Source organism: Vulpes vulpes, chromosome 13 (assembly GCF_048418805.1).
Source record: "Vulpes vulpes isolate BD-2025 chromosome 13, VulVul3, whole genome shotgun sequence".
NCBI lineage: Eukaryota > Metazoa > Chordata > Mammalia > Carnivora > Canidae > Vulpes > Vulpes vulpes.
In genome coordinates, this window is record NC_132792.1 from 119,920,395 (window position 1) to 119,985,028 (window position 64,634).

General features: G+C 46.0%; 2 protein-coding genes across 4 annotated transcripts; one reads left to right on the forward strand and one right to left on the reverse strand.

Annotated features, from left to right (window-relative positions):
* Positions 1 to 4,081: 4,081 nt before the first annotated feature.
* Positions 4,082 to 34,346, reverse strand: CD5L (CD5 molecule like). The gene is made up of 8 exons (XM_072732645.1): positions 34,311 to 34,346; positions 15,708 to 15,845; positions 14,237 to 14,966; positions 11,834 to 11,860; positions 8,474 to 8,794; positions 7,107 to 7,424; positions 6,064 to 6,384; positions 4,082 to 5,003 (listed from the first exon to the last, which is right to left on the reverse strand). Exons 3-8 carry the CDS (start codon positions 14,262 to 14,264, stop codon positions 4,996 to 4,998), a joined length of 1,023 nt encoding a protein of 340 aa, XP_072588746.1. The 5' UTR covers positions 14,265 to 14,966; positions 15,708 to 15,845; positions 34,311 to 34,346; the 3' UTR covers positions 4,082 to 4,995.
* Positions 34,347 to 39,291: 4,945 nt separating this feature from the next.
* LOC112923462 (Fc receptor-like protein 2) lies at positions 39,292 to 50,480 on the forward strand. Of its 3 annotated transcripts, none has more exons than XM_026003285.2 (8): positions 39,364 to 39,502; positions 40,492 to 40,512; positions 42,751 to 43,014; positions 43,239 to 43,511; positions 44,788 to 45,075; positions 45,387 to 45,665; positions 48,608 to 48,928; positions 50,105 to 50,480. In XM_026003285.2, exons 1-8 carry the CDS (start codon positions 39,472 to 39,474, stop codon positions 50,125 to 50,127), a joined length of 1,500 nt encoding a protein of 499 aa, XP_025859070.1. In that variant the 5' UTR covers positions 39,364 to 39,471; the 3' UTR covers positions 50,128 to 50,480. The 3 variants fall into 3 exon arrangements, with proteins under 3 accessions (XP_072588748.1, XP_025859070.1, XP_072588747.1); XM_072732646.1 differs by having other exon boundaries at positions 43,239 to 43,484; XM_072732647.1 differs by lacking the exons at positions 48,608 to 48,928; positions 50,105 to 50,480 and adding an exon at positions 46,909 to 47,122 and having other exon boundaries at positions 39,292 to 39,502.
* The last annotated feature ends 14,154 nt before the right edge of the window (positions 50,481 to 64,634 follow it).

The following is a 64,634-nucleotide window of genomic DNA, read 5'->3' on the forward strand; positions in this document are numbered from 1 at the left end:
CATGACCTTGAGCATGGACTAAGCTCTAGTACTCTGGGATGCACAGCTATCTAAATCTGTTGTAGTGGCATCTCTGCTCTAGGACTTGGTCCTCACATTTTTGGATCCATAACTCGATGCTGTAAGTGCAGCGAGAATTGATTCATTACTAATTAGTGGGTTTATCTAACTAACATAACACAAAGTGAGTAAATCGTTGCTTTCTTAATTTTAAACAAGAAAATTGGTTAGGGTTATTTTGGTTAGCAGTACAAAAACCCATGAGATAATTCAATCAAAATCTTAAATACCTAATATACATAGCAAACCATGAGAGACTCCTAACAACAGAGAACAAACAGTGTTGATGGAGGGACATGGTGGGGATGGGCTAGTTGGCAGATGGATACTCAGGATGGCACTTTTTGAGATGAACAGTGAGTGTTGTATGTAAGTGATGAATCACTGAGTTTTACTCCTGAAGCCAATATTGCACTGTATATGAACTAACTAGAATTTAAATAAAATTTTGGAAGAAAAAAATTAAATATATACATATTGGTATATGCGTATATATCTATACATAAAATGTATATTAGAAGCATACAGCAGTTTGTCACAGAACCCAAAATTAGGAATACAGCTGGACTCCAGAGAAAGACAAGAACCAGGACCAGAAAGTGCTCTCCAGATTCTGTGTCTCATCTGGGTTCCTCTCTGTCTTATACCTTCTAGCATATCTCTGTGGAAGGGCTTCCTCTTGTTCTCTGATCCACCTGGTATGTGGAAAACACACCTCTTGGGTTAAGTTGCTAAAAGTCCAGCCACTTGAAGAAACTAATATGCTTTTGATTACAGTTTCCACCTCCTGGGCAGGGCCAATCCATCCAACTTGGGACAGATGCCCATTCGTGGTACCCATTAATTGTGGCCAGGAGAACAGGATTGTGTTGTTTAAAAATTAGAGAGCGTGACAAAACGTGAGAGACTCCTAACTCTGGGAAACGAACAAAGGGTAACGGAAGGGAAGGCGGGGGGGGGGATGGGGTGACTGGGTGATGGGCACTGAGGGCGGCACTTGACAGGATGGGCACTGGGTGTTATACAATATGTTGGCAAATCAAACTTCAATTTAAAAAAATGCTCCTTAGTATTTACCCAAAGGAGTTGAAAACATGTCCACACAGAAGTCTGCACACGATGTTTATAGCGGCTTCATTCATGGTTTTTAAAACTTGGAAGCAACCAAGATGTCCTTCCATAGGTTAATGAATAAATAAACTGTGGTCCATCCAGACAGTGGAGTATTGCTCAATGCTAAAAAGAAATGAGCCATCAAGCCATGAAAAGACATGGAAGAAACTTAAATGCATACCACTAAGTGAAATAAATCAGTCTGAGAAGGCTATATATGGTGTGATTCCAATTCTATGACATTCTGGAAAAGGCAAAACTATGGGAGACAGTAAAAGGACCAGTAGTTGGCAGGGGTAAGAGGGTTAGAGGTTAGAGGAATGAATAGGAAAGCACAGAAGAACTTAGAGGAGTTTTAGGGAGATAAACTTCCTCTGTGTGGCAGTCTAATGGTGGATACATGTTTATAAATTTGCCCAAACCGGGGCACCTGGGTGGCTCAGCAGTTGAGTATCTGCCTTCCACTCAGGGCGTGATCCTGGGATCCTGGGATGGAATCCCGCATCAGGATTCCTGTAGGGAGCTTGCTTCTCTCTCTGCCTCTCACTGTCTCTCATTAATAAATAAATGACATCTTTAAAGAAAAAATTTGCCCAAATTCATAGAGTAACACTAAGCGTAAATCCCAATGTAAACTATGGAATTTGGGTGATGATGTGTCAAAGCAGTCTGATTGTTGCAAATGCACCCCCTGGTGAGGAACGTTGGCAATGGGGGAGGCTGTGCACGTGTGACGGCAGCAGGTATATGGGAATTCTCTATATCTTCCTCTCTATTTTGCTGGGAAACTAAAACTGCTCTTAAAAAAAAAATTCCAAAAATACACCCATACAAAATGTCTGCAATGGACATTTGGGTAGTTTAAAAACAAAAAGACTCCGAAGACTGTCCAAAATAAAATATGATTACTTTATCCTAGAAATAAAGTTATAAGTGAGCCAGGTGTCACCTCTCCTGATTAGCACCAAATATTAGGTATTCAGAGGCTTCCAAGGAAGCCAAGTTCACATTGGCGTGTGTTGGGGAGCTCCAAAGAAATGTAATTGATTTTGTAAAAACTATTTATGCCTGTGTTAGTTGGAGTGTGCTAAGTGCTTTTAATAAACTACCCAAACATCTCCCTGGCTTAATGCAAATCATATTTGTTTCTTATCATGCAACCATCAGCAGAGACTGGATGAGGCACCGGCCACCCGGTCATTCGAATGGTCTGGCCCCTCCATGCTCTGACTCTGCTGGCCTCTGTGTCACTGGGGTCTTGCCTGAGAAGCCAGCATACAGGGAGAGAGAGAGCATGGAGGAGGCAAGCTCTGTCATCTACCTGAATGGGAAGGTGTCACGTCCATTCTGAGAACTGGCCACATGGCACCATCTACAAAGGAGAGGCACCTAGGAGCCCTGGTTGCTTGGAAGAGCCAGGGACCATAAAGCAGCAAGTCCCAATGGGGGCTGACGGCAGCAAATCTGTAACTGCTGCCTCAGGGTGACTTCAGGGGCTAGCACCCTTCTACTGGGGACTATGCCCCAGCCACCGCAGGTGTTAGGTGTGTGATCAAGACCCAGACAAGGAGAGGGATAACCAGGGTCCCAAGCGTGGCCCTTGGGGAACAAGGTGTATGCCAGCTTGCAAGCCCTGAGCTTGCAAGCTCACCTACCCAGGGGACAATATCACAGTGACAACAAAGGGGCAGGAGAGTGGCCTGCCCACCAGAGCAAGCTGGAGGGTTGCTCACAGTGTCTTCTACTAAGATGGATCTAGGAGCCCTGTATATGGTGAGGACCAGGACCCCGTCAGGCAGCAAGTCCAGGTGGGTACTGCTTATGGCAAATCTGCAGCTGCTGCCTTGGGGTGATTTCCTGGGCGAGGGCCCTCTGTGCAGTGGAGACTGTGCAGGTGGCTACTGCCAGTCCCCAGCCCCACAGTCATAGAGGGTCCTGTCCGCCCCAGGCCAGCTGAAGGGGCGCACGCTGCATGTGTGGCCCAGGAGTGCAGAGTTCCTGAGTATATGGACCCTGGCATGGGTCAGGAGGAGTCAGGTCTCAGAGACCTCTTGGAGGAGAAAGTGTAAACCAACTCACAATCCCTGACCTCCCAGGCAGTATTTCCCCTGAATGCAGAGCTCGAGGTAAGCGGACTTTGTCAAGGAGGGGCTGGGGTTCTGGCTGGTGTGTCTTCTGATAAGAGGTACCTGGGAGAAGCTAGCGGCGTGTCCAGCAAGACACAGCGGTGTCTGAGCGCTGGCAGCCAGTGTCCCATGCTCATCCGTTCAGGCCCTCATGCACTCTTTCATCCATGCCCACTGTGGACATCACCTCCTCAGTGACCCTGATTATCTAGGCTACTGTCAGCTCTTCCTTCTGGAAAGGATCCACCGTGTCTCTTCCAGGAGCTGTTACTTTTATCCTGATTAGTTCTCAGGGGACTTACTGGAATGGAAACAAACAAAATCTTTATGTAGAAATTAAGGGGAGTTGGGAGTTCTTTTGTGAAATCCCAAGCCTACTTGCTCTACTGAGAATAAAACAGCTTTTCAATGGCCCAGTGGAGTCAGCTCAGGGAGCCTCTGGATTCCAGCTACGGTGGGGTAAAGGGAACAGGACACTAGTCTGTAGGGAAAATCAGGAAGACCTCATCAGATAGAGAGAGCTGATCAGACAAAAGCAAAATCTCTTTGGGTAAGCAGGGTAGATCCCCAAATGTCTGTCGAGGCCTTCTGTTCTCTACTACGAAACCAGGGTGCTCTATGTTCCCCTGCCAGGGAAGAGAGGAGGATAGGGCTCTGTATCACACCTGGTCCTACTGCTGGCAGGCTCTGTCCTACCCGGTGCTGCCCCCAAGGCCATGGCTGAGAAGCTGACACACCTGCTTCCCAGTGGCAGGAAGAGCACACAGCACGGAAGGCAGCTGTAGAGACTGTGAGGTCTGCTTTATTAGGCAGCGGAAAAGCAGGCATAAGCAGGTGCTCAGCTTAGCCTCAGAGTTGAAGGCTCCTTATCATCACTGTGCCTTGCCCCAGATGTGCAGGCACCAGCGTCTGAGTAGATACAGTGAAAGTGGTATCATCTGATTGGCATAAGGCATCAGTCCCGCCTCCCCAACCTCCTTCTGCCTCAGCCTCCCCTCCTTCCAGAGGCGGCCGCATCACCAACACGTGTTTCTCTGGATGATTTAGAATGCATTTGTGAGATTCTTCTTGATAAACGGCATCCACGTCGGCTAGCCATTACGGAGGGTCAGCAAAGGTGTTGAATCACAGGCATTCAGGGGATGAGCCATTGTTTCCAAGTACCGTGAAAACAGCTAGAATTACAAGATGCTGCTCTGCTCCTGAAAGAATGTGCTGCCACCAAGGAGTAGAAGGACAGTGACGTGCTATCAACGTGATCACCCCAAGTGTGAGAAAGAGAGCTGAAAGACTCCCCCAAGTTCCACATAATGATCTGGTTCCTTTCATGTTCTTTACAGACATAGATGGTGCCCAGTGATGGCCCACACTGGTCAAAGCACCAGTCCGGGGATCCCAGACTGGGCAAAAGAGGCAGCACAGGCCCAAGCTGCTGTGGGGGCCTTCAGGGAGGAGAGGGGGACTATGAGCTCATCTTCCCCAGCAGAGGGCATTCCACAGCTCACATCTCCAGGCAATGACAGGAGGGCTTGGCTCTAGGGCAAGGCAGGGCACAGAGTTCAGATTCCTGCTGGGGGCAGAGGGGGAGGTGGGTACAGCCTGCAGCCCAGGGCTCAGACCCAGCCAATCAGGGCCTATGAGAAGTAGGGGACACTTGGAGCCTGTGGGGGTCAGGTCAGGCATCAGGTAGGCCAGGCTACTGCTCTGTAAAGAGAAGAATAAAGTACAGTAAGGATGGAGATGCGTCAGAGAGATTTATTTCACTCAAACTCAAAGAGGCTAAGAAAGAAGATCAGGCCCCAGAAGCAGAAAGAGAAAAGTGGGCTCACATCCCACTCAGATGTGAGCCAGGTTGGAATCAGGTGCTGTATCCCAGGGATTTACTCAGCCAGCTGCCACACACAGTGTTCACGATATTAACACATCTCACCCTCACACAATCACAAAACTCTTCAAGGTAAGTGGGACAAGTGTCTTTCTATTTTATAGATGAAAACAGAGGTCCTGAGTAGTCAAGTAACTAAGATTGCAGAGCCTCAAATGGCAGCCGCAAGGCTCAAACCATAGTCTTCCAAGACTAAATCCCTCCTTTTCTTGGCATTAGCTGCTGTCAAGCTCTTGGTCAACCGTCAGCCCTCACCTGGCTCCACAGCAGGGTATTTAAACCAAGCAGCTCTGCGTTCCCACCATGCTTACCAAGCTGGGCTTCAGCCCCCAGGGGCTGCACTTGCATTTCCTGGCTCAAGTTGAGGCAGAGTTTCCTCCTTCCTTCCCTGAAGACGCCTATGTACCCCCACTGTCTGGAAAGACTCTGTCTCTTGGGCATTCCCAAAGAGACCCCTGCCCCACCTCCATTCCAACAGGTTCACCTACCATCCATGGAGTGACATGATGTAGAATTTAGGTGTGAGGGTTGGGATCATCTGGGAGAACAAGCCCTGAGTTCAGAGTCAGGACTGGTCCCTGTAGTTCTGCTCTATCACTTCAAAGCAATTTTTTATGAATTTGGAAAGTTGTTTATTTTCTCTGATTCTTACTTTGTTCGTGTTTAATATAAGGGTGTTGATCCATTAATTTTTAAAATCTCTCTTACTCTCACATCAGTAAGTCTACATGATGGGGTTTATTATTGATATCACCATTATTTCTATTTATTGCTCAAATGCTTCACTTGTATCCCGTGAAGTAAGTGTGAAGAAGGTGACCACTGTGGCAGAAGCCCCCATCCCTCCCCTCCCCCAATGAGCTCCAACCCAGGACTTACCTGCACAGACCACAGCCACGTCCTCTGTGTGCTTGCAGTTGTGATGGCCCCAAAACCTGTGCCGGCACTGCTCCAGGGACCGTTCGTTCCCTGAGCAGGCGACGTCGTCCAGCCAGATGCGGCCGACCCCAGGGCCAAATCTTCTCCGGAATTTGACAGATGGAGAGAGGGACGCCCCGCAGCCCAGCTGCCTGCAAACCACCTGGTCCGCCATTTCTCCCCAGTCATCATCACAGACAGTGCCCCACTCGCCCTTGTGCAGCACCTCTAGCCTCCCGGCACAGGGGCTGTCTCCTCCTACCAGCTTCAAGTCAAAGGGATCTGCAGGTGCAGGAGGGAGGGAGGGTGGAGGGAGGCAAAGGGGTTGACGGATCAACTCTGCATTCAAATCCCATCAGCACAAGAGATCCTTCCCTGAGTTTCTGTGCCTACATCTTCCACCTGTGTGGCTCAATTCCCTTTCCTTAACTGGGATCTTCCAGTTCTCTGTCTAATATTACAAAATGACTTTCTAATAGTTTTTAAAAATGGAAGAGCTCAACAATACATGGAGTGGCATGCTCTGTTCCTATTATGTAGACTTCATTATAGTAATAGCTCACAGTAATCTGGCACTTAACTATTGCTGAAAGCACTTTCCTGTAGAAAGGGAAGCATTATTGTTAGCATTTTAAAAACACAAGAGGGGCACCTGAGTGGCTCAGTTGGTTAAGCACCCAGTTCTTGATTTTGTCTGGGTTCATGATCTCAGTGTCGTGAGATCAAGCCCGGCATCGGGCTCCATGCTCCATGCAGAGTCTGCTTGGGATTCTCTCCCCGCTTCCCTCCCCTTGCATGTGTTCTCTCTCACTCTCTCTCTCAAAAAATTAATAACAATCTTAAATAAATACATAAAAACATAAGAATTGATCAGCAGCACAACTAAGTGGCTCTGTCACTGTCATTTGATGCATAACTAGCTCTCCATAGACATTGGTTGAATGGAATCTCTTTAATCAAATTCATGAATGAATCTAGTCAGTCTCTGGACTCATGGAGTTTACCTTCACATTCCACCCACATGTCCTCATCGTGGGTGCAGTTGTTCTTTTCCCAAACTTCAGAAGGGCAATCCTGGAGGCTGATTTCTTGTCCTGAGCATGACACCTTTCTCGGCCAGATCGGCCCTTGACCCTGGGTGGCTTTGTTGCAGCATTTCCGGGTCAGTATGGCCCGCCCACAGCCCACCTGCTGGCAAACCACCTTGGCAGCTGCAAAGCTCCAGCTTCCTTTGCACACGGTGCCCCATTGCCCTTGCTGCTTCACCTCCACTCGGCCCTGGCAGCGCTTGTGGCCATCAACCAGTCGCACATTCTCTGGAACTATGGGAAAGGAAAGAGGAGGTGTCTGTTCAAGCAAGAACATGATCTTCCCAGAATAGAGCCCCATGGGCACCCTCCCTCTGTTCTTGGTGTTTAGTACAACGTGTCTAGAGTGCTTAGCATTGTCCAATAGATGTTTGTTGAAAGAGTTGGATGAGTGAATCAATGGAGTGAATGTCATTTTTCAGTTCCAAGTGTATTAATTGTTTCTGTAACATTTTTAGTTTTTCAAATTATTTTCAAATTCATATTTTTGTTTGTTCCTCACAAGAGGACAGTAGAGGGATCATGTAGATATTTTAAAAATATAATGCAATAGTAACATACACAATGTGTCCAAGCCCAAAAACTTTCTGATTCATTTTCAGCATTATCACTCAAGTATCATGGATGAATGTTCCCGACCTTCAATCTCTCTAAGCAGTAGGAATGAGATCTCAGCATCAGACATAAAGATTTAATGGCTGTTTCCCTGTCTGCAGGAAAACAAAGAAAAGACATGGACCAGCGCCTCCACCAAATCACAGTCTAATGGGAAGTTCACACAGAGAGGGGATTATTAATGCACAGAAAGCAAAGTGTTGTGTTGGTTTCCTAAGAGTATCTCTTGTCCACTCTTTAGTTGGTGGAACCCTTGAGATCTGGAAAAGCGTGCATTGTACTTGGTTTTCTTAGGGCTGAAATCCAAGAAACATAAGTCATACCTTGCCAGCTCTTTTCTTCCCCATAGCTCCCACAAATTCCACACGCAGGTTATACTCTTCAACCAACACTTAGTGGTGGATGGATCTAGGTGTGCTTGTATGTGTGTGAAGGAGAGAAGCAAGCTCTCATTTAGGTTAAAATTAAGGTGAATGTATCAACTCAACCAAAGAGCAGGAATAATACTAACTAAGGATAATGTTTGTCTGCATGCCCCACAATTAAGAAAAATAAGATGCAAAGGGCAAAGAGCTAGTTAGCCACTTGTGAAGTCCACAGTGGGGGGTAAGACAGGTTAGCATGCCCCACGGGGTGGGTGGCACAGAGTGTGGGGTTGCAGTACTCACATCCACATATGACTCCTGCATCCTCTTCATGGGTGCAGTCAAAAGCATCTTCTTCTTCACACTGAGACAGGTTCTCTTCCGTGCCATGGCACTTGACTTGTTGGATGAAGATTTTCTGCTGCTGTTGTGTCGGTGGTCCAAACAAAGTACCACTGAGTGCCCTTTTGGCCACTCCACAGTCCAGCTCCCGGCACACTACAGCCACGTCTTTTATGTCCCAGCCATCATCACATATGGTACCCCACTCACCATACCGTTGTACCTCCACCCGCCCTTCGCAGCGGTGGTCACCTCCCACCAGCCGTACTCTGGACGAAGACTCTGAAAAGATATGGGAGCTTAGCTGGGCATTTGGAAGAGCCCAGAGAGAACTCAGGCATCTGGGAACTCTTCCACCACTCATAGAGGGTGTGGGATATTGGGAGCTGAGAAAGGAGAGCTCAAAAGGGAAGTGAAGGGAAAGGAGCTTTAGGACCCCATCCCTGAGTTCTCGTTCTGCTCCACTCTTAACTTACCCTGCCAAGAAACTCTACTTTGAGACACCTACGTATATATACTCACACTGTTGAGCAGTGGAAGCCCCCAGTCAGAACACAAGTGATGTTCTCTGTTGGGTTTTCTCTTCTTCTTGACTCTGTCTTTCCCTGTGGCAGCCAGACTGAGGCAGAGTGTCTAGGAATAATTTTGGCTGAACAACCTGACTCTCTTTCTCTCCTAATATCCATGATCCCCCCACTACCCATCCTTGTTGCTTCTTCTTTTTTTTTTTATCCTTGTTGCTTTTTACCACATCTTCCTGCATCCAAGAACCCAGCTCAGAGGAATGCAGAGAACAGTGGGTAAAGGATGGGTCAGAGCTTTGATGCATCAAATTCATATCTTGAGGGTATCAGGGCTTGGGGTAGGAGATAGTCTCCCCATAGCCTCCAGATAAGTTCTGAGGAATCCAGGACATGTTTCTGCTTCCTGACTATAACTCTGAGGGCAGAAAAGGATAATGGAAATCCTCTTCCTCTTCCACCAAGACAAAGACATAGAGTATAGATGGCTGTGGGAGAGCAGAGAAGAGCCTATCAGGCAGCACAGTTTTGTTGAGCACATACTCCATTCCAGGTATTGGTTTATAAACTTAGAGAACAGCAATGAACAAGATAGTCAGCACTGTTGCCCTCCAGGAGATAATATTTAAAAGGTCTCAGGCAACCCTACAAAGTCTCTGGCAACCCCTGAGTGACAGAATGATACAGAAGAGCTGAATAGGCCATGACTCCATGGCCTTTTTTTTTCCACATAAAAATATTATTCTTCTAAAAGATCACACAAAAGTCAAGAAGAGAAAGAATGTCGAATAGGCCACATCAGAATCTGGGCTGAAAGGACAAAGAGCTGCATAAAGAAGCTGGTAGCTGAGCAAACTGCAGAGACGGACCAGTGGCCTGGGTGAGCTACATTCACAGGCACCAACCAGGGTGCAGCAGGGACAGCACAGCATGGCTATTGGCCCCAGTCGTTCCTCCTTTTCGGGAAGGTCACTCTTTAGACGTGTTCTTGATGGTCTTGTTCTCCTTCATGGCCTTTTCTCAACTGGTCCCACTGAACTCCTCAATGACCACACTCCACACAATGCCCTCATCTAGGCAGTGTGGGGTGATTCTGAAGCCTCCAGGATTTGAGTGGGGAGTGTAAAAATTTGAACACCACATCTCTTACAGAAGGTGTGCTGGGCTTTGTGCATGTTGAACATGTATGTGGTTATGCTCTCAGCTCCCTTCAAGAGCCTGAAGTGAGAAGCCAAGATAATGCACTAGACAGACAGGTCTGGGGTACATGGAGGGGTCACATGTGACTGCTGGTCTGTGACCTACCCTAACAGTGTCACCTATAACTACGTGGGACATGTGGGTGACTCAGGCACCTGCACTAATGTAATGACTTTGAAGGGCCAGATCTTCCACTGCCTACCTTGTCTCAGCTCTGCACAAACTCCCTAAAACCTGGAATCAACACCAGAAGAAGTTGCTGAGTGAGAAAACACTGACTTGGGTGATGTTAAAGTACATTGGAAGTTGACATTTGGTTTGTTCATTTGTTTTTGTGTCTTCTTTTCTTCCATGTGTTTTTTGAGGGAAGCAAAATGAGGAATGGAGACTAGAAATAGATTTTAAAATTTAACTACAAAAAACTAAGAGTAAATAACTCAAGAGGAGTCACCCAGGAATAGCATTTGGGTCATTGCAAGATTAGCATTTAGGCAGGCATGGTTGTGTACTCCAGGATACACCAGCTATCACAATCATGCGCATGTTATCTGATTTTGAATTGTAAAATTTGGGCTTTAAATGAGTTTTCTTTTCCATGGAAAGGACAATTAGAACACCTCCTAGGAAAGAAGAAATATGTAAGAAAGAAACAGCCTAAGTATCAAAGAAATCCAGCTGAGAAGAGATTTGAAAGCCAGAGAGAAGGGCAGAAAGGCCAGTTGAGGTAGCTGCCTCCTGGGCAGTGTCCTCAAGCCTACTTTATTAGCTCACCACTCAAGAGCAGGGGTGGAGGAGCAATGACCTAGGCCATGAGAAAGCTGGAGAGCAGTGGTCCCTGTACAAGCAGTGAGGACAGCCCTGACACCCCAGGGAAAAGACCATGCAATCTAATGGTTAGACTAAGAACCCAAAGCAGCACTCCTGAAAGAGTTGAATTGCATCCCACTGGTATGGGGTCCCCCATGTCCACACCAGTTTGTGGCTGCTCTTCTTCTCTGGTAAAGCCTCTACCATCAAGAGAAAGAAGACCAATGGGATAATGTATAAGAAACTGATAGTCCACAATCAGCACCCCCTTGAGTCTGGAGATCATAGCCTTCTTCTTGATAGGCCTATCTGTGCAGCTTGTACATGGTCCAAGGACCCCTCACACAGGTGGTCAGTGGAGACTGAAATCCAGCCTGCCCACTGCTGATCACCCCACATGCTGCACACAACTAGATGTGTTTCTAGTTCAAAAGTGCCATTCAGGTAGAACCCGTCAGGGCAAAAGGAAGTTCCTCTCCCAGATATGCCTACAAGGAAGGGAGGTACATTCTGAGCTCCAAACAAAGCCGTTTGTTACTTGGAGATGGCCAAGAGTTTTAGGCCACAGAGACCAAGTGGAAAGGAATCCTCCTGCAGGAAACATCACCAAAATCCCTTCTAGACTCTGGAGGTGGAAACCCACCCACATAAACAGTGGGTGGATTGAAAAACTGGAGAAGAAATCTACTAAGATTTTATTGAACTAGAGCCTCTCTCCATGTCCTCAGGAAGCTTCAAGTTTTCCATCCCCAGAGCTTGGAGGCCTCCTTCTCAGGACCCCACAAAGTCTTACCTAAGAGGCCAGGTCCAGTGCAAATGGCTGAGGAGGGAAGAAGAAAGCAAGTGAGATCATATGATCAATCCCAAGGCTTTGTTCAAACAACACAGCTCTCTAGAAAGTCTTTGCTAGACTTTGTGGGGAAGCTAGAGTGCTGGGTACAGAGCCTCCAAAGTCAGTCCTAGGGATACCTACTCCTGCAATGACCAGCCCTGAAGGACACATGGACACTGACTGGAACCACAAAGACCAATTTTACTACAGCCCAACGTGTTCCTTGTACACGAGATGTTGCCCTGCCCCAGGCATGGATAGCTTCACTCTCTATTCTAGCCAGTTAAATTGATCAGTTACTGCCTGAAGTGGAGGGGTGGTGTGCAGCCTCTGGGCTCCGCAGGAAGGTGTGGGGGGGGCCACCAGGAGGGCTCTGATGTGGAGGACAGCAATGCCATGGGGGCAGCATGGGGCTGGGGAAACGGCAGGATTTGTCTGTACCATTGGCACTGCATTCAGACTACAGCCAGCACACTTTTTCTGTTAAGGGCCAGACCTTAAATAACTTGGGCTTTGTAACTACATGGTCTCTGTTACCACCACCAACTCTGTCACTGTAGCACGAGAGCAGCCATGTGTATATATGGGTATGAATGAACATGGCCATGCTACAATAAACGTTTGTTTATGGACACTGAAATTTAGATTTCCCTGTCACAAAATACTATTCTTCTTTTGATTTTTTCCCCATTATTTAGAGAGATAAAAACCATTCTTAGCTTGTATGTTGTAATTTGCTGACCCCTAATCAACAGGTCAGAAAGCAGCTCTACATTTGGTTCCAAACCCCCAGGTTTAAGCACCAGCACATCATAGGGCATCATAGTTTCTCCTATAAGACCTCTGAGTGATTCGGCTCCTCTCTTCATTAGGCTCCCTTCTAATGCCACCGAGAGTCCTGAGCCCTGTGTCCATCACTGCTCCCCAAGGCCCTAGGTATTCTGAACTGCAGACAGAATAGACATGGCCCTCCCCATATCTTATGGAATATTTCTGAAGGAGATCTTTTGTCTGGAGCCTTTCAGGCAAATCCAAGAATTTCAGTGGATTGTTCTGGAATATTTTCTTCTCTTTGTTTCCAAATAATTTCTAAACAACCCTATGTCCATAATCTTCAGAATGTGGCCACTCTTAGACTCAGTGAGACCTTGTCTATAACTGTCTAAATCTCAAGTTTATATTACACATAACACCCCATGCGTTTAGTAAAGACCACAAAGCCTATGCTCATGCAAAGGAAACTGAGGGTGTCAAGCCTGATATGCAGGTATGAAAATGATAGAGCCCAAGAGTGACTTGAAAACTCTCGAGCAGGGTGGATAACTATGGGTAGCTAGACCAGAGAGGTTTAATGAAGGAGGTGAGGCTGAAGGAAAGCTGGGGAGAGGTGATAGGATGCTCCTGATGGGGCAGGACTAGCTTTCAGGTGATACAGGGGATGTATCAGTGTTTAGGAACATAGTCAGCACCCTGCAGAGAGCACATAAATACCCAACCAGTGTGGGCTTTGGTGATGCATCGAATCATCAAGACAATATCAGTGAGGACGACAGAACATGAGAGACTCCTAACTCTGGGAAACGAACAAGGGGTAGTGGAAGGGGAGGTAGGCAGAGGGATGGGGTGACTGGGTGATGGGCACTGAGCAGAGCACTGGATGGGATGAGCACTGGGTGTTAAACTATGTGTTGGCAAATCGAACTCCAATAAAAAAAATATTAAAAATTTTTTTAATTAAAAAAAAACAGACAATAAAATCGAAGGGACCTAGTAGGCATTGTTAGGTGCCCCAAGCTCACATTATCTCATGAAAAGTCTCCTAACAAGTCTCTGAAGAACATAATATTATCTTCATTTCACAGATGAAAATAGGATTCCAGAGAGGGAGGGTAATTTAATCATTCAGACAGCTAAGAAATCAAAGAACAAGGATTGAAACTCAGATCCCTTTGACTCTAAAATCCCCATTTACTGTAAATTAATCTGGGTGTATCCTAAGGAAATGTTATACAAAACACTTTTGAGAGGAAACTGGACAGTGTGATCTGTGAAAGGGATTTGTCTTGCAGTTCATTTGTCTTTTTATAAAGAATGCACTTAGGGAAATTTATTTAAAAGGGAAATAGGGAAAAACTATAATAAATTTGTCAGTTCAATAAAAGAAAATAGAAAATAACCCTGGTGATCAAAGTAAATTATAAATTAGGCATAGATTAAGTTTAGAAATTGCCAGTTATAGAGAAGGCAGGAGAGCAGGAGAAGCTGTGCCTTGAAAACCCCACCAGCTTGACAGGGAGAGTGCTCTTCTGATGAAAGTTGTGGGCAGACTCTGAAGCCTCAGCCAGCAGGAGCAGAGATACTCACCGAGGATCAAGGAGAAGAGCAGAGCCATGAGCCAGGATGCTGGAGATGCTGACCTAAAATCTGAGGCTGGGAGGAAGCCACAGAGCAGCAATAGTCAGCTTCGGCCACAAGTGTGCCAGCAGGACAGAGAGAAGCAGGTCCTATCTGCAGCAGAAGCATTATCAGAAGCATTATCAGATGACCAGAAGCCGATGGGTGGAGCTGGATTTGCTGAGCTCAGCATATCCCCAGAGGAAGGGAGGTGACCAGAACTGGGCAGAAAGATGCAGAAAATAAAAAGAAACTACAAAAAGCCCCAAGCTGGCCTGGCCTGGTTCTGTGGTATCCCAGTTCCATCCACCTCTGCTCCAGTCCCTTCACTGCATAAACGGGGCAAACAGCTCTCACAAGGGAAGGTCAGTACCCAGAATGGGGCCATATTATCTTCAAAGATGAGACCACACTTGACCTCCACATGTGGTTCATGAGGAGCAATAGACCAACTTTGATTCCTTCACCTCAGATGGAAGTTCCTGGAGAATGGAGATGTAGAGATTGTAGAATAAATCTACAGTTGCCCTTGGAGGCACCATAATCCAGAGTCAAGTTGTCAATTTCTGCATCTCGGGCTGGCTTTTCCTTCAAACCAGCTTTTCCAGAGCGAAGCAGAGGGCTTAGTCCATGGATCTATTCTTCTCCTGTCTTTGTCCTGGTTTAGGCCCGTCTTTGGAAGCTGAGTGGAAAAAGGTTCCTGTGGTAATGTAACCAAGTCATTCTTAGGGCAAGGATCTGATGGATGCAGTTGAACAGTAAGACCCCCAGTTTTTTCCCGCAGCCTTGTTACTAAGCACCACTGTGCATCAAGAACTATTCAACAGTATGGAAGCACTCAACTCTATAGGCTAACATTGCTCCCACCACTCCCCAAAGGGTGGTTTTCCCTCCACAGTGACACATCTTCACGTCTCTGTAATACTCAGATCATTCTTCACAAAGCTTGGTTCATTGCTGATCTCCCTGTTTAATCCTGTATTTCTTTACCTATTTATTATTGTTTTCAGTAGAGTTCTGAGCAGCCTGAGTCCTGGGGGAATGTGATGGGTACAGGGAACATGCTGATGGATGGAGGGGTTTGGCACTCCCAGGGACATGGTCCTGTAGCTGTCATGGGCTAGAGAATTGGAGCAAGAAAGGCTTCCCTCTGCATGTGTAGATGAATAAAACAGTGTCATCCATCTCAATGACAAAGGCTAGTCTGGAAGGGTTGGATCTCAGCCTGGACAAGTGTCAGGGATACTGGTGTCCAAAGGTACACATAGTGGAGGGGCTATTACAAACAGGTTTGTAAATGCTAATTACTCACACCTTCCCTCTCCAAATTCTTAAATGATGCAGCAATAGACTCAGGATGCAGAATAGGCTAAAAATATCAGTTTCCTTTAGGTGAATCTCAATTAGGTTGTGGCTGGGATCCCAGATACTGTGCGTTTACCTTCAGCTTCAGAGGCAGACGTACCCTACTGAGTTTGCATTTGGAGGAGAAAGGACCTCCTGCAGCCCATGGCCCACCAACCATCAGAGAGCTCAGGTCTCTGGGTTCGATTTATTTCTCCTCCTCTCATGTGGAACTCTGGATGAAAGAAAGAAAAGGGAGAAAAAATAAAGACAAAAGCCTTATCACCAAAATGATATTTTTCCAGCAGGGTCAGGAACTTGAAGAAAGGAAAGGAGATGGCACAGGGAGGAGCAGTTGGATGGGACACACGTGGAGTGTGTGTTCTGTCTGCAGTGTGGAGGGGAGCTGGAAAGTCTGACTCAAGGAGGCTAGCAAAGAGACACTGATCCATGGGGAGCCAGCGAAGGCTGTTGAGGGAGGGGAGGGCTGCATGACCTAGTTAGCTGTAGAATCTATAAGAAGACTTTACTCTTTGGATGTGAACATGAGAGTAATTAGTGGTTTCAGGTAATTCTCAGATTTCTGGAAGTAAAAAACATGACAGAAGATGAAAATACAGATAAATGTCAGCAACCATAGGTGGAAAGTAAGGGACTGCACAGGATAGGCATGGTGTCCAGGGGGTGTTATGGGGGATACGTTGCTTCCAGGGAGCCAGGGAGGCTGGATTGGACAGAGGCCTCTGAAAAGTGATGAAAGCTGAAACCATCATGGAGAGGAAGGGGACCCGGGTAAGGGTGAGCAGAGAAACTGTTTTCAGCACAGGGCTGGAAACCGGCCTCTGTGGTGAGCATCACGTGGCAGCTATGACGCCCTCTCCAAGTGCAGTCATAGGGTCAGGGTGAGATGTGGGCCTCACAGATCCAGACTTGGAGGCTCATAAGGAAAGTATGTTGAGGGGTGATCAAGCTGAGGTTCAGGCTGAGAGAGCGACCCAAGGGGCCTACGAGACATAGAGGAGGCCAGGAAATGGGCTGAGAAAAAGTGAAAACAGAAATGAGATGTGGGAAAGGGGATGTCACTGAGGAAGGGTGGGGAAGGCAAGGCTTAGGAAGTTCATGGGATGGGAAGGTACTGGAGATTTGGAGAGGGGTGTTTAAGGTCTTAGAGGAGAAGAAGTACTGAGCAATGACAAGGCCCAGATCAGGGGGCTGGGAGGGAGTGAAGGTGGAAGTTTCAGAAGCTGGGAGTTTAGGGGATTGAGAAGAGGCTGTCAGTAAGAGGTTTATCCAGATGAGGGACACTGGTAGGATACAGGGGATGGGGGAAGCCCAAAGCTGTGTGGGAATGAATCACTATCTGGAAGATGTCTATCCATGACACACCTCAGAGCACAGAAGATGCTCACTGGAGAACTCTATCGAAGGATGATTACCTGTTCTGCTGTCTTAGCACCAAGGTGAAACCTATGAGTAATGAGTATGCCAATTATTAATGGTCTCTATGAGAGTAGAAAACCACCTGAGTTTTCCCCCTTCATATTCCCAGACCTCGGCATGCAATAAATATTGTTGACTCTGTGAATGAGTGAATGACTATTGGCAGCCAGAGAACATCACTGAGTCTTTAGAACCATCAGAAACACAATGTCTTGCCCATTATGTCCACATTGCCTTGTAAGGGCTGAAGGATGGAGGCCATGGGCTCTCCAAGAGGAAAAACTGGTGGGAAATAAATATTCTGGTTATGTGGGGATTGCATGATCAAAAGAAGATCAGAAGTGCTAACAGGATACCAAGTCTACAGGGGTCCACCACTGTAATGATGGGTAGGTTATTTTTCCAGGAGATTCACTGTAGTCACTCTTTGGGGGACAAGGCTTGAATGTGCATCCATGCTATGTAGGTCTGGCTTTGGGACAGATGGGACTGAGCCCACAGGTGAGAGTCACTGGGGTGTGCTTTCTGGAAGGAACAGGTAGGTAAGAACTGGCGTTCTGAGATGTTGCCGGAATGACTAGGTTTCCTTTGCTCTGATTTTCCAAAAGCAAAAGATCTAGAAAAGAGGATTCTGGTGGGTTTGGCTGCTCTTCCTTCTGTATATCTGTAAACACCTATAACTAGCACCCCTGATCCCCTTCTGTTCCTCTCATCTGTTTATCTGCCTTCCTCCTCCACCCCAATTATGTCCAGGATTGAGAAGGAGCTCAGAATGAGGCATAGATCCAGAACTCGGGGTTGAGGGGGTATAAGCACAGTCATCAGACATTTGGAGCAAAATTATTTTGTGGGATTCCTGGAGAGATAACAAGCCCTATGTATGGAAACTGCAGGAAAATATTTTTTTCAACTCATCATAAGAAAAATCTAAAGACAGAAAAGATTGTCCCAGAGAACATGAACTGTCCATAACTGTAGATAATCACATGCCCTGTTAATAGATATTCCGTTATTTATGGTTTGTTGATCATTATTAATGGGATTTTTTAGTCTCCAAGTCCCAGAGCTACAAAAACATTCTCATCAGTGTCAGGAGAAAGGTCTTAAAAACTTCTTTAAAAACTAGCAGCAACCTATCAGTCTGGGGGCCCATGTACACACTGAGGGGAAGGCAGGACACCTGGGCTGCATCCTACCCTAGGAGAACAGTGACACTGTAGTGACCTCTCATTCTTTAGGCACCCAAAATGAGAAATCCAAGAGATAAGGACAAGGAGTAGTAGTCAGAAGAATGGGGACCACAGAGAGGAAACCTGGTTGCCCATCTGCATCCTGCCTGGCTGTCCATGTCCTGCTAGCAGAACAACTGGCCCTGGCTGTCCTGATGTCCCTCGTGTGCGCTGCCCTGGAACTTGAGCCTGTGCTTTTCTCAACTTGCTCAGAATCATCCTTACAAAGAGGCATCACATGATCACATTATAGGCAGAGGCCCTAAGATCTGGAAACATGAGTTCTAGACCATCTCTCAGGACATGTTCAAAGATTGTGAAACCGGGGGACTGGAGTTTGTAAGTAACCTTGAAGTGCTATGAGCCAACTTGAGTTAAGAAGTTGAGAGCATGTGCTTTGGAGGCAAGTGGGCCTCCATTTGCTGTTAGCTTTTCAGATCTTCCTTCGGTCACACAAACTCCACATAGACAGAATACTTATTTCCTGCCAGTTCTTCCTTTTGGACACACCTTGGCCTCTATCCCTCCACCTATACAATGCAACGTGGACACAATGGGCAGGAGAAGGTGTTCCTGATGGTTCTAACTCAGTCAATTAATAGCTGTGTGACCTTGAGCAAGATACTTTGGCCCTTTGCAAGTAGCTTTGTTGAGTAGTATTAAGACTTTTTTTTTTTTTTGCTAGAATGATCAGTTTTCATTTCTGCCTTTTATTGAATCAATATTTAACTAACTTAATCTTGCTTAATCTACTTTCGTGTTCCTCTTTTAAATGGGAAATCAAAAGTGACAGCAAAGCAAGTACTCTAGGGGATGATACCTCAGATAAGTAGCCAGCAGTAAAGGCTTGCTTCCTAGTGCTAAGTAGCCTACATTAGCTCTTCTCTGACCCAAAACTCATTCCTTGAACATCCTTGACCCTAAACCTAGTACCTATGAAAGATGGGCATTGCCATGTTAAAAAAAAAAAAAAAAAACTCCTATTCTGGTAAGGTAAGAATAAATATTCCAGTACAGGGCTAGGAGAAGAGGGCAAGAGGGACTGTCTGACGGGCCAAACCCAGACTGGGAAGTGTTCCAGGGGTTACTGGACATCACTGCACTTTGCTGCCCTACTATGGAGGACATTATCTAAGTGGTGAAATGAGTGTTCTGCAATGAGTCAATGCATAGTCTACTGTGCTTCCTACTCCACTGTGAAAATGCTTCTCTGTCAAAGGCCAATCCTTCTTCACCCAGAGGTGATGATTTTCATTAATCTGTGTGACCAAGAGAACCATTTCTGTTCTGTCCAGTCCAGATGTCTCTTCTCCCGATTCTACAGTTCCTCTTCTGAATGTTCACACCATCCCATTCCACGGGTCTGGGTGTCAGTTTCTTTTGTTTATTTTCTTGCTCTCTATTATGTTCTGGAACATGTCACCTATTCCTGAAAAGAGGATGGGAATGGAATGCAGAGATGACAGCGACCTACAAGAGGGCCAAGGGTATGGAGAATAAGAAGGAGTCCAGGACAAGTAGACCATAGACATTCTCTGTCACTGCTCTTTCAGTGCCCTTGAAGCTGGTAACAAGATTTTAATCAAATTTTATTAATTTAACTAGAGATACGGGCTAATTTTTTCTTGTGTGCCAGGCATTTTCAAGCCTCTAGAAGAAGTGCCATATCAGAAGGCAGTATATTTTGAATGCTACTGTGTATATGTAACTTTTCTAGAATAACATTTTATCTTTTCTATTTGGTTAATTAATAAATTTTGACTAATAATGATTTATAATCATATTAATCATAAATAATATAAATTATAATTCATAACTGATTAATTACTATTTAAATAAATTGGTAATTTAATATTAACTGTTGATATTGAAAATATCAGTAAGTTGCTTAAAATTCCTCAGTGTATAAATGGAGAAACTCTATGGAGATGTATGTTAATACAGGTACAGACTCAGATATAAACATGGACACAGATACAGATATCTTATATCTCTTGGGGTAGAACCAAGAATCGGTTTCTCTGAGGCTAAGAAGAGATACACTGGGAAGAATGAATTAAAATGTTTAACTGGTACTTATTTGATTTTATTTTCTGTTGTGCAGGAGTAATGTGAATTCTTTAACTTTTCTCATAACTCGCCTATAAAATCATTAGTAGTGCCTCTTTTACTCATAAATCTGATTTTTCACATGATCACATTATAGGCGGAGGCCCTAAGATCTGGAAACATGAGTTCTAGGCCATCTCTCGGGACATGTTCAAAGATTGTGAAACCAGGGGACTGGAGTTTGTAATTAACCTTGAAGTGCTATGAGCCAACTTGAGTTAAAACCCTTTTTGGACCTCACCAAGATGGCAACATAGGGGGCTCCTGAATTTCCCTCTTCCCATAGACACACCAAGTATACAATATACGGATTGATTCCCTCTGAGAGAAATCTGGAAACAAGTCAAGTGACTCCTACACATTGTGCAACTCAGAAAATACCCACACTAAAATGGGTAGGAAAGGCTGAGACACATTCTCACCACAAACCCCACCCATGGCACAGCACCCTAATTCAGGGAGGAACCTCCAACTTCCAGCTTCCCCCTGAGGAGGAGTTTAGACCACACATCTAGCACTCCAAATTCTACAGCTTTCACCCAAGGGATATGCCCCCAACTCATTGGTCTCTGATAACCAATAGGGCCATCATTCACAAGACCCACAGGACTTGTTATAACAAGCAAAGAAGCCTTTGCTAAATTAGTATATAAGCACTTTCTGTGGCTGCCTCCTACCACCCCAGGCTCTGTGCAGGAGCCCTGGCCTCCCTAGCAAACAAAATTCAAGACCATATGGCTTCAAAGGTGGATTCTGCAAGACATTTAAAAAAGAGTTAATATCTATTCTTCTCAAACTATTCCAAAAATGGAAGGAAAGCTTCCAAATATATTCTATGAGACCAGTATTACCCTGATACCAAAACCATAGATACTACCAAGAAAAGTACAGGCAAATACTCCTGATGAACATAGATATAAAATTCTCCAAAAAAAATTAGCAAACCAAATTCAATAATACATTAAAAGGATCATTCACCACCTTCAAGTGGAATTTATTCCAGGAATGCAAAGATGGTTCAATATCTGCAAATCCATCAACATGATACACCACATGAATAAAATGAAGGATAAAACCATACGATCATTTCAATAAATGTAGAAAAGGTATTTGACAAAATTCAACATCTGCTCATTACTATCAAGATCATAAAAACTATCAACAAAGTGGGTTTAGAAGGAACATATCTCAACATAATAAAGGCCATTTATGATGAATCCACAGCTAACATCATCTTCAATTGTGAAAAACTGAAAGATTTTCCTGTAAGATCAGGAATAAAACAAGGATGTCCACTGTCACCACTTTTATTCATCATAGTTCTAGAAGTTCTTTGGTCTTACAGAGCAATTAGGCAAGAAAAAGGAAAATAAAAGGCATCCAAGTTGGAAAGGAAGAAGTAAAACTGTCACTATCTGCAGATGATATAATACTATACATAGAAAACCCTAAATACTACACCAAAAACTATTAGAATAATTGAATACAGTAAAGTTGCAGGATACAAAATGAATATACAGAAATCTTCTGCTTCCATACACTAATAACAAAGTAGAAAAAAGAGAAATTAAGGAAACAATGCCATTTACAATTGCACCAAAAAAAAAAAAAACAACCAAATACCTTAGGAATAAATTTAATCAAAGAAGTGAAAGACTTATACTCTGAAAATGATAAGACATTGATTAAAGAAACTGAAGAAGATATGAACAAATGAAAAGACATTCCATGCTCATAGATTGGAAGATTTTATATTCTTAAAATGTCCATACTACCTGAAGCAATCTACAGATTTAATACAATCCCTACCAAAATATCAATGGTATTTTTCACAGAATTACAATGAAGAACCCTGAAGTTTGCATGGAACCCCAAAAGACCCTAAATAGCCGAAGCAATCTTGGAAAAGAAAAGCAAAACTGGAGGCATCACAATTCCAGATTTCAAGTTATATTACAAGGCTGTGGTAATCAAAACAATATGGTATTGGCACAAAAATAAACACATACATCAGTGGAACAGAACAGAGCCCAGGAATATACCCACGCATATCTAGTCAATTAATTTTCATCAAAGGTGCCAAAAATATACAACAGGGAAAAAATAGTCTTTTAAATAAATGGTGTTGGGAAACTGGACAGCCATCTTACACTGTACAAAAAATAAACTCAAAATGGATGAAAGACTAGAGTGTGAGACCTGAAGCCATGAAGCTCCTAGAAGAAAACATAGTGGGTAAGCTTCTTGATATTTTTGGCTTCTCACCTCTGAGACATCAATATTCTCCAGCCAACTGCCTACTCCCACACAGCTTTAGGCTTGCCCACCCCCCACATCCCACCCCATCTCCCTAATTTGGATAAGCCTCTTACTGACAGCCTCTTCTCAATCCCCTAAACTCCTAGCTTTTGAGACTCCTACTTTCGCTCCCTCCCAGTCCTATGGCTCGGGCCTTGTCATTGCCTAGAACTACTTCTCTAAAACTTTAAACACCACCCCCCACCTCTGAATGTGGCTTCTCTTTCCTTGAACTTTCCAACACTTTCCTTTTCCCCAGCCCTTGACTTGTTTCTATTTCTATTTTTTTATCAGTCCATTTCCTGGTCTTCTCTAAGCCTGAACCCATGACAGGCAACTTGAGTTGCTCCCTCAACTTGATCCCAAAGTATGAATTATCTGATTATGTGACATCCCATCTTTTGGCTCTCTTTGCTTCAATACAACCTCAGGAAGACAATGAAGTGATCATGTGCATCTGGACTCTTTTACTCTCAATACAAACCCTGATGAAGCCCAAACCTGGCATCTACTCATCATTCTTAGCCTTAAATTGAAGCCATGTGTTTCATATATACTCAAGTCAAAGTAACAATCCTGAACCAAGAGCATCATTGATATTTCCTACATCTACCTTGATTATAAGTCTTCCTCTAAAAATCTCCACAATGTAATTCTTACTTTATTATTAAAATTTACCTGAATCTCACTGAAAAATTAAAAACTTTCTCATATCTGCAGTTATCTTTGCATTGCCAAAACATGAGTGAGTTTACTTTTTTTTCAGCTGTATTCAATCCAAAATTACATGAAAAACCTTCTAGTGATTCTGACCATCAATATCTCCTAGAATATATATATTTTTTAAGATTTTATTTATTTATTTATTTATTTATTTATTTATTTATTTATTTATTTGAGACACACAGAGAGAGGCAGAGACACAGGCAGAGGGAGAAGCAGGCTCCCCACAAGGAGCCCAATGAGGGACTCGATCCCAGGACCCCAGCATCACAACCTGAGCCGAAGGCAGATGCTCAGCCACTGAGCCACCCTGGCCTCCGTCCTAGAATATATTTTAATGCTAATCCAAATACTAATCTTAATCACCATGCCACATACTGACACCAAAATGATTTCTAGATGATACTGATTCAATTAGATTTATAACCAGATATACTGAACAGAAATATAATACTTCATAAACCAAGTGCACAACAATGACAATTTTCTCATAAGCTTTATAACTAAGTTGAATTTCTATCTCTAGTCTCCATTCTTCCTACTGCCCAATAAATAGACTTCAATCTTGCCAATACAGGTTAACTTCTGCTGTATCAGAGTTTTCTCACTTGACCCAATGTTTTCCCCTTCCACTTAATCCTTGAGAAGGACTCCAGGATCAAGTGTGTGCAGGACAGAGTACAGGAAGGCACATATTAGGGATCTGGTTCTCAGTAGATACTTTCTCTTCATGTAGATGTCTGGATCATGCCATTTGGTCTTCAGGTAAGGTCATCCCTCCATATTGGTGTCTCTGAAGTTGTCCATACCCCTAAAGGTCTCAGGTCATCATTCCATGCACTTCACCTCCCTGTCTCAAATGTAGCCCCTGCAGGAGACTTGATAGGTTGCCTCAGGCTCACTTAGGAGCTCCATAGGAGACAGGATGCTATTTATCTTGTTCACCACTGTTCTCAGTATATAAAACAGACACCTAATGGGGGGAGGGGGTTCATAGTCTCAGATCAGGCTTGAAATTTTGTCAAGATGTAATTTGCATCTGGGGACAGTGAGCAGCAAGACTAACCCATTTATAGGTTGTGGATTTAAAGTCTCTACTGATGGAGAAAAGAAAACAAAGCTCAACTTACTTTTCACAGTTTTGGAGAAAGTAATCCTAGAGGTCTGTAACCTCAGATGTCCTACATGCATCATCAGTCCACCTACATAATAAAGCCAAGGTGGTCAGCAGGGTGTGGCAGAGGCTGCTGTGCCCACCAAACAGTCCACTCCCTGCCTGTCTAGTAACAGCAGGGGGCAGTGATGTGACTGATGAACACTCAGGTTCCCACCTGCTCCTCTGCAGATAGGAGTGGCCACATGGCTGCATTCCAGACAATGGTGCATGGACAGAAGCTGTTTGAAATATCCCTCTTTGGAGGGAATGAGGCTAACTCAACATGGAAGGCTTGCTGTTCTTCTTCCTTCTGACTATTTCACATGGGAATGTGCAGCTGCAACCTTGAGGCAACCTTTAGGATAAAGCCAGGTGCTAAGGATGACAGAAAAGAAAGCTAGAAAGAGCCCAAGACACTGAAAATGACAAAAGTGTCAAATTCAGTAGGAGGAAGATAATACTGTGAGTGAAGGGTTGACCCTGCATAACCCATCAGACTTTATGATCCTCTTTGTGAAGATCCCACTTTTGCAGGAATAAATGTTTTTCAGGTGAAATGAAAACAAATTCCTAACACTGTAAAGCTATCATCACTCAGATTTCTATAACTAGCAATTAACCGAATTCCTAATATTTAGTAACTCCAAATTACATCAAAATGTAAAAATTGTTTCTTTCATGAATCAGAGGCTTAAGCCCAGTTAAAGAGGGAAGTAGGAATTGATATTACAAAGTGAAGAAAACACGTATTGTTAACTCTCTACTGTGTTGAGAAATGATCTTTGTATATTTGGTGCTTTGAATATTTGTAATATTTAAGATAATTTGGATAGTTAAATACCTAATAAATTAACCATTTTTAAAATGTGTAACAAATAAATGATTTATTTACACATATTACACAATTCTAAATCATTGAAAGAGGTGTTTTGAGAGAAAAAATCAATATTTATTTGAGCTCTAATATGTGTTTTGAACATAATTCTCTAAAAAATTTTCTAATTAAGAAAGAATTTTCATTATATTCTAAGAAAAGAACCCCAATATTCTTAATTATTGGCATATAACTTTTCTTTCCATTTAATAATTTATACAAGCTCTCATTTCTCTGATATTATAGAAATAGAATCCATATGGTCACCTAATTCAATAAAAGCCTAACTGGTGTCTCTGCATTCATAAGAGTGGCCAGTGGTGTGCAATTTACCAACCACCTTGCCAGATGCATTAAACACCAGGGAGCAGGGACTCTAGAGAACCTAGTACCCTAACTAAGGGTGTCAGAGCTCCAAACCTTTGATGGGAAGCTGCTTTGAGTAAACACAGGGCAAGCATTATAAGTGGCAACATGGGGTCCTGCTCATCTATCTTGATGTTACTCTGGATATTTCCCAAACTGTTCACACAGACATTTCCCAAACTGTTCACATTTCTCTGTGATCAAATAAATAAAGCAAACCACTCGATGGTGGAGGAGGAATTTGCCCTTTAAGATTGTGGCTTTAAGTTGAAAGTTGTAAGAGAATTGTACTCTTTGTAAACATCACTGCAGAAAACATAATAGGCACCATATTTCTAAATGTGATTTATTGATTTGTGATTACTTAAGTATGTGAGATTTATTAGTCAGACTATCTACTGGGATTTACAAACACAGTTGAAAGTGTCTAGGAAATTTAATTAATCTCCAAGCCCCTTTGAATATATGTGTTAAACTTCCATTAGCAAAACCTTGTATTACATATTGTTTTTTAGTTTTTGTTGCTGTTATTACTCAATATATTGACAGTGTTTACCACAAGTATTGGCAAAGTCTTTTATGTGTCCTCAGTCCACCTTCAAACACACTCTAAAACTCACATTGGGTCATATTGATCTAATATAATCTCCTTCGATTATATTGATCGACACAGCTGAGCAGCACAAACAAGGGATTTCCCACAAAGGACAAGGGTGAGGCATATATGGAATATCAACACTTTAGCTTTAATCTCTGCCAAGTTTTTACCCAGGGAAACTATTGTGATCATTTAAGGAGGTTTAAAAAATCTAATTGGGTCACTCAGAGTCCCTTCAACCTCAAAGTTCATCCTTGCCCTTGGTGTAATCTTGTTCTGCTGAGTTCTCACGGCTGCTCTCTGCCACCCTTTGGGGTGGCGTTCTCTGGCTCAGCCAAAGTGTCTGCCAAATTTTGGTTTATAAAACCTTATATTTTGGAAATTCATCACAGTCCTGCAGAAAATACATTGACAGGACGAGCTGACTGCTGTCATTCAAATATCTGACTGTATTTGCCTCTTGTGGAATTCAAGGGTCTACTTTTTCCCTCCCTCCTGGTGCCACCAGATGTCACTCTTCTCTGATTATCTCTTGGGTCTCCTTTCCTTCCCGTATCCTGGGAAGTTCCGGTTGGTTTCCAAGTCTGTGACACTCATGGGGGACATTACAGGCATCAGCTAGACCTCACAGAGAATGATTAAATCCCTGATACTACTTTACCTTCCAGATCAGCCAACCTGTAACCTTGGGGAGGTGGGGAGGGATCTTACAAGAGCTAGGGGTCTTCCTCTACCATCTCCTCACCATGAATTTCACTCCTTGCTGGCAAGCATGTGGTCTGGAACTGTGGTTTGATACTTGTTTGATGGTGCACAGAATGGCCGCACAGTCCCTAGGAGGCCCTGTCTTAGGTGGAGGGAAAGACAAAAGGCTACCCAAAACCTTTCTCCTTCTAGGAAAGACTCTATTATGAAACTGTAATTCTTTGGAAGCTGGGTCGAAAAGCAAAGTCTGACCTATCTATGGAGGAGTTATTTTAGACTTCATATGAATGAACTCACTTAACACTAGAGCACTGGTTCCTCATCTAATACACCCAGGGGTCAAAATTGTATTATTTCCCCAGTGAGCATTAGTAAGATTTCACAGTGTTCTCTGCAATATCTTTTTAAATTTGAGTATTTTGTTTTTGTTTTTATTTTTATTAAAGATTTTATTTATTATTCATGAGAGACACAGAGAGGCAGAGACACAGGCAGAGGGAGGAGGAGGCTCCTCAAGGAGAGCCCAGAGTGGGTATTTTGAAGATCATCATAACTTGATAGGGATATATTCCTTTTTGTTGATATCATAGGCCAAAGAGTGTAGAAGTCATACTGAAGTTTATCTCTTTCCTAACTATATTTAAAAGGAAATTGCATCCAAAACACAAAGCCATGTTTCCCTAATATCTCATTTTTATACCTTTTCCCCTCAAAATTGCACTCAGTATAGCAACTCTTCTAAAACCAACCAACAAACAAACAAACAAAAAACCTTTTTCCAATGCTGGTTCCCCTGACTCTCCTCTTTCTTCACCTCTTCTATCTCTAACATTCTTCTCTTTTTTGTTCAGAGTATTTTCTTCTCCAGCTACCCCTGTGCTCTCTCTCCAGAAATCAGTCCCTCAGCTCTGGGCTTCTCCATCCCACTAGCTCTATCAAGGCTGGATGCTGAGTAGAGCAGGCAGTGAATTCTACTTAGGTAGAGGAACAAGAAAAAGGCATGCGTACTTATACCTCAATATTTTCCTAGGTAATGCAGTTACATTAATGAAAATACACATAAAGGATACATTGCAATAATGGAAGGTTGTTTAGAATCAAGTATGTTGGGCAGCCTGGGTCACTCAGCAGTTTAGCGTCACCTTCAGCCCAGGGCATGATCCTGGAGACCCAGGACTGAGTCCCACGTTCAGCTTCCTGCATGGAGCCTGCTTCTCCCTCTGCCTGTGTCTCTGCCGTGCTCTGTGTGTTTGTGTGTGTGTGTCTCTGTGCCTCTCATTAATAAAAAAATATATAAAAATCTTTAAAAAAATAATCAAGTATATTGCTAGTAGCATTGAAAAATGTAAAAATGGTAATTTTTCCGAAAAATAATTTCACAATATGTGAAAAGATCTCTTCAAATTCTTTCTGGTTCAGTAATCCCATTTTTGAAATATCCCCACAAGAGGAAAGTAAATGTCAAAATATACAAAAATGTTTGAACCAGTGCACTGGGAAGTGAAGTAACAGAGGGTGTCATAAATACCAAATCTGATTCAGAGTCAAAATCATGATTGAAGCCGCACATTGAGGATGCAGCCCTAGGATTAAAAAAAAAAAAAATGCTCACTCTGGGAAACGCAGACACACAAGATTCAACATATGAGAGAAAGGGAGAGACCATTGCCCAGTTCTTCCCAACAGAAGTCACCACCAAAAAGAATCATTTGTAGATTTGTTTTGATAGGGCTTGGTAGCTCCCAACTCCGAGGGAGCAGCCCAGAGCATCACAAGGTAGCAATCAGCAAGCTGTCACCTTGGAAACTCTAATACAAAATGATAAATGAAGAACCAGGATTGACTATCAATGGCTCTCAGCCATTTTCATCTGTAACAATTTAATGGAGATCATACGCTCCAGGCGGCACAGAAGCTCACCTGATCTAGAAAAGTTTTTCTTAATTACCTGAATGCACAAAGGTAGGTTGTAGGTGGAAAGTGAAAAGAAAAACAGAGCAAATCAGTCTCCTTGAGCTTCTGAGACCTGTGCTGGCAGAGACATCCACTTTCTCCCCAGTTTCTGTAAGTAGGAATTGATACACACTGGCAGGTCCTTCCCTCCTGCCTGCTTCAGCCTGGAGAATCACTGCCCTGTGCTAGGACCAGTGGCTAGGCGTGCATGTGCGTGTCACCAGTACAGTCTGCAGAGAGGATACTGATACAAGATAAAGTCAAAAGGAAAATGTACTTCCAGTCAATGCTTCCCAACGTATTTCCTTCATGTTATTTTGGGGATAATTTGGCATAAACCAGAGGGGACATAAAGCCTCAGGTGGGCCTGCTACAGCAGGAAATGGAAGTCCAAGGGCTCCAGCAACCCAGGACCACCCACCTCAACCAAGGGCCTAGGGGATCAAGGTCTTACTTGGACAAGTGGGCTGCAGAGCAACAGGAGCTGGGAACGCCTGTTTAGGGGAGAGAGGATCAAGAGCTACCACAGTTCAAGTGATTTATCCCCAGCCCTTCCCTCTGACTCTGTGTCCTGCAAACCGTCTGTTGATTGGATGAAACCCTACCATACAGCAGGTGAGAAGAGCGTGGAAATGCTCTAACCCTCCTCACACTCATAGACCACTCGGTGGCATGACAGTCTTTGTTCATGAGAATTAATTGAGCTCTATATGTTTGGCTGTGATACTAATAACGTTTAAGATACTAATTCTAAAATATACACAGATAGTGTTTAGTAGTTACCAGCACTGAGATTTGGGGTATGGCATTACTGAGGATAAGTGTAAGAGTGTTTTCCTCTGCCCACCTTACAGGCAGTTTTGAGCCCCCAACACTTCCAACGATGTGAATGATGTCCTTTGTACGTGTGAAGTGCTGGACACATGCTGTGTTTGTCATGAATGAGGCAACTAAGGGCTGTCCCCACAGAAGGAAGTTCCAGCCTGAAGGAACAATCCGGGACTCTAACCCAACAGTGAGAAAAATGACTGTGTAATATTTTTGAAAATTATTCCTCAGTATTGTTTATGATTTCTTTTATTTTATTATTCGGAAGAACTTTGGCCACACTTGGTAACCACTCACTCCCTAGGTGTGGTGCTGGGCTGGGAGAGGGAAGGCATGCATTTCCTAACAGAACCAGAAGGTGCACCAAAGTGTTCTCCAATGAAAGAGCAGTTCTCTTCCTAAGATAAAATGTGTTTTCAATCTCTAGATTAATGACACAAGTTAATATTCAGGGGTTTTTTTAAGCTTTATTTATGTATTTGAGAGAGTGGGAGAACGTGAGTGGAAGAGGGCCAAGGTAGAGGGAGGGAAGGAATCTCAAGCAGACTCCCCACTGAGTGTGGAGCCCAAAGTGGGGCTCGATCCCAGGACCTGGATATCATGACCTGAACCAAAACCAAGAGTTTGTGCTCAACCCATCGAGTACCCACGTGCCCCGATACTAGTTTTTAAAAAGTAATTTCTTCATAAATATGTAGTAGGATTCTACTATAACACTATTTCATAATGTCTCTTTTTAAGATATTTATTTATTTGGAAGAGAGAGAGAGAGAGAGAGCATGAGTAGGGGGAGGCGCCGAGGAAAAGCTTAGAAGCAGACTCCCTGTTGAGCTTAGAGCACAATCCCAGGACTCTGAGATCATGACCTGAACTGTAGTCAGATGCTTAATGGACTGAGCCACCCAGGTGCCCTTATGGTCTCTTTTTTTTACTTAGCTCTATATTATGTATCTCTGTACATCAAAAAATATATATTTACTTCATACATAACTACACACTATTTCGTTTTGTGAAAATGCAATAATTAATCTAACCAATCCCCTAAAATTGGGTGATTTCATTATTTTCAGCATAATTAATACCCTAATAATGAACATTCTTTTGCAAGCACCACCTTAGCTTTATATATTTTGCATATTTTGATTTATGGTTGAATGAAGGACTGAGAGGTAGAGTAGATTTATTAAGTGAGGAGCTCTTAGAGAAACTGCATTTAGCATCAAGCATTCAATCAGTATTTGTCCATGATGGGAAGCAGTGCTAATGCCCTGTGGTTTTTGTCCCTAAAGAGGAGCCTAAAAGGAAGTTTGTCAACCCCGACCCAATAGCAAGCCTGACTCAAAGACCATCTGGACCACTTTCTGTTCTAGTAAAGAGGGAAGAAGTGAGGGGCTGCAGGGCCCTTGCGCTTCCCCATCACATACAGCCCAGGAACATCCTTCTCCCTTCTAAGAAGCTATGGAAGCCCCCATCAGAAACACGAAGTTGGGTGCCAGTTCTGCACCCAGACATTTGCTTCCTGTGAGGAGAGAAAAGGAAGTGATTTTGCCAGTGCTTCCTAAACCTGGGATCTAGCCCAACGCCTGATGCAAGTGCCACAGTGTCCTCTGCTGTCAGTTCGTGTGTACTGCCCTCTTCTCTCCTTTCAAGGCATAGATAGCCCCCACAGCATGGGAAGGGAAAGCAAAGGTAGCCCGTGTGGAGCCATTTGAGGCAGCATGGAGTTTGACAGATGCTAAGGAGTCACTCCTTTCCAAGCCCTTTCCGCCAACACTTACTGAGCATGTCCGTGGAGCAGGCACCATTGGACATGCCTGATGTCGAGGTAAATACAAAGTAAAGTCTTTGGCCTTGTGGAGCTCACATTCCAGTGGGGAGAGAAAAGATAAATAAGGTACATGGTGTTTTGTATTTTGATGAATGCTGTTTTACCAAGAAGGTAAAGGAAATGAGGAGACAGCTGCTCTTCTGGGCGAGCTGGCCAGGCAAGGCCTCAATGATAAGGTGACTTGGGAGCAGATGAAGGGACAGACCATGGTGCTGGCTGGGGGGATAATTGAAGCAAATGGAATAGCCAGTGCAAAGGCCCTGATGCAGGGGAGTGCTGATTTTCTAGGAATTTTCTAGGCTATTTTCTAGGAATGCCAAGAAGGCTATAGTGGATTGGCAGCATGAGAGGAAGTGATGGGAGGTGAGGCCAGAAAGTGTGTCTGGGAGCCAGGAGGCATAGCTAGAACCTTTTAGCCATCGTAAGCACACAGACTCTTAATGGGACATGGAAAGTCAGTTGGGGGAGTTTTGAGAATTTCAATCATGCCCAGTTACCTGTGCGTAGGCTCAGAGTATGATAATGAACATGTGCTTATATCCTGGTTCTAGTAATCCTTTTGACAATATGAATCAAGAGCCCTAAAACAGTTAAAGCCAGCCATTAGTAAGAAAATAGAATAAAAGATCCCATTTTTAAAAAGATTTTATTTATTTGAGAGCAAGAGAGATAGCAAGACAGAGAACACAAGAAAGGAGGAGAGGGAGAAGAAGGCCCTTCATGAGCAGGGAGCCCAACATGGGGTTCGATCCCAGAACTCTGGGATCATGACCTGAACCAAAGATAGATGCTTAACTGACTGAACCCCCCAGGTGACCCTAAAAGATCCCATTTGTACATAGAAAAAAAAAAGATAAGGCGGAGATACCTCACAATAAGCTAAGCAAAACACTGCAGAACTTACATAAAGACATTTTCAAGCTGTAATGAATAAGATAACACAGGATTTGAATAACACTGCAACTCAAACCCTATTCTCAGACTCTCAGTACCATAAATGTTACTTATATATTTACTTTTCATGAATGTTATTTATGGAGTTGTTAATGATTTATGTGCCTATAAGTTTAATGTAATTTTGATAAAAACGCAGAATTCATTTTGTTTTTTGTCTTTTTTTACTAGATAAGCTCATTCTAAAATTCACATGAGGAAATAAACCTAAGGAAATAGGGATGATCAGAGAAATTTTGAAAGAGTACTAAAGGGTACAAGCCCCATGATATGTGAAAGTGTATTTTAAAACTAAGAGAATCATAAAGCTGAGGAAAAAAAAAATGAAGTCCATGGGAATTGATCCACAATACTAGTTGGAGACCCCAGTACCCCACTCTTAGCAACTGATGTAGCAAGCACAGATACGGAGTCACTGAACACTACCACCAAGCAACGGGTCTGAGTGACAGCTCTAGGACCCTCCACCCAACAGCAGCATGCACCTTCTTTCCAAGACTGCATGGAACATTCACCAGGTCAGACTATTTCCAGATTCTTTCCTGGGTGATGAAAGAAAACAAAGATAAAATAGCTGGAATCACACAGAATATATTCTCCAACCATAATGGAATAAAACTAGAAATGAATTTCAGAAAAGAAACAGTAAAATCTTCAAACAAGTGGAAATCAAATGACTTAGTAGACCCAACCTCATAAAGAGCATCTACTAAAACTCTATAGCTCACATCATACGTAATGGTGAAATATCGAATATTTCTTCCCTAAGATTAGGAGCAAAACAAGGATATCTGTTCCCGCCACTCTTATTCAATGGACAGGACATTCTAGCCACTGTAATAAGGCAAGTACAAAAAAGGGCGTGCAAATTAGAAAGGAAGAAATAAAACTTCCTCCATTTGTAGATAGCATGATTGTCAAAACAGGAAACCCCCGAGGGTCTACCAAAAACAAACAAACAAAAAACCCTTCCTAGAATTAAAAAGTAAGGGATCTGGTCAAGGGATACAAGATTGACACACAAAAATCAACCAAATTTCTGTATACTGACAGCAAACCAGTGGAAATAAAAATAAAACACATGCTATTTACAATTTCTTCAAAGAAAAATGACTTAGATATTAATCCAACAAAATTATGTACATAATTTGTATGGTAAAGATTACAAAAGCAAAGGTTTATTAGATTTGACACTAAAAACATAACCCATGAAAAGGAAAATTGATAAATCAGACCTTGTAAAAATGTAAAACTTTTGCTTTGCAACGGCTCCTGTTCAGAGGATGAAAGTGCAAGCTATGAGCTGGGAGAAAATATTTTAAACCACATATCCAGCAAAGCACTGGTATCTAGGCCATATTTTAAAAACATCAAAATTAACCATTAGAAAAACTGAAGACCCAATATAAAAAAGACAGAAGACACTCATTAGAAAGGACAAACAGATGACAAGTAACCACAAGAGTAGAATCACAACACCAGCTACCAGAGGAAAACCAACACAAGCCAGTGAGCTGTCACTACACACCTATCAGAGGGCAAAGTCATGTGGACACTGTTGGGGACACAAAACAGCACATCCATACCAGAGAATAATTTGGCAGATTTTTTTAAAAATACGTACTAAAGATGGACTTACCATACAACCCAACACTTATACTCTTGGCAGAGAAACGAAAATTCATTTTTAAGCAGAAACGTGTACATAAATGCTTACAGCAGCTTTATTCATAATAGCCCCAACTTGAAAACTCCCCAAATGTCCTTCCACAATTGAATGGTTCAGCAAAGTGTGCTACGTTCTTCGATAAAAAAAGGAACAAACTATTGATGCAGGCAAAAACTTGAATGGTCCTCAGGGAATTATGCCAAACAGGAATAAAAAGCCAGTCTCAAAAGGGTACATACTCCATGATTCCATTTATGTAACACTTGTGCAGTAACATAGTTTTATAGGTAGAGACTGGGTTAATGGCTGGTCAGAGCTGGGGAAGTGTGCGGAGGGGGTGGGGAGCACAAGGGTACGGTTAAGGATCTTGATTGTTGCGGTAATTACAGGAAGTTGCACACATGACAAAATTGCATACCGCCACATCCACACACACACACACACACAGGCACAAGTAAATCAAATACGTGCATGGCAACTAGTAAACTCTGAGTAAGTCCTATGTGCCAATGTCAGTGTCCTGAGTCCTACAGTAACAAAAGACGTTAGCGTTGTTGGGGACTGACTGTGGGAGACGAGACCGTATACAGGATCCTATATATATAGGATCTATATAGAAAATAGAACCACCATATGATCCAGCAATTCCAGTCCTGGGAATATACCCAAAGGAAATGAAAACACTGGCTGGAAAAGGTGTCCACACGCCGTGTTTACTGCAGCATTGTCCACAGCAGCCTAGACATGGAAGCAGCCAACACACACACCCATGGATGGATGAACGGATGAAGAGGTGTGTGTAGATACACAGAATAGTGCTCGGCCATTAAAAAAGCAAACAACAGGGACACCTGGGTGGCTCAGCCGTTGAGTGTCTGCCTTCGGCTCAGGGGGTGATCCCAGAGTTCCGGGATCAGGTCCTGCATCAGGCTCCTGCATGGAACCTGCTTCTCCTCCCTCTGCTTGTGCCTCTGCCTCTCTCTCTCTCTGGCTCTCATGAATAAATAAAATATTTTTTTAAAAAAGCAAACAGCAACAAAATAAAACTAGGGAAGTAAGTCAGAGGAAGACCAATGCCATATGCTCTCATGTATACTTGGAACCTGAAAGAACCAAACTCAGAGACACTCTTCGATTCATCTTTCTGGTCAGAGAGTGCCCTCTGGGCATTGTCCACCACCTTCTCACAGTGGGGTAAGCCTTGGTATTCAATCCCCCAAGGCCTCAGACTCGGGCTGCGGAAAGGAGTCCACCTGGATTTCATGAAAGGGAACATTGAAAAATGACAGGAAGCCCGTTTTCAATGCCACAGCACATGGCTTTCTGAAATCTCCACTGCCACCTCTGCCCGTGGGCCTGCTAGTCCTGGGGAAGAGACACTCCCGTGTCCTATTGGAGTTGACTTTGTGTTTTGTTGGTGATGGGCCTGGATCGGTGTGGTGAAACACCACACTGGGGTTTTCCCTGTACAGATGGTGGGCTATTTTTAGAACCACAGGGTCATTTCCCAGGCAGCTACCACTTGTTGGCAAGACATGCCACCCCCCGCCTCCCCGCTTTCCTCCTTGGTAGCAGAAGATGGCCATAGATATCAGCTTAAATCCTTCAGCTTTGCCTTGGGCGTCTCTACTCTTGGGAGAGGGCTTCAGTACCCCACATTCCAAAGTGGCCTCATCTTCCTGGACAATATCCACCTGACACCCACTTCTGCAGCCTGAATGAGAGCTTTGGTGCTTGTACCTGTAGGCCTTCATGATCATCTCAGTCCTGGAGAGACAGGAAGTCCTACGGCATCAGAACTTTGAATGTTGGGGATACTATTATAAGTAGGACCCTGTCACAGCCACTGACTGTACCCCAGCTCTCCCCATCCTTACTTTAGGCTAATGGCCAGACCTAGAATACAGTCAGGAGAAGATGCTCCTTGTGGCCATCCCCTATGGGTCAAATGCACTGCAGACTCCAGGCTGACCCTTCACAGGCTGTACTATCTCCTAGAACACCATCACCAACACCCCTCCCCCACCAGAAAAAAAAAGAGAGAGAGAAAAGAGGATTTTGAAAATCTTTGTATGTCAGCATCAGTGACCTGGGTTAGTAGAGGGCAGGAGACCGTTGTAGGGAAGCACAGAAAGTCTGCCCCCCACAGTGTTGCTAAAGATCCAGGGAAAGATGACTTTTCCTCCTCAAGTTTCCATGAGCCTGAGGGGGGTGGTCATTTCATATTTAACTGGATCTGTTCCTGAAGCCTCAGGGTCCCTGCCTCCAGTGAGTATGAGATGCCTCCAAACAAGACCCGCTGTCAAGGAAAGTTATCTGTTGCCTTCACGACTCTTTCCATTCCTCTGACAATCTCCTCCATCCTGGTGACACAAGAGGCAGGAAGGTAGAAGTTCAAAAAAATTCTGGGAGGGCTGCAAGATTTAATGTTTGGGAGGTCCCACTTATGCTAATCTCAGGACCTTCATCCCCTAGTGTGGATATAGTTTCATGAGTTCCCCTTCTCTCGGTTCTCATGAGCCTCTGGGTACAATGGTGCCCTAAGACAGAAAGCTATGAGATGCCTGGCTCGATGAGCATTGTCTCGGCAGCCTCTTTAGCCAAAGGCTACTGGGATGAGTTCTCCTGCTCGGCAGGTCATGGCTGTTCTGAGGACACATCAATCCCTACCTCTGAAATCTGCCCCTTCTCTTGGGTTTGGGTGAGCAGCCCAACCCTCCCCAGAAGGGACGGATGCTCCAGACAGCAGGAACCTGCTTTCAAATCTTAGAGGGCCTATATTCTCTTGTTTGGTGAATAAACTGGCAAGAGCCCACCGGATTTCCTCTCATGGCTTAAAATTGTAATCAATAAATAGAAGAGTATTTTTTAAAAAGCTATTAAAAATAGAGCTATTAAAAAGCTCTATTAAGAGCTTTTAATAGAAAGTTCTATTTTTCAGGAATCTCCCTTTGAAAATATGTAATTGCCCATCACTATGCTGCCGAGCCTTTGTACTGCCCAGCCATGGGCTAGTGGCTCTTAATGTGATGTTCCTGGATCACTTCTGAAAGTTTTGAATCTCCCAATTACCTGAAAAATTCTTCTACTTTTGTGTTTGTGTATCTGGGGGAGGGTAAAGTGTCTACACATTATAGCAAGATCCCAAGGAGCACGTAATAATGAAAAGCCATCACATTTGCTCTCAACTTATTTTATGTCGTTGGTTCATGGTTGGAGTGGTCCAGCGGCATCATTTCTTTCCTGCCTCTGATCCTGCTGTTCACCCCCCGTCTCTGTCACACAATCTTGTTCTTCCTCAGACATTGCTTTGACTTAATTAAGCACTTTCCTCTCTTTCTCCCATGGATTGGAAGCTTACCCAGATCGTGTACTTGTCCTCACTTATAGAGGGTGAAGCATCAAAGAGGTTGCAAGATAGAACGCATATGGAAGCATGTGGGAGTGACTTCTCCGGTACCTTCCCTTCTCCCACAAGGTCAACAAGTCAGGCCTGGAGTCTGAGCCCTCAGAAGCTGCTCCCTCCAGCTTGCCGCTCCCCAGAGACCCTAAATGTGAATCAGCAGAGAAAGGCCTGCACTTGTCAGCCTAGATAAGCTTTGGCTTACTCCAACTCCTGTGCACACTCTGTATGTTTGGAGCACACCTACTGAGAAGTCATGAATGTCTACAGCCAGGTTACAAAGAGCTACCTCTGGAAGTTGGATCTGAAATTGTCAGCCAGGAAGTGTTCATTTGTCTTGTTTATTTCTTTTTTTCCAGTATTGCTCCCGAGAGTAGCTGACTGGAGAGGATCCAGGTGTTCTGTTTTGTCTTATCCCAGGGATCAACCCACTGATGATGGCATTGGGTGGAAATGGGCAGATTCCAACATAAAGAGAGAAAGACTTTTGGTGGGAAGGAGCTTCTAATGCTGGTGTAACTTTTTCTCCCCCACTAGTCACTCACCCACCACACCCCAGATGCATTCTGTGCCTTTCTCTGCTGCTCTGTGCCCTGGGAGGCTGACACCTGCCACTGGCATCAGCCAGCCTCTCTGGCTTCTTCCTGGACCTTGGACACAGGAAGAGAAGAGCAAGGTCAGGCCTTTCTGCCTCCTCTCAGCTCTGGCACCTGTCTCTGGCAGTGACTATGTCCCTTCCAGTCACAACTCCACCTGCAAACCGGTGGCCCCAGTTCTCATAGGGCTTTTCCAATGATCCTCCTCCCCAGGCCGACTCACCACTGCCACAGCACCTACCACAGCTGGTCTCCGGGTGGCCTTAACCCTTCGAGCCTGTTCACATCTAGTAGGCAGTTCCTTCATTCAGTCCCTTCTTTTAACCACCAGAGTGGATTCTATTTCCAGCCAGACACAAGGGCTCTCTTCCTAACTTTATTCTTGAACTCTGGAGTGTGAGGGGACAGATCTGAGCTGTCCTGTGTGTGCTAAGGTACTTCAGATCACTTCCAGGTAGTTCAGAGCTAATGCCTCAGGTTAATACCCCAGGATGCTCATATGACTTCTGCCATTCTGCACACATTTGTGTGCAACATCTCATTGGCAGAGGTGACTTGGGTGGGAGTGGGATCGCATTCTCCTGATCCCCTGGATCAGGAGTGCCCATTTGTCTCCTCCTGTGGTCTGGTTGGGTCTCTGTAGAGCAGCATCCATGCACGCTGGAAGGTGTGTCAGCGTTAGGAGCTGCGCAACAAGCCATACACACTGAGCCGCAGCAGCAGGTTGCTCTTTCCCTTTGAAAGAGACCAGGCATGTGATGTGGATCTTGGCAGGGTCAGAACTCAGTCAAAATTCTCTGAAAACCAAAAAGAGTTAGAAAGCTTCCCTAAGAGGATTTTAGGCACAGGGTGAAGACACCTTACATTTTAAGGAGCATTTCTGATCAATACACATACATCTGAGTAACTCTGTGAAAGAGAACATTTATATTCTCAGCACCCATGGGGCTAAGGGTGGGAACAATGCTGACTGGCAAACAGAGAGCTTTCCTACTTCCTTTTTTATTTTTCTATAAAATCCCTGCTGAGCCACAGTTCCCAATCCTGGCTTCACAGTCCATGGGGATAGACGCCGCTCTAGGACCTGAGCTGCCTCTTACCATCGTTGGGAGAACATCTCACTGCCAATCTCATGTTGCTGTGGCCACTGCTTCTGCTCCTCAGTGAGTAAGATGCTGGAGCAGGACTCGGGTGGAGCCGGGGCAGAACCACCTGTGCCCAGGCATCCCAGAACCTGCTCTTGAGCACACATCTCTCTAATGGGATGAGTAAGGAGGCACCCCAGCTTCTAACTCAGGACCAGTAGGCATCCTGCGAATCAGGATTGAGCAGAGCAGGTTCCCAGGAAAACAAAGGACTATGCATCTCTTTTGCAAATACTAATGCCCTTCTCTCTTTTGAAAACACCCATTTCTGCTTCTATCTCTGGGAAAATCAGAACACTTCTTAAAAGGATATCAGAGGAATGTTCTCTTAGGGCAAAGTATATTTCCAGCCTGCTGAAATCCTACTCTTCCCAGCCCCACTCTCACACCAAGCAACCTTGTCAGGGGGACTCATGTCTTACTCTCCTTGCCTTACACTTTGGAGTGGCTTCAAGTCCTGCCAACTGTAGATGAGACCACAGCTTCTGCTGATAAATCTGACCCTTGCACACGGATGTAAACACAGGGCTAGATGAGGAATAGGGAAGGAGGGAGAAACAGCATCCATGAGATGCGAGTGGCCACCTCGGATTCTTCCTGGCTTCCGTGTGGCCAGCAGGCAGGCAACCTGTCTTAAACAAGAGTCAGTCTTAAAAAGAAGGTGTGAGAGGAGCACATATAGCATGAGACGTCTTGAGAATTTGGCAACCTAGTAATCAGCTCTGGTGGTGGGGGGGGAGGCTATGTTTATGAACCTTTTTGGGGTCTTGAGCACTTGATTCTATGGGAGGTTGTGAATGAGGGAAGGAAGCAAGCAGAGCAAGAGGGAGAAAGGATAAGCGGAATGAGAGGAGGAGGATGGAAGGGACGAGAAGTGGGGGTAGAGGGAAGAAGGCATGGAGGAAAGGGGGCAGAAAGACTGGCTGGGGAGGAGGCTGGAGGTCACAACGTCCCTAGAAAGTCCGCAGCCCATGGGCCAGTGGTAATCTCTGCCTCTCCTCTTGCAGCTGCTGCGGGTGTGCAGTCTGGTGAGTTATCCTCTTTGTTCTCCTCCGACTCTGGGAGGCTCCCTCTGCCGGCGAGGCAGGTGCTACCTGTCTCACCTCCCAGCTGGGGCTGCAAGGACCAGGGCCAGCACTGGGGTGGGGGTGAGTGGGAGGCTTGTCCCCACTGGGCAGTTCGGTCTCTGCACCACTACCTGCCTGCCTGATAAGCTAAAGGTGTGACCCGACCCTGTCAGGGCAGTGAAATCTCTTCTTGCTGCTGAGCCCTGGGACCAGAGAGAAGTTACCCAAGAAGGGAGAGCAAACCTTACACAGTTACTATTGGGTAAACATTCTCCTGGTTCTGGACCCCCAACTGCACCAGAGGCTGTGACAGAAAACACCTTTACCACGGAGGCAACCAGAGGCAAGGGAGAAGCTGTACCTAAAACAGGACCATCTCCTGAACATTTCCTTTGATGGCAAAGAATCACACCTAACTTGTTTCATATTATAGGACAGGAAAGTTACATTTTCTCCTTTAATTTCTCCTTCAAGGAAGTATTCACTCTCCTACAGGAAAGGGAGTAGAGGGCATCCTTACATATCTGATACTTTGATATCTGATGATACAAACTGTATTACAACTGCCCTGACTTGAAGCAAGAATGTTCTCTGGACTATCCTAGGATCCAGTGAGATGTGTGTGTGTGTGTGTGTGTGTGTGTGTGTGTGTGTGTGTGTGTGTGTGAAGGTTGTGCCTTGTTTTGGGGAATGGGTCTGTAAGTCCAACATCGAAGTTAAAGCCTCTCCCCCAAGTATCTCCCAGCCAGATCCTGGTTCCAGACTCAGTTATCTCTTACCTATCTCTAGCCCTGCCATTACCCTGAACCCAGTCACACGAGTCTTCTTTCTAATTCTTTAATCAAATTAACTTCATCTTTATCATTTTCCCTGAAAACCTTGCCCAATCTCCATGTGGAGGAAGAAAACTTTTGGCCTCCAGGAAGGCTCAAGACGTGTCTCTCTCTTGGTGCTTCTGACCCACTGCCTTGCCCGCCTCCTGGTCCCCCAGTGAGACTTCTGAAGTTGCCGAGCAGTCCAGGGGAACCAGTGGTCTCTGAACTTATTAAGAACAAAAATTCTAAGCATGCACGTGCAACATGTTCCATAAATAGAGATCCCTAGAGGGAAATAATGTGTGCATTGCAAAATACATGAAAAATTGAAAAGGTGAAAATTGAAAAGATGAGAAAATGCTTTATATGATATCAAGTCCCACCTCTTTATGGATTCCACTTTGGAGATTCGACCAAGAGCCCATGCGAGGGTGGTCGGCCTTCTGAGGCAGTACCCTGAGAGCTAGCATACCCTCCCTCTATCGTAAACTCACAGCTACAGAGCAGAGCCTTCGTATGAAACAAACACTCCTGGCCTTACCTCTTTCTACATCCTCTTCCTCTGTCCAACTCTGCCTCTCTTTACACTGAATGATCCAAAGTCAGGCCTGGGATTAGGTTTTTTTATTGGAACATCTCTGCAATTCAGCCCAATGCACTATGATTCTAAACTGAAATTTGAACCTGAATTTCTAGCTAAGTTTTCAGCTGAAGAAATTTCCCCCCAAAGCCCCAGGCTGCAGGGCTGGGTCATAGTGTATGGGGCTGGCTCTCCTTCCTCTGCACAAACTTGGAACTTCCAGCCTCAGCAGCCTGTTGGTTTCATTCCCCTGCTGGGGTAGATCCAAACACCATGCTGCCCTCAGCTCTGGGGACCAGTCTCCTCCAAGGGGAGGAGCCCACTCCTACTCAAAGAGGCCATCCAGCAAAGGATTCTCAGAAGCCTCTGTAAAAGGTACTGATCCTCCAGCCCCAAGGTTACTGTCCCAGCAGATGGATTGTTTCAGTAGGGAGAAGACAATAAAGAAAGTGTTTGAATTGTACCACTAGGCTGAGCCTCCAAGGAGTGAGAGATGCAGAGAAAGTTGATCCTGGCTGCCACAGGAACATGTCACCTTGAATCCGTACAGAGATACAAGTGTCATTCAAAAATCTGTATTTGATCTGGAAATGGGATTGAAACCTTTAAAACAGACATAACAGGATATACGGATGATGTCACTAAGGGTTCCCAAGGGATCTGTCCTGTGCAGCTGTGTGTGTGTGTGTCTGTGTGTGCACAAGTGCACACATCATCCCCCCTGCCCCGTGTGAGTGGGAGTCAGGGTGCCGGGACCGGGCAGGGTGTCCTGCTCGCACTGCGGGTGTTTGACATCTTTTGCAGACTGGCTGAGCATTGACATGCCCAGCTACGCCTATGAAGGAGACGAGGTGGTTGTGAAATGCTCTGGGGAAAGGAATAACAGAATAAGTACACTGACGTACTACAAGGATGGATCCCTGTTAGCCACTTACCACAATCTCTCGAGCTATACTATTTCCAACGCAAGACCCAGCGACAGCGGCTCTTATTCCTGTGAGGCCAACAGGAAATTCTTCTTTGTATATAAGACAGAAAAAACAAGATCTGTATGGCTTACTGTCCAGGGTGAGACCTCAGTGTTCAAGGGCCTGTGAGTTGGCGGGGGGGGGGGGGGGGGGGTGCGGGGGGCGGGCACCAGGGTGCACGGTAGGGAATACCAGCCCAGGAGGGAGAAAGGAAAGGGTGGCTGTGTGTCCTTGGGTCTGGGTCTGTGAGTCCTGCTCACCGGACACCTCTTGGACGGCTCTCCACACTCCCCAACGGCTGACCTGTTTCATCTCTTCCTCCAGACCTGTTTCCACCCCCCACACTGACAATCCGGCCCATTGAGGGGAGCTCAGTGACCGTGTCCTGTGACACCCGGCTTCCCTGGAACAGGTCAGACACGCAGCTTCACTACTCCTTCTTCAGGGATGACCACACCCTGATATCAAACGGGAGCTCATCAGAGTTTCAGATCCCGGCCATAGGGAAGGGGGACTCGGGATACTACTGGTGTGAGGTGGCTACAACGTCCCACAGCGTCTCGAAGCAAGGTCAGCGGTCCCACGTGCTCGTGCAGAGTGAGTCCCAGGGGCAGCGCTGCAGGCTGGGTCGGGCAGAGAAAAGCAGGGTGCCCCTGGGGAGACCTGGGTCTCTTCTTTCCTGCTGTGTTTCCCCTGTCCCTGCGGGCATGGCAGGTATGTGGCCATAGGGATCCCCGCTCCCCAGGCTCTGCTCTGTCAGTAGCGACAGGAGAAGCACCATTTCCCTAGAGCTCTACTCTCCCAGTCAGCAAAGTGATCATTATAAGCTCTCCCTGGAGCACCTTCTGCAGGACACTGAGTATGCTCAGCACACACAAGATAAATAACCATCATCTCCATCCTCAAGGGGCTGTCACCAGCCAGGAGGCACCCTAAAGCCAGAGAGAGCCATGGAGGAACAGGGAACAGTGGTCACAGTAACAGGAGTGGCAGAAAGAGCCCCCAGCACTGATACAACACTTCTTGAATGCCGGGCCTGAGGCCTGGCGACTGTGCTCAGTCCCAGAAGAACAACTCTGGCACCCAGAGATCCCCGTTTCACACACGAGGAAATGGAAAGCACAGAATAGCCAAGCAACCTGCCCAGGGTAACCCAGCATGTAAGCAGCACAGCTGAAATGGGAACCCAGACACACTGGTGCCAGCATCTGCCCTTGTAGCCACCTGATACACCCTGCTCAGCCATGTGGGTGATGAACAATGTGGACAATGGCTGCCAGTTGCTGGACACCTCCTCCAGTGTGACATCCAGTGCGACACCTCCAGTGTGACATCCAGTGCAACTCTTCCAGTGTGGCCCCCAATGCAACAGCTCCAGTGTGACAGCTCCAGTGTGACCCCTAGTGTGACCTCCAGTTTGACACCTCCTGTGCCACAGCTGCTATGGATGGATTCCACCTTCATCATCATGCGAGCTCTGTCAAGCTAGTACGAGTCTCTGCGCTCTATGAGGAAACTCAGAGTCAGAGAGATTAACAGATGCACCAAGATCATGTGATGAATAAGAGGCAGACCCAGCCTGTGCTCCTCCTGCCATCCAGCTGTCCTACCATCCTGCTGTCCTGCCTCCCTGGCATGTTGGAAATGAGGAGGCAGCAAGGTCACTGAGGGCTGGTCATTATTGAGGGCTGATGAGTGTGAAGGAAAAGCAAGGCTGCAGTTTGGGGCGTAGGGTGTGGGGTGGGCCTGCCAGGGACCTCAGCATGCTCCCTCCCCACCAAACACTCAGGTTCCAGCAACTGCACATGCTGGGAAGCACAGCAGGACACCACCTCCACCACAGACCCTCACCTGCCCTCTCGTGTCCATGCAGGGGTCCCAGTATCCGGAGTGTTCCTGGAGACCCAGCCCCAGGGGGGCCAGGCACTTGCAGGGGAGCCTCTGGTCCTCGTGTGTTCCGTGGCTGAAGGGACAGGGGACATCGCATTCTCCTGGCACAGAGAGGACACGGGGGAGCATCTGGGGAGGAAGCAGCAGCGTTCCCAGAGAGCAGAGCTGGAGATCCCTGCTGTCGGGGAGAGCCACATGGGGCGCTACTACTGCACGGCCGACAACGGCCACGGCCTCGCCCGCAGTGGAGCCCTGAACGTCACAGTCAGAGGTGAGCAACACTCCTAATTAGCCCGTGATCCCAACAGTCTCCTTCTGTGGCCGTGAGGGTGTGCCGGGGATAGCGAGGGGCAGGGCTGTGAAGAGGTTAAGACGCCGTCTGAACACGGTGGGATATCTCTGATAGTGGTGGTGACAGGGGCAGGTGAGCCAGGGGAGGGGGCAAGGAGACACGAGGCATGCAGGGACAGAGAACTCATGGGCTGGAGGAGCCCTGCGAGGACCCCAGGATGAGGACAGAGTGGGCTGTAAGTCCGTCCAGCAGGAAAGACGCTCTCTGACGGGGCCCCCTGTCTCCCTCAGCCCCAGCATCCCGCCCCGTCCTCACCCTCAGGGTGCCCGGGACTCGGGCCGTGGTGGGGGACGTGATGGAGCTTCACTGTGAGGCCCACAGAGGCTCTCCCCCGATCCTGTACCGGTTTTATTACGACGATGTGTTCCTGGGGAGCCGCTCGGCCACCTCTGGAGGAGGAGCGTCCTTCAAACTCTTTCTGACCGCAGAACATTCCGGAAACTACTCATGTGAGGCTGACAACGGCCTGGGGGCCCAGCTCAGCGAGGCGATAACACTCAGCGTCACAGGTAGGACACGGCTGTATCGCCCTCTAGACGACCAGGTGCGGTCCCCCGTGCATCCTTTCCGCTGGGCCTCAGCACCTCATCCCCGCCCACCATCGCCTGCCCCCTGGCGCCTCGGAAGCCGGGAGCCGGGATGCACCCTGTTTGCAGGGCTCTGTGCTGGGACCCGGCCGCCTGGCAGTGGGGTCCGCGGGGTGCGCAGGGGACCAGGGGAGCACTGCAAGCCCAAGGCTCACGGTAGGCAGGAGCTTTCACTAGCCTCATCAATGCTCAGGAAACAGTGGGAAAACCACCAACAGATTCAGGAATCCGAACTTTAATCTGGATTGTCTCACTCCAGCTCTTATTCTACTGACAAGAAAATGAGACTTAGATTCAGTACCTTTGCCAGGTCACCCTGCCGCTGGGCGCAAAGGTAGAGCTGGAAGCAAGGGTCAGGAAACTGCGCCACCAGCCAGCATCACAGTGATCCCTCATTTCCCCTCTAACATGTCACTGTGGGGGTGGTCCTCCCCTGCGACAGCCATCGGGTTCCTGCTGAGCCCTCCTTAGTCACCACGTCCTCGAGGCCAGTAGCTACATACGAATTGCTGACATCTTGGTTCAATTTTTCGCATCCTTATGTACAAATGAGTTTTCTGTTTTGAACCATCCTCCTCTGGTTTTGGTGTCAGGGAGAGGTCAGCCTCTTAGGCATGATTTCAGCAGCGCTGTGTAGTTGCCCTGCCCTGCAGCAGGTTTAAAACGGTGCTGGATTCTCCAGCCGCCTGAAAAGTCTCTGGAATCAGCCTGAAGGACTTGCCGAGTTGTGAGACCTTGACCCCCATCATCAGATCTGCTTTTTTTCATTCTTCTTTCTAATTTTTCTATCTTTTATTAAAATAGTTTGGATATCTTTATCCAAAGAGTTGGGCATTTTATGCAGATTTTCATATTATCACATCGTGTTAACCAGTCCCTCTCATCCAATTTTATATTCGTGATAAAGCTCTCTGCCTAATTCCAACCCATTTGTATGGCTTCTTTCTGAAGCAGACCGGCCCAGGATGATCTCTTTTGTGGATCTTTTTTGAGAGCCAGTCACAGTTTTAAAACTCAAATCTATTTGGGTTTTGGTTTTCTAGTTCATTTACTTCTCCTTCACCTTCAGTATATCTTTCCTCCTCTTTGCTTTAGGCTTATTCTATGTTGCTCCTTCTTCAACTTCTCAAATAAATGCTTATTTACTCTTTATCTTTATTTGCAGGTAGTAAATGCATCCAAAGCACATGTTTCGGGACTCCTGGGTGGCTCAGTGGTTGAGTATCTGCCTTCAGCTCAGGTTGTGATCCTGGGGTCCTGGGATCGAGTCCCACATCGGGCTCCCCACAGGGAGCCTGCTTCTCCCTCTGCCTATGTCTCTGACTTTCTCTCTCTGTGTGTCTCTCATGAATAAATAAATAAAATCTTTTAAAAAAAAATAAGGCAGATGTTTCTTCTAAGTACTGTTTTCATCCTCCCTTAGAAGTTTCGATGGCTAACATTTTCATTTGTTTAATTTCTAAAGTATGTAGGATATGGGTTTTCATTTCTTTTATAATTGGAGACTTATAATTTCTTACAAATAGTTTTCATATTTATCCTTTCATTTGTTAATTTCTTCCAGATTTCTTCATCGTCCTTGTGGTTAAACTTGATTGAAGAATATAGCCTACATGTCTTTTACTTTTGGGAACTTACTAAGAATGTTTTTATGGCCTAACACATAGTTGGTATCTTTGTAAATGCTGTACATGGAATTCGAGTTTATTTTTATTTATTTATTTATTTATTTATTTATTTATTTATTTATTTACTTATTTATTATTTGAGAGAGAGGGGGAGTGAGTCTGAGCAGGGGAAAGGGCAGAGGGAAAGGGACAGCAGACTTCCCGCTGAACACAGAGCCCGACATGGAGCTCCATCCCATGATCCTGAGACCACGACCTGAGCCAAAACCAAGAGTCAGATGCTCAACCGACTGAGCCACTCAGACACCCCTCTATACGGAATTTGAAAAGAATGTGAATTTTCTTTCTGGGATGTTCAAAGCTCAGTGTTTATTTTTCTATTAGATGAAGCTAGTTTCTTATCTATTCAGTCTCCACAGCGTCTTACACATGCTTGATCCTTTCAATCTATGAGTTTCTGAGAATCACATTTACATTTTACCTATAATTCTTCTAGGTTTTCTGTTTCTGCAGGGACTCTGCCATGAATTTGGTATTTGACTATGTCAGAAGGGGCACTTTGATTGCAAATGACAGAAATTCTGTACAAATTGTCTGGGGCCAGAGAAAAACAAGTGCAGGTGATGTGAGAGGACTGGACTTGTCTTAGTGCGCAGCTGGCTCTTATGATCCTGTCTTTGCCTTCCGGCTCTCTGCTGGGTCTCTCCATCATTTTTGTTCTCAGAAGGGAGGCTGGTCGCTGACAGCTCTGCCCTCCAATCCTCCTCTGCTGGAGACCCTCCAGAAAATGCCTCCTTACAAATCACTCCGGTTTAGAAAAGCAAACAAATGGGCAGAGCACAGACTAACCCTGTGGCATGCTCGTCCCCCTGCAGAGGGAGCGGGCTTGGGATCGGTGAGGCCAGCAACAGGGTGTAGAGGGGCTCTTAGAAGAAACCAGGCAGCTCAGCCCACTGGAGTACTGGAGCCCTCAGCCTCCATCTCTAGAGAAGACCTCATTCTAGCCTTCTTCTGTTTTTCTAAGATCTTTCTGAGCTCCTGAAAACCAAGACATAAATTCCTATGTCCCTACTTCCTTTGGCTTCAGAACGCAGGGCTGCTTTTCCCAGGGGTCTTTAGGTGGGGCTGCCCTTAGGAGATGGATTCCCTCTGTCAGCAGGCCTCTACCCCACCCCAGCACTGAGAGCTGCCGGAAGACCACAGTTCTAAGTGTGCCCTGACCCCTCCTGTTTGCAGAGCCCCCTCCCAAAATCCGCTTGATAAATGGTCCCCACCGCTGTGAAGGGCTGGTGCAGGTGGAACGGGAAGGTCACTGGGGCACTGTGTGTGATGACGGCTGGGACACGAAGGACGTGGCTGTGGTGTGCCGGGAGCTGGGCTGTGGAGCGGCCAAGCACACGCCCCCGGGCAAGCTGTACCCGCCGCTGCCAGAGGAGGACCAGCCCATATTTATTCAAGTGGCCCTGTGCAACGGGACCGAGAACACGCTGGCTGAATGTGAGCAGGTTGAGATGTTTGACTGTGAGCACAGCGAGGATGCAGGAGCAGTGTGTGAAGGTGCGTAAGGCAGAGCGTGGGGTGGGAACTGGCCCTCCAGCTCTGAGAACCTGGTCTCCGCTGCCACCAGCAGGCCTCCTTACTGTTCACCACGCCTGCCCCTTCCTCAGAGCCGCTCACCTGTTGGACACACGGGGGTGGTCAGGACACAGCTTATGTGAGGTTAGCCCAGGGTCGCACAGGGCTCTCCTGTGTGCTCCGTTATCACCCCATATCTCCCATCTCAAAAGACAAAGCTTTTGTGTCAAAACACTGATGTTTTCATAGCTGTGAACTGGAGCATAATAGTAAAGAAGTGATTACAAGGCCCCAGAATTACAGAATTTGGGCGATTTTACTCCAGGCCACGCTGCTTATATTGCTTTGCCATCCCATCAGCTCTTCTGAGGCCTCTCCCTGAAACAACTCACTGGTCAGAATCATTCCCAGAATCAGAGGCAGGCTGGGCTGGCTGGGGAAGACCCAGGATTCCCGTGGGACCCTGGCCAGGTTGGGGGTGGGGGGGTGAGAGGAAAGTCGGAAAGACTCTGGGCCCAAGGACACCAGCCCACAAAGCATCATGGAGAGGGTTCCCTGACAGTGGGGCGTGACAGGGTGGAGGCCAGCGGGACCTCACGCCCAGCCCCAGCCCACGGCTCTGCTGGAGCACCCCAGCCCCTCGGGCCAGGAGTAGGGGAGCAGCCTTGGGGAGTCCTGTGGACAGACGAAGGTCTTCAGAACCACTGGACCAGTGCCGGGTGTCAGGAGCACATAAAAGCCTGCGGCTTGTTCAGGGACACGACATCAGAGTAGGGCACCAGGAGGGATCTGGGATTTGGGGTCAGCTGTGCGGGGCTTCAGGCCTGTCTCCCCCACTCCCCAGCCATTCAAGTAGCAAACTTCTCTGACACTCACCATCTCTGTTGGAGAAGTGGGACAATACCTGGTCCCACACCCTCATGGAACTGGGGCAGATCAAACACTCATCACTCATAGAGACGTCTCGTGAAGAGCAAGGTCTGGGAGGAGGCCCCAACTGCATATTTGGGACAGTCTCCACTGGAGGGTGGGCCTGGGGCTGGGGCCGGCCCTCTTCCTTACTCTGGGCCTCACTTCTCAAGGGAAACCCCTGATTTCTCTGGACAAGCCCTTCCTGGACCGTCCCCCTCCTAACCACCTTCTTTCTTCTCTCTGCAGCATTCTTGCCCCATTTTACTTGAAGACCACAGGCCTCAGCTTCTCTCCCCTGGGGCCTTACATGCCAGGTGGGCCTGAACCCTTCACCTGTGGCTCCCACGGCCCCTCAGCAGGACTACACCAGTGCCTCAACCCACCTGTATTTGGGGCCACACCCAGCTCCCAAAGGAGCCAAATTTGGTGACACCCTGGCCCAGACCCTGCATGTTCCAGCCTCTTCTCAGGGACCTTTGGGAAGTTCCATTGCTGTCTCCTTGGAGAGCTGTGGCATCTCCTGAGGACAGGACAAACCAGGAATGAATTGAGATGGACCCTGCATCTGCTAGAAATGTGGGCATGTAAAACAGACAAAATAAAAGAAAATGTGGGCATTTCAGTTCCATCCTCTTTTTTTTAAGATTTATTTATTCTAGAGAAAGAGAGCAAGTGGAGGGAGGGACAGAGGCAGAGGGGGAGAATCTCAAGCAGACTCTGTGCTGGCCGAGTAGCTGGATGTGGGGCTGGATCCCACAACCCTGAGATCATGACCTGAGCCGGAATCAGGAGTCAGACACTCGGCCAACTGAGCCACCCAGGCGCCCCTGCATTTCCATTCTAAGTGTCTTGGGAAGAAACTGCTTTTAAAATGTTTCTTTTTAAAACACTTTCTTAAGTTACACATATAAAACACATTAGACAAACAAGAAAGGAAAAATCAGCCAAGATTCTAATATCCAGAAGTAACTGCTGTTATTATGCTGATTCTTCTAAAGCGTTTTTTATGAATGTATGAGTATATTTAAATGATGGTGTAGTTGTGAGTTTATTGTACTGTAAACCACATGTTACTTTATTCTGCTTGTTAAATTTAACAACACAACATTAACAGACATTTTATATACGGGTGTGTGAGTGTGTGTGTACATAGGTTTTAAGCTAAAACTGTCTTCTCGAGGAGAATCCTGATTCAGAAATGTACTTTGCTGAATATCGACTGGGCTTGGGTCTGCGTGTGCAAAGTGAAGGAAGGGAAAAAGCCATATGCTTCAGGTGGGGACCAGAACAACAAGACTCTCAACTTCAGTCATGTCCAAGTCTCAAAAAACACTTGAGTGGGTGGTTCCTTTTAGAAATTAGTAACTAAGTTTTGAATCTGAGTGGATATGGGGAGAAGAAAATTGGAGATATATACATACATGTATATATATATATATTTGGAATATATTTTGATAGGTAATTTACTGAGCCCGTATTATGGGCTAGGTTCTACATGCTAGCTCCTTATATCATTAGTAAAGCTTCAGAAGATATTTTGGTATATTAACCATGATTGCATTAGGTTTGTGTTGAAATAATAAGTTATCTTTAGGAGGATCTGACATTTTTACAGTGCAATCTTTCGTCCCAAGGCCAAGCTATCTCACACCATTTATTCTATCTTTGTTTAGATCTGTGAGTAGAGTTGAAATTTTTTTTTAATCTTTTAAGTTCTACATATTTCTCGTCAGTTTTATTTTTAGAATTTTTTCAAGATTTCGTTTGTTTATTCATGAGAAACAGAGAGAGGCTGAGAATAGGCAGAGGGAGTAGCAGGTCCCTACAGGGAGTCGGATGCGGGACTCGATCCCAGGACCCCAGGACCACAACCCAAACCAAAGGCAGATGCTCAACCACTGAGCCACCCAGGTGTCCCTAGATTTTTTTAAACTAAAGCCATTGTATATAATTTTTTCCCATCATATTTCCTAAATGTTTTTTATTTTTTATAAATGATTTATTTATATATTTATTTATTTGAGAGACAGAGAGAGAGAGAGCACCAGCAGTGGGAGGGGCAGAGAGAGAGAGAGAGAGAGAGAATTTCAAGCAGACCCCTCGTTGAGTGCAGAGCCTGATGTGGGGCTCGGGGCCACCACCCTGAGATCGTGAACTGAGCTGAAACCAAAAGTTGGACACTTAATGGACTGCACCACCCAGGGCCCCCTAGATGTTTATATTAGTACATAGGTGCATTGCTGGGTTTTTTACCAGCTGATTGTGGACCAGTCTTGCACAGAGTTCTCCTGCCTTTGCTAATGTCATTTACTCTCCTCAGGTCTCTGGGCATATAGTCCTATCTGCAGAGGAGACAGTCCTGCTTCCTTCTGCTGGTATATAACACAGCACATGCTTCCTTCTCTCCCCAGAAGCATTAGCCAGCCTTTCCAGAACAATGTTAAGTACCCATGAGGGTAATAGGCATCCTTGCTTTCTACCAAATGTAACTGCTATGTTGTGTGAGTTTCACCATTAGCTGTGATACTGGCTTTTAATTTAAAATATATGCAGTTATAGCATCAAGAAATTACCTTCTATCCAAAATTAATAAGAATTTTACTTACTGTTTAATCAGAAGGAGATGTTGAATTTTTAAAATATTTCTCCATTACCCTTTAACTTAATATGGCAAATTACTTTAATAGATGCTCTAATAAGGAATGCATCTCTCAACTCTCCCTGCCTGTGATGTTTGGGTTCCAAGAAGAATCTCTCCACCAGTGGTTTTCCTTTAACTATTCTGCAACTATTCAGAAGACAGTTGAACGATTTTACCCTTAAAAGAAGTCTGATGCAGAACCCTCAATGTAACCACAACAGTGAAGAATAATTCCCCGCTGAATGTGACAGCATCTTACAGGGGATTTTTGCATCGATATTTATAATAAGGGTTTATAGCTTTTTATTCTTTCTGTTGAAAACTTTAATATCAACATTGTGTCAGTTTCTTATCTTATGCAGTATTTTGATTAGCATTATTCTCTGCTCAGCAGCATCAGTTTTATTTTCTTCTTTGAACTCAAAGCTGATTTAAAGCAGAGGTTTAAAAAAAAAATACCCCATGGAAGGAGTTTTCCCCTCATTCTGTGATTTTTAAAATAATTTAAATTACATGTATAATTTTTAAAGGTTTCCTTTGGGACTTCAGACATGATTAGTTTTTGTGCATAATCGACAAGTACTTAACAGAAAGTGAGTTCTCTGTCCCCCAGGATGGAGAGCCCAGCATAGGGACATCGTCCTCATCCTACTGTTTGGATCGCACACATCCTTACCTTTACCTGTCTGATCCCAGGTGGATCCATAGGCTCCTCACTGTACTGAAGTCTGTTTCTACTTCCTGTGGTCCACAGGTCGGCGTGTCGTCGTCGAGGTCTTTAACTCCAGAGGTTTGTGAGCTCAGAGCCTCCCATGGAAGGCTTTTCCACTGCCCATCAGACTCCTGCCTCGATGACTCTCTGAGGTTCTTCCACAGGGGACCTTTCCAGCCACTTCCTTTGCGAGCAATGCACAGAATGCAGGACTGAGCTTTGGTTTTGCACCAAATACAAAATCCTCTGTTTTATGACACGTTTGTTCTACATTGTATTTTCTCTTCCTAATGCTTCTTTCCTTTTTTGTGTGTTTTGTTTTCCTTCCTCTTCATTTTGTAGCTCAGATGCAGAGTTCATCCTGCATGGCTCACTCCTAATGTCAGCCACACCAACTTTCTCCAGTTTTCTTTATTTATAGTCTGTGTCTTTGGTTTCTACCCCCCTTCCCTAGCCTCCAGCCATTATAATGTGCTTGAGAGTTCCTTTCATTTAAATGTATTATTTTCTGTGAACCTAAATTTTTCATTTACATAACGTATGGCACTATTTTTCACTTGGTGTTCTTTTTGATCCATCCATGTTGCTGTGTGTACATCTAGTCCACCGCTCCTAACTTGTGCACATTGTTCTACCACCCTCTCCTTATCCGATCCCGCAGCGATGGACACCTACATTACCCCCAACTTGTCTCTACTTCAGACTCTCACAAACTCCAACAAACCCCTCTTTCCTGTCCCACCCTGGACCATGTGAGAATTTCTCTGGATACATACCCAGAAGTGGACCTCAGGTAATGAGTAAGGGTAGGTGGTCCTCCAAATTGCTCCTGCTCCCAACAGTACATGAACGTTCCCTAGCCCGACATCTGAGGCAACACGTGGCATTGTTTAGTGTTATAATTTTGCCAGCCCAATGGACATAAAGAGAGATCTCATGGTGTTTTTGTTTCCATTTTTCTAATTATCAGTAAGTAAGGATTTGGGGGACTTCCCCTCCCGTGAAACAATGGTTTTCACATTTCCTTAATACTATTTTTGTCTTTTTCTAGTTGAGATCCATGAGCTAATGCTTTCTTTAAATAAGTTTTTTGCTTATTCTTGACTTTGCAAATGTTACCTCCATTCTGTTGCCTGTCAGCTTTGGCCATCAGTCTTCTTTGAGCAGGATTTTTTGTTTTCATACAAATTCATTAATTCTTCATCTTTTAATTTGTGTTTGTGTAAGAAGTCCTTCCCAACCATAAAGTCATAATGAAAACCTCCTAGATTATCTTCTCCTGATTTTATAGTTTGACTTTTTATGGACTAGGTTTTGTAGAGCCCACTCTTACATTTGATATTAGGTATAGATCCATTTCTTTTTCTCCAGAGAGTAAGCCAGTTTTCCCAACATAATGTACTAAAGAAGCTATGCATTGCCATTATTCAGTCTTCTTACATACATGGGGCCTTTCTGTTCCATTGCTTTGCTTAATTTTGCACATACATTATGCTGCTTTTGTTACTCTGGCCTTCTAATATGTTAATGTCTGATAACATAAGACCCTTCATTGTTATTCTTATCAAAGTTATTTTTTTTTGTCAAAAATGTTTACTAAAGTCTTTTACAGATTTTTATTATTCTATAAAAATTTTAGAGTAAGGATGTTGAATTGCTCAAACTGTCCAAATGGGATTTTTATTGGGATTTTCCTGAATTTATAGATTAATTGGAGAGAGGCAGGGGTGGTGAGCCTTCCCACATCCCCATTCATCTGCGTTGTCTGGCCTGTTTGGTAAATAGAGCAAGTCAGCTTACCCTTGGTACCTGCCATGGTAGCTTTAGACCTGGCAAATGATTCTTGCCTTTACTCCTCTTGGGGGAGACCACCCAAAGCATCTGCAGTGGTTGATCATTTTCCTACCAACTCTTCAGCCCTCCTCTCTCATCTAATTACAAGAAACATGGTCACCTTCTCTGGTCCACAGGGCATCATACTGGTCCACAGAGGACCATCAGCAGGTCACAGAGGCCACAACGGAGTGGTCCCTGAACACCCCATGGGAAAGAACTGGGACCCACAGTTCACACACCTGTAGCATTACAGGAGAGAGACAGGATAAACCAGAGCAGAGAGGAGACGATGTCATGGAGACACATTTGGGCTTGAGATAAGTGTGGAAACATGAGAAGAAAGAGGGATTTAGGACCCTTGGGAGTATCTTTCACATGAGGGTTAATATCCTCCAGTATCATTCTCCTCCCCACCACCCCCCAAGATCTACCCAGGGGGCCCCCAGGTGCATGCCCAGTGATGTCACCATAGTTGCCCACCCTCACCATCCTGGGGAAATCGGAGCTCCTGGAATGAGTTCTGGAATCTGGAGGTCATGTGTTCCTAAGCAAGGAGGTAAGGTTCTGCCCCTTCCACAGAAATATGCTCAAAACTGACTCTCATTTTGTGTAGTGGATGCTGTGATGCCCCTCAGCTCCTGTGTCAGAGTCCAGGATTTATTTCCCCCATTGCTGAGATATCTACCAGCTGAGCGCTCAGTCATCAGCCCTCTAGAGAGAGTGCCTTGGCCATGTCATTCAGGATCACTATCCTTTCCCACAACAGGGCATCCAATAGCTGGTGAACATGAGGCATAAGAGCAAGGGTCCTTTACACAACTCGGAACCACTCTGAGAGACTGTCTCAACCTCCAGTTGTCTCTGGGGCTGGCCGAGGCCTTTGCAGAGATGCTTCCAAGCCCAGCTTCTGCTTCTCCCACTGCACAAGTTTGCTCCCTTCCTATGCTTCTGCTTCTCCCACTGCACAAGTTTGCTCCCTTCCTATGATAATTCCTTTTTAAAAATATTTATTTATTTATTTATTTATTTATTTATTTATTTATTTATTTGACAGAAATAGAGAGTGAGTATTCTCACTCCCTCACAAAAGGAGAGGGGGACAAGCAGACTCCCTGCTGGGCAGGGAGCCCCATGCAGGGCTCTATCCCAGGACCTGGAAATCACGACCTGAGCCAAAGGCAGACATTTAGACAACTGAGAGACCCAGACACCCCTCTCTGACAATTCTTGATACTGAGAGCACTCCCTAATAAAATTCCTCATGATAATTTCCATGTGAGGGTCTGCTGCTCTGGAGACAAAACCTGTGACATCATGTACTCACCTGTGATCCCCACATCTAGAGTGATCACTGTGTCCCCCCACCACTCCTTCCCCAGAGCAGGAGAGGCTTGTCCCTTTAGTGGCTGTGTTCTGAGGGGATGACACATGTTCCTGGTGCAGAGCAGTAGAGAGAAATTCTGAGAAGGAGCACCCCATATTTCTAGAGCATGAACCATTGATCCCTGTCGAGAGGGAGGATGATGCTGTACATCCCATCAGCATATGTTTAGCAGATGGGTAAATAACACCATGAGAAGTACACTTCCATTCATTCATCTCAACTAGCAATTCCCAAATCCAGGGCAGTGTTCCCAGGGGGTCATGAGAATATTTCACTGAGGACCCAGAGAGTGATCCTACAGATCTCAATTAGCTGCTTGATGTGGTGAGCTTGTTACAAGCTAGCTCCGTGGTGCTACTGCTGTTATGTATGGTGACAGGAAGGAGGGTATTGAAGACACCAGGAAGAGTGCCATGTGAAATCTATGGACATCCAGAACTCAGGACCATTATATTGGAGAATACTGTCCAAAGTTCCTCCTAAGAGGCCTAGGGGTGATCCTTCTGGGTGCAAAGTCATGACTGTGGGATGTTGCATATTAAGAGCTGACTGCTAGAGCACTTGGGTGGCTCAATTTGTTAAGGGTCTGCCTTCAGCTCAAGTCATGATCCCAGGGTCCTGGGACTGAGCCCCTGCATTGGGTTCCCTACTCGGCAAGGAGTCTGCTTCTCCCTCTCTCTCCCTCTCTTGTTCTCTCTCAAATAAAATCTTAAAAAAGAAAAAGAGCTGACTGCTGACCTACTCTAAGCGTCTTGGGTAGGTGGAGAAATAGACTATATATTTGTGGAAGAAACAGGGGCCTCCTCTGATGGCTCCTTTGTCTCTGTCATGCCCAGGGTCTCATCTGTCATAGCCCTCAATGCTCCTGGGGTCCAAAATGACATGGGTCCATGGTAGAACTTCACTACAAGACCTAAAGGGGCTCTTCCACAAGCCTGTATAATGAGCATGTCACTCTGGGAAACGTTGAAGCATTTCTTGGAGGAGCATCCTTCAATCTCTCTCTGACCACAGAACATTCTGCGAACTACTCCTGTGAGGTTGACAGTGGCCCCAGGACCCAGTGCAGTGAGGCAGTTACTGGAAAATCAAGAGGACCTGACCTCTGGTTGACCCATGGGGGTGGGCGTAGGGAGGTGATGGCTTTTCTGTGACCACGTAGGGAAAATGAGCACCATCGCCCCCAATCTGGCCCTCTGGTAGCATCTGTGTGGTACTCAGAGGGTCAAGATATTCACTCCCTTACAGACTGGATTACTCTGTCCTGCAGGGAGGCTTGGTCCAATGAGCAGCACTTTCTTGCAGATCTGTAGACAAGGTACAACAAATTCTTAGGGAGTTGGGGGTGGGACAGGACCTCTACAGTCCCTCTTTGAAGGCCCTGATGGAGCATATTCACTACAGCAATGAAAGCCAAGATTCTCCAGTCCACCCCAGTACCTGATGTGGGACCCTGATATCCATGCTGAGTCCAGTCCTGGAACAGGACACTTATGACATTGGGCAATCATTGTTGATCTGGAGAAGACTGACAAATCCCAGGAACGGATGCAGGCTGTGGGAAAGACCCAAGACAGAGTATGAACTCAAAATCCAGGAGGCTATTAAGTGTCTGGTAAAAAATAACCTGGAAGCAAATGTGGTTTGGCCTCATTTAGGTGAGAACCCGACTGAAACAGACAGACAACCTAACCCTGTGTTGATCAGCCTGTGGAAAGCCTTAAAACCTGAACAACTCAGACCCTCTGCCTCTAACTTCCCTGCATCTCCCAAGCAGGGCTACCATTAGAGTTAGAAGTGTCTGTGACTCTGGAAAGTATTGATTGGGCATTGTAGCAGAGACAACAGAAGGAGAGGGTTCCCTAGCACTTTTGCCCCAGCTCTAGAAGGGGCAGAAGCCAGATATGCCCCCATAGAGCAGCAGCTCCTACCACTGGGCACAGCATTCCTCTAGCTGGAGCCTCTCTCTAAGGGACAGCGTATCATGGTGAGAACTCTCCTGCCTGTCAAGTAGTGGGGTGAGAATATGTTCCAGCAACCCACCTCTGCTGTGGCTCAAACCCCCTTCGTGACTAAGTGACACTTCTGTTTGCAGCTGAGGTGCACCCTATGCACCAGTCCTCTGTCTCCAGAAATGCAGTGCTACTAAACCATGTGGAAATAGCAGATTCACCAGATGCCCCTGCCCTACTTCTGTGCTGAACCCTGCAGCCTGTAGTGAGGGAGTGGGGAAATTCTGGCTGATGCCTGGTACCCAGAGGATCTAGTTGGGACAATCCATCCACAAGGACTGTGGTCACTATTCAACCCAACACTGACACCATCTGGGTAAAAACAAGAACAAACCAGAGCAGCCAGTGGGCTGAGCTCAGAGTGGTCTGATCACTCCTGAGCCCTGAAAATTAGCCCTTTGCACAGATAGTTGGGCTCTTGTAAAGGGATGAGCCCCATGGCTTGGACAATGGGAATGCGAAGGGTGGTTCATCATGAGTGGACCCTTATGGGATCAGGATGTGTGGGAGACATTGGAGTTTGCCTGCAAGAGCCTGAGGTGGTCCTCACTGTCTTCCATGTCCCAGTTCATAAGTCACTGGCATCCCTGGCAATCAGGATGGTGATGCCCTAGCAACTGCCCCTTTGGTAGATACAGCAGATTGGATGCCAAGAAAAAGTGGTCAGCCACAATACCCAGGTGGGGTGACTCATTGCCAAAGATGCTGGCTGCCATTGAAACATGATGACCTAGTTAATGTGATTAAGAACATGTTCTGTGTGTTCTAAACAGCACCCAAGGCAACTGCCAAAGGAGTCTGGGGCCATCCACCAGAGTTCTCAACCTGTGAGGGATTAGCAAACTGATTATAACAGCCCCCTCCCTCAGAATGAGTATTCTAAATATGCCTTGGTACATGAGGACAGCACACCTGGCTTCACCCAAGCTTTCCCGTCTCCATGTCGCCATCATCCAGGCGACTAGAGAAGCTGAACACCATGTGTGGATACTCTTGTCAAATAGAAAATGGAGGGGGTCATTTCAAAAGTCATGATGTGCAAGACTGGGCAAACAAACTCAACTTTGAACAGAGGCTCCATCTTCTCATAATCCTCAAGCAGCAAGGTTAATGGAAAGGAAGGATGGAATTAATACAGTAGATTAAATTGCCAACAAGTAAAACCACCTTGGTTTTACCTGCAGTACCATCCAGGCTTTAATACACTTGAATGATCAACCAGTAGGAGGACTCATTGCCCCACATGCCAGACTGGGGATCCCTGACAAGGCACACAACACCATTAAAGTGTGGAAGTCACAGGAAACAACGGTTGCCCCCACTCTCACCATGGATCAACATGCCATGCTGCTGGAAACATCAAGTCCCATCACACTTGGGGAAGGAGTCATCTACTGGAATTTGCAATCAGACGTCCTGCTGGGATGGGAGAATTACTTTCCACTCCTGGTTGAGGGGGAACCACTCAATCCCGCTGGGATCCCACTGTCCTGCTACAAGCTGGACCTGTTGAAATGTACCATACCAAGAGTGGAACATGCACCACTGGAAGAGAGGAGTAGGAGGGGGTTCTGGCCTGGCATATCCCACCCCAGTCCTTCTCCTTATGCCCAACAGCCAACATGCGTGGTATGTACAACCAGGTTAAGTTCCTAAAACTGCCAGGCTCCCTCTCCTCAAAGCCAATGGTGGGTAGTGCTCTGTTTCCCACTGATTCGATCATGTCCCCCATCTTTGTTCCCTCCATTGGCCTAGAGAACATCATAGCACATATATAAGCCTTCTTAAATTCACCCAGCAACAAACCCTGTCCTCACTGAACACTGAAATGACTTATGAGAAAGCTGTCCTCCAGAATAGGATGGCCTTGGACAATATTACTGCCTCTCAGAGAGGCACCTGGGCCATTATTCAAACAGAACGCTGTGTTTATACCTGACGAGTACGCTAATGTTTCATCTTTATTGAATCACATGAGGATACAAATGAACATCTGAGTGATCCAACCCCTAGCCTAGAGGACTTGACATACCAGTGGTTCAGATCATGGGGCTCTTGGTGGAGAAAGTTGTCATTGATTTTGGTAATTGTTGTGTTAATCAGTGTTTTCTCTTGCATGTGCCTGTGCTGTTGCTGAGGTACCCCCTTCAACAGAGCCAGGGAGCCGCCAGAGGAACCACTTCCAGCCTAATGAAACCCCTCACTGATGGCTCTGGACCTCTTGCAGAAGGAAGGGTGGTTTGAGATTATAAGCACTGGTCATGAGGGGTACAGTTTTGGGACCGTCATCAAGCAGATGTGATGCTGGTTGACCTGTGAGCTGGACCCAGGCGATCGAGGTCCCTCATCCCCTTCTCCATCCTGGGAATGTGGGTTCTGCTTGCCTTCCCTGCTCCCAGAGGCCACCCCAAGGACACAGCATTGAGATAGTGATGTGGCATTGAGAGCATCTGCTGGTATATGTGACTGAACCCCGTTAAGATCTCTGTACAAACTCTAACAGTCTGCTGGGCAGGTGCAGGGAAAACCCTCATCTTCCAGCTGCCCAAGACAAGCATTGTAAGTAAATTTTCTTTGCTTGTTAAACCTGCCACCTGCCAACCTGGAGTGACTGCCTCTTTCTTGGGTCTCTCCCAGCCCTGAATGGGGCCATTTTCAGATTTACACACAAGAAGCTCCCCAGGAGCGGAGCAGTGGCGCTGTTTGTCACTGGCTGTCTGATCCTGACCCACAAGCCACAGACCGCTGACACATAATTTCCACCCTGCAGCTCAGAGCTCCTGCTCATTCTAGAGCACGTGGCAATCCCTTTGCTGAGTTTCCTGGCGGTGGGACATTCAGGACAGGATTTCTCAGCATAGTGATCCTCAAAAGTCTTTGGTGGCCATGCTTCCTGTGTCACTGGGGCTCAAGGAAAGACACAGAAGCCCCAGGCAGTACTTACAATAAGAGATTGTATTGTAGTGACTTGGCATCGCCCAACGGTGGGAACAGCCTTGGTGAGAGACTGGCTGGTTACTCATCTGTGTCTGGTGCGGCTGCCACAAGTCCACAGAGCAGGAGGTCAGAGGATCCTGCAAGAGTGAGTGGAACCCACGAGGATGAGCTGGGACCTGCATTTACCTCTTGGCAACTCTGGCCAGCCACTTCAATGATGAGGGTCCCTGCAGCACTAAGCTAGCTGTGAACCCATCCCAGGGGGCAGGACAGCTGAGGGAGAAGATCTGAGGGACCAGCAGATAAACTACAAGTGAAAGAACCAGAACAGAGACTCAGTGCTGCTACAACCCTCCGAGCAAAAGAAAAACACAGCTGCTTCTTCACTTCCTCCTTCCAGATCCTGCGCATCTCCTGTGGCCCACCCTTGGCTGGAACCTTGAGGGGCAGGGCGTTGAGGAGTGGTTCTCCCTCTTTTCCATGGACTAGAAGCCCCTAGAGTGAAGATTACATCATATCCTGTTACACTAGCCACACCTGCTGCCTCTGCCTCCTTATGACATCTCAGGGCTTCACTGCAGCCTGGGTGATAATAGGAAGGCATGTCCTGCATCACACACAAATCCTGCCCCAGCCACAGGCCTTCCAAATGCAGAGCTCAAGCCGAGCCAGAGAGTCTGCATCTCATGGGCCCCCATACCCCTTGGCCATCCTCCCATGGCTGGGCCTCGCTGCCTGGCGGGTATCAAGACACGCAGTCTACTTCCCTGGCCTTTGGTGGACGCCTGTCTCCTGGACTCCTGGTTCTCAATCCTGGCTGCATGCTGGAATCACTGAGGAAACTGAGAAAGTGTGAACACCCAGATCCTACTTCCAAATTCTCTAGGAGTCTGGGCCAATCCCTGGAAGACAAGATTTTTAAATTCAAATTATTCCTCAGGTCGTACTAATATTCAGACAAACTGAAACTACCCCACTGAGATCCTGCAGGTCCCCACAATGACTCCTGACCCTGAAAAGGGACCGTGGCCTCATTCATTACGATCAACCTGTGTATCATTGATTTTCTTTGGACCCATGAGAAGGAGCGATGGGTACATCATATTCGGTCTTGCACTTTTTTGCTAGGATTGCCATAACACAGAGCCACAGCCTGGGCTGTGTTTTCTCTCAGTTCTGGAGGCTGGGGGTGGAGATCCAGATGTGGCCTCTGTACTTGGCCTACATACAGCCTCTTCGTGCCATCAGGTTGACCATAACTACCAGCAGCTGCTGCCCTCAGCTACACACCTGCCTTCTCCCCACGCAGAAGGACAAGGCAGGCAGCACACACAGATTTGTGTCCCTCCTAACTCTGCAAGCAACAGACACTTAAAGGGTGAGGGATGTTTCCAGGGCCATGGAAAAGAGGAAGAACCGATGCTTGGTAGGGTCAGTTTCCCTCTCCACCATCTCTCCCTGCCCCCTTTTAATAAGACAGGAACTAACCGTCTGCTGGGACGTTCAGAACTGATCCATCACAGCCAACCCTTTGGAGCTGCCATTATGGAACTTCCAAGATACCCTGTGTGAGGCCTGGGGGATAGACGGTCAGAGACGAGTCAGCTGAGATCTTCACTCTTAAACCTCGTGTTCTGATGAGAGTATGACCTACTGTTGCAGATGGCAGATTGTACTCGAGTTTATAAAATCACCAGGAATTATTCCCTCAGCAGCTTCCCGTCTGCCCACACTGGGGCGGGCAGCCCCAACCCTACCAGCACGGTTGCATCCACGCATCAGAGCAGACCTCCAAATAACGCAGCCCACTCCGAGGTTGAGACGGAGGGCTAGGGTTCACACTGTGGTCCCTCTCCCATGGGTCACTATGCCTCAAAAGCTACATTTAAACTGGGCAGAATAAGGCCAAGTGCAGTAGATGGGGGCTCAAGAACAGGACAGAACCACTTGAGATGGGCAGGAAAAGAAGCCACAGAAATATGAAAAGTCACAATGTGTTCAGAGAGGATTATAGATGATCATGTCCCCAAATTCTTGTGTTGAAGCCATGATCCCCTACATGACTATATTTGAAGATAGGATCTTTAAGGAGGCGATCATAAGGGTGGGGCCCTGACTCACAGGACCAGTGTCCTTAGAAGAGGAACATGTACCAGGAGTCTGCTCACACAGAGGAGCTGCCATGTGAGCGCAGGCCAGGAAGAGAGAGACACTCAGACACCTACCTGCAAGCACCTGGATCATGGGCTTCCAGCCCCGGGGGTGGTGGTCTACATGGTGACCCCTGCCGACCACTGCATAAGCAACACATTGTAAACTGATAGAGATGTTGGGAAGGAAGTTGGGACCTGGTGATAAAGGACATCGAGTGCTTCGATAAGAGCTGGCATTGTGGGTGACAGAAACCACCGGAGGTGGGCGAGGGTGCTAAGGAACGCTGGCCATCCTATCATCTGCATGCCCCACTGGTGGTGTATGGACGAGGAGCAGACAGACTGAGGAGGAGGCTGGTGCCGTGGGACAGGCACTTGCCAGGCCTGGGCCAGCAGCGCAGAGTCCACACGCCCTGACTGGCCGTTGTACCCTCAGACACAGTCCCCAGCAGCACAGCGCAAGTGAGGACATGCACTGGTTTGCTGAGCGGTCGGGCATCTAACTGCAACCTCAGTGCAGCTTTGGGACAGGCCAGCAAACTACAGGCACCGTAACGTCCTTTCATCACTGAGGACAGCCAGGAACCCAGCACCCAGTGCTTGACCGAAGCAACCCACCCCACCCAGTGTGTGAGGCGTCCTGGGAAGAATAGACCCCTCTGAGAAGTTTGCCTCCAACCTTCATGACTGACAGAGACACAGAGGTGCCTTTTCTCTAAGTGCCAGCACCCAGAAAGACCATCATCCCAGCCCACTCTGGTTCATGCAAGTGCCGCTGCAAGCTTTGTGCTGCCTCCTGAGCACGATTTGGAGAGCAGTACAGTTTCTGAGTCAGACTAGATTCGGATCAGCCAGGAACTCTGGAAATTGCAGACTGAGCTGAGATTCACTCTGTCATTGCCTTCCGTGCAAGCTGGTTGTCATTCAGAAACAGACTGCCAGTGTCACCCTTAGCTGGGCTCTGAGAACCAGGACCCAAAGATCCACAATTGTCGCGCGCGCTGGGGGCGACAACCGTCCAGGGATGAGGGTAAGGGAATGAGGAAAAGAAAAGAGACATAAACAGAGTGGGAGCAGGAGGGACATATGGCCGGATTCAGC

Excerpts from the sequence above, each read along its gene's own strand:
- CD5L (XM_072732645.1), bottom strand. The coding sequence starts at position 14,264 with ATGGCTCTGCTCTTCTCCTTGATCCTCG. Across the intron at positions 11,861-14,236 it reads GCTCTTCTCCTTGATCCTCG|CCATTTGCACTGGACCTGGC; the intron begins GTGAGTATCTCT and ends TTCCCTCCTCAG. Across the intron at positions 8,795-11,833 it reads CACTGGACCTGGCCTCTTAG|AGTCTTCGTCCAGAGTACGG; the intron begins GTAAGACTTTGT and ends ATATCTTTTCAG.
- LOC112923462 (XM_026003285.2), top strand. The coding sequence starts at position 39,472 with ATGTTGCTGTGGCCACTGCTTCTGCTCCTCA. Across the intron at positions 43,015-43,238 it reads TGTATGGCTTACTGTCCAGG|ACCTGTTTCCACCCCCCACA; the intron begins GTGAGACCTCAG and ends CTCTTCCTCCAG. Across the intron at positions 45,076-45,386 it reads CCTGAACGTCACAGTCAGAG|CCCCAGCATCCCGCCCCGTC; the intron begins GTGAGCAACACT and ends TGTCTCCCTCAG.